The 52,870-nt window shown below is 39.8% G+C and overlaps 3 protein-coding genes across 3 annotated transcripts in view; 2 read left to right on the top strand and 1 right to left on the bottom strand.

The window, feature by feature from the left end:
• The window catches only part of LOC140953754 (uncharacterized), a 9,592-nt gene extending 7,949 nt beyond the window's left edge, over positions 1-1,643 (top strand). The window contains exons 3-4 of the mRNA XM_073403147.1: positions 1-348; positions 565-1,643. The exon at positions 1-348 is cut by the window's left edge and continues 1,185 nt beyond it. Of these exons, the coding sequence (XP_073259248.1) occupies positions 1-348; positions 565-1,643 (1,427 nt within the window). The remainder of the gene's footprint in view (positions 349-564) is intronic.
• Positions 1,644-16,429: 14,786 nt separating this feature from the next.
• Positions 16,430-29,361, top strand: LOC140921151 (uncharacterized oxidoreductase YjmC-like). The gene is made up of 12 exons (XM_073371120.1): positions 16,430-16,701; positions 17,466-17,578; positions 18,989-19,064; positions 20,291-20,352; positions 20,433-20,486; positions 21,407-21,505; positions 22,376-22,441; positions 25,002-25,074; positions 25,590-25,711; positions 26,466-26,561; positions 27,192-27,302; positions 29,176-29,361. Exons 1-12 carry the CDS (start codon positions 16,533-16,535, stop codon positions 29,221-29,223), a joined length of 1,089 nt encoding a protein of 362 aa, XP_073227221.1. The 5' UTR covers positions 16,430-16,532; the 3' UTR covers positions 29,224-29,361.
• A 4,166-nt stretch (positions 29,362-33,527) lies between these two features.
• Positions 33,528-52,597, bottom strand: LOC140921149 (uncharacterized). The gene is made up of 3 exons (XM_073371116.1): positions 52,522-52,597; positions 51,586-51,733; positions 33,528-39,861 (listed from the first exon to the last, which is right to left on the bottom strand). Exons 2-3 carry the CDS (start codon positions 51,647-51,649, stop codon positions 35,561-35,563), a joined length of 4,365 nt encoding a protein of 1,454 aa, XP_073227217.1. The 5' UTR covers positions 51,650-51,733; positions 52,522-52,597; the 3' UTR covers positions 33,528-35,560.
• Positions 52,598-52,870: the final 273 nt, after the last annotated feature.

Here is a 52,870-nt window from a genome sequence, read left to right as displayed (position 1 = left end):
ACTATTGCTTTTTACACAAAACATTTCAGGAACTGTTTGCGGCGTTTCATCTCTGTTGCGATGTTCTAAATAACGAACATATTCCAGAAAATTTAATTCCCGAGAACAAATATTTCGTTGAATTTAGACAGGTGCTTGAGTTTACTTGCGGCCTTCTAGCTTCGCAATCTGAAGAAATGGTCAAGGCATTGTTCGCCAGAATTGCTGATAATGTAAACTGTGACGAGGAATTTTTAATTGCGTTGAAATGCATTGACGAATGTAAAAACGAAAAGAATTCTACAATGCATATGTCACTAGCTTGTTCTCTTGGCTTGCTTCTTCAAGTAACTAAAATGAATTTGTCAGGTAAGAAACGTCATTTTAGTGACTGTACTACACTAGCAGAAGCAATCAAACGTAATTTAACAATAACGCATTTGAATTTTTCATGCAATTACTTTGGACTTGGTGACTGTACTGCACTGGCAGAAGCAATCAAACAAAATTCAACAATAAGACAGTTGGATTTGTCAAGAAATGGCCTTGGTTTGGTTGGCGGTAACATTGCACTGGTTGAGGCAGTGAAACACAATTCAACAATAACACAGTTAGATTTGTCAGGAAATAGCCTTGGTTTTGGTGGAGGTGGCATTGTACTGGCGGACGCAGTCAAACACAATTCAACAATAACACAGTTGAATTTGTCAGGCAATAGTCTTGGTGGTTGTGCACTGCCGGAAGCAATCAAACACAATTCAACAATAACGCATTTGAATTTGTCATGCAATTTCTTTGGACTTGGTGACTTAACTGCACTGGCGGAAGCAATCAAACACAATTCAACAATAAGACAATTGGATTTGTCGGAAAATGGCCTTGGTGATGATGGGCTTGGTGATGATGAGCTTGGTGATGATGACTTTGCTGAATTGGCAAAAGCGATCAAACACAATTCCACAATAATACAGTTGGATTTGTCAAAAAATCGCATAAGCGATGGTAACTTTACAGCACTGGCGGATGCAATCAAACACAATTCAACAATAAGGCAGTTAGGTTTGTCAGAAAATTGCCTTGGTGATTACGCAGGTGATAATGACTGTACTGAATTGGCAGAAGCGATCAAACACAACTCCTCAATAACACAGTTGGATTTGTCAAAAAACCACATAAGCGATGGTAACTTTACAGCACTGGCGGATGCAATCAAACACAATTCATCAATAAGGCAGTTAGATTTGTCAGAAAATTACCTTGGCTTTGATGATTGTACTCCACTGGCGGACGCAATCAAACACAATTCAACGATTACGCAGTTGAATTTGGCACGTAATAGCATTGGTTGTGGTGATAACCTTACTGAGCTGGCAGATGCGATCAGACACAATTCAACAATAACACAGTTGAATTTGTCAGAAAATTATGACCTTGGCGATTGCGACTGTTCTGCACTGGTGGAAGTAATCAAACACAATTCAACGATAACACATTTGAATTTGTCAAGCAATTCCCTTCCTGGTTGTTACTGTATTTCACTGGCAGAAGCAGTCAAACACAATGTAACAATAAGACAGTTGGATTTGTCATGGAATATCCCTTTCGATGATAACTGTACTGTTCTGGCGGAAGCAATTAAACACAATTCAACAATATATATATAACAGAGTTGATTTTGTAAAACATTTGCCATGGTGATGCGGTGACTGTTCTATACAGGCGGACGCAATCAAACACAAATGAACAATAACAGAGTAGAATTTGTCAGGTAGTCGCGTTGGTGATGGTGACCGTTCTGCACTGGGGTAAGGAATCAAACACACTTTAACAGTAGCCGCATTGGATTTTTCAGGCATTATAATGGCTATACTAAACTGGTTGAAGCAATTGAAGCTATTTAATAACACAGTCGAAGTTGTCACGTGATTGCTGAAGCAATTTTAAATACAAACAGCAAGACACCAGTTAGATTTGTCAGAAAAACACCTTGGCGATGGTGGCTGTACTGCAATGCATGAGGCAATTAAAGAGAGTTCATCGTAATAAATTCCCACTGGGAGCCCCCACCCCCAAAAGCTCCCGGGTTGGGATGAGTTGTGGGAAGAGGCGAGCCCGGAGGTAGCCTGCGTAGTAAGCGTTTCTGTGCGGTTTAGGAGAAAAGAACGAGGAACGCGAGTCAAAGACCGCGAGAAAAGTGGCGCAAGTAAAAGAGCGGAGAGGTTTAAGATTAAGGTTACTTTTCCACAAATCTTCGTGTTTATAGTCTCGGTCGGCCGAGCGTTGTAGCCCAGTAGTTGGCCTCCTTGGTAAGAGTGGGTCGGGAATAATACGCATTGCTCCCTACTCCACCCCTCGCCCTTTTTTTCGCCCCCAAAATCTGAGCGCCTGGAAAAGGCTATTCGACATACTTCAGTCGCGTTCTAAACGAACATTTTTGTTTTAGAGATACTAACGAGAACCATGCTTCTCCTGTCTAATGACATTTTGCACACATTCACCTTTACACTTTATATATGGGACGAGGGTACAAGGTAGTCCTTGAAGAAAAATGAAGAAAATGTGGACTGGAGTTCAAAGAAGTAAAATCAACAACTAGAACATGGTTATCCGCTATTAACGTCTACGCCACAATAAGTATCGTACTTATAAATTCTTATCAGGTGAACTGTTATTTTCCCTTAAAACAGTGAAATCAGCTGTGAAATGTACATTGTGTTAAGTTAGTGTCCGGCTATCTTTAGGAATTTTATATTAGTATGAATTATTAGATGTATAAATCTACCGGCCCTCTTATGCACAGTACTAGTGCCATACTGGTAATGCTGTACGCTATCAACTCCGTGATGGACAGTGAGTGAAGTGACTGAGTAGCCTGACGGTTGTTCGGTTGTAACCTGTTCAAACCACCACTAAATAAAACTGGCAGCCTGCCTAATTATTAAGTTTTGAACCACAAGGGATTTATATTTGTCCATTTTAGGGAAATTTGTACCAGGCCTTCGCTTCCTCGCATGCAATCTCGCTCTTTTTTTGTTTTATTTTGTTTTTTCACAAGGTTCCTGAATTTCTGTAACACATGCATGGCATATCAGTCATTTAAGCATAAATACTAAGTATTTGAATCTTTTGCTGCCGGGCATCAGCCGGCAGCAGACCATATTCTTGATCCATTTGAGATTTTTGGTTCGATGGTTCCATGGTTCTATGCTTCCATGGTTCGATGGTCAATCTGTGACTGCAGCGCTTTGCAGTCAGCGGTTTGCTTAAGCAAGTGCTTAGCTGCCGCGCCTGGTTTTCTCTTATGGGCAACTCGCCATTTTGCTTTGCTCTCATGTAAGATCTGTGCAGAAATTGTAGTTTATCGGATGTTTGCTGTCTTTTTAAACGGCCTAAACGGTAAGAACAGTTCAAGAAGTATTGTACGGAACATTTTTTCTAGGTTTCAAGATTAGTTATAGCGAGTATTCTTTTGTCACACAGATTGTTATCTCAGGAATCAGGATTGTAAGTTACATGAGTGAACGGCATGTGCTGTACATCTACCTGACCTGTGAATGAACAAGTTTTGGCCTTTACGTTATTTGTTCGCAACTAATCTCATCCTGTGTACGATGATTGTTCAATGAAGAAACAGCCTATCAGCACTGCTGTTGTTTTAGAATTCGTGAATTATTAAAATGAATTACAAAATGGTATTGAGACCTTAGCGAGTTATATGAATGTAAGCATATTTGTCATCGTGATTGGTTCATTTTTTTATATTACGCTCTGAGTGTTTCATAATGCCAACAAGTTTAAGTTATTGACTTTAATAAAAAAGAATTCATATGTTCAACTGTTGTACAAACCGTCTTTGTCCTTTTCGCATCGCAACTAACGGCAGCACTTCCCTTCTCAATGAGAACTTCTAGTTATATTCTTTGCCTTAGCATCTTGATACGCAGACATAAAAGCAATAAGACCCTCTCAGTTGGCTGAACAAGATTGTCCGCGTAGGCTGGTGTATCAAATGAGCACCGCACAGGACTCTCAAAAACGAAATGGTACACGCGGTGGCGCCAAAAAATCGATATTAATATGAATTTGGATCCACACGGAGGGTCCAAAGGCCGTTTTTAAAAAATGTGATCCTAGACCCTTCAGATGTTCAGACGTATGTATTTTTACATCATTAAAATAGAAGAAAGCAAGCGTCTGTAAGAACAGGGTAATAACCCGCTAACAAGACGTGAGACGAGAGAAGACGTGAAACAGTGTAGGGGTCTCGACCTGGAGAAATGTTCATGCTGGGGAAACCATCGACAAGTTCGGATTCAGACTTCGCGTCAGTTCTAACCTCTACTGATTGTTCGAGTCCAGAGGTATTTGTCCACGTTGCGCTTTCAACAGAAACTTCTGTCGGTGAATTCACCATGGTACCAAACAATTGGAATGAGTGCTCTCAGTAATATGACTAGGGGCAAGGGGTTGGCGATCACGATTTTGACTTGCAATTTAACTTCGACTCCACAAGGTTTAGATATTGCAAAGGATGCGCTTATCACTTTCTGTTTCACGCGTGTATATTGTGATATTCAAATATCAAATGCGCAAGTGCATTAGCTGACTGTGTACCTTTAAGCCGTAGTGCAACAGTGATTAATATCAGGATATTACTTAAAGTCACTTCCTTTTTTTCTCCATCACTTCATTATGTTTGGATTTTCACTTCCCGCATATTTCTAAATAAAAAAAAATGAGTGGACTACCGAGTTTATCATTGTCTGAACTTGAAATTACGATTACGACAATACCTGTAGACCCAAACACAAATCACAAATATTATAAAGGGGAAGTGATAAAGATATTAGAAATGATTTTACGATTTTATACGTACGTGATCCCATCCTTTTAAATAGATGGTACACGATCTTCGCAATCTCCAAACCAGTTATACGCCTGTTCTTGTGACTAATATTCCTTTCTTGGTCCTCTATGCGAAGAACGAGGTGGCCGCCAAAATCGTCCGAGTTTATATGCCGATGTTGTGGGTAATCCCCGGGTGGACTCCCATATAAAAGGGAAGGGGATGCTCGTCGGAAAATTAAAATTAAACCCCAGAGGGAGGCCAGTGTGGGTGTGACTCAAGCTTAAACTGAACCTAAAGGAGATTTCTGTGAGGTCAATGTCACGGCCTTTTTTGCAAATTTCTTTATGCACAGCCCTAAGCGATACCTGGATGAGCATATTTAGTCACTTTCCGTCCCAAACACCCTAAGTGATACCAAAATCTGCAAACGACCAGCACCCGCGTCACTTTTGTGTGGGAGTTCCCCCGGGGAAGCAAATCACCATCTGTTCCACTTGATTTTTCGTAAGGTCAATGATTACCGTCTCTTGAGAGTATTGGCTCTGCTCTACTCAGTTCAGACTTCGATGGATGACAGGTTTCATTGTGAGAAGTAATGGTGTCCAGCTGACATTCGTGTACTTTTATCAGTTGGGAGAAACCGCGTCAACTTCCACACTTTATTTTCTTACTTTCACTGAAGTTGCATTATTCGAAATTAGTATAGGTAATAGCATGATTTGTAGTGATATTTGGCATAAATACCACGAGTGATATTTCGAAATTGTTATACGTAATTTCACGAGCCGTTAGGCGAGTGAAATTTGAGACAATTTTGAAATATCGCGAGTGGTATTTATGCCAAATATCACGTACAAATCATGCTATTATTTGTTTATACTACTACCCGCAAAAGGTTTGTAATTTTCACATGTAGGTATTTCAAATTAAGCTGAAATACCACTGCTCTCAGCCAATCAGATTGCAGAAATTTCTCATGTAGTAGTATAAATGTTGAAACTTTATTATTTGCGTGTCCAACTTCTTTATTAATTGTCTGTGATACAAATGTAGCCTTGGACTCCGGACTGTCTTTAGGAGCGTGAAATCTAAAGCTGACCACTCCCGATTGGAAGAAACAGTCAGTAAAAGGAAGAAACCTTCTAATTGAAATTTCATTAAGCAAGGTCTTCAAATTTCAGAAATTTGCTCGAAAATGTGGGCTCCTGATCAGTGGAAGGTAAATAAAGGAAAAATAGTAACTCGCCGTTCGCAGTCCAGTACTATCGCCCCATGTCAAGGAATACAAGACAGTCTTGGATTCTGGATCCCATTCCGTGGATTTTGGATTCCGGGTGCTGGATTCCAGTCTTCTTCAGTGGAACGTGGATTCTGGATTCCATTTCTTAGTGGGATTTCGGAGTACTTAAGCCCTATTCTGGATTCCAAAGTCTTGGTTTCCGGATACCACGACCTAAATTTTCCCGGATTTTGGATTCTACAAGCAAGAATTTCCCAGATTCTAGAATCCGGATACCGTTACATAGGGGAAGTACTAGTCAAACATTTTCGGACCTGTTCACGCATATTTAACCAAGCAGTGGGAAATTTACTTTTCTTCTAACGTTCGATTTTAAAATGTGATGGATCGGAGTAACTTCTGGTCAATGCAGCTTTTTCAGACCTGACCACATTTTAAGAAGAGGTTTGGTTCTGAAACGATATCTTTCCGTCTTCATATAATGGACTTAACACGAATGTTCTGTAATGGGTTGTTATTCTACACAAAGTGAATTAGCTAGCAAGACACGACAGTCGAGCACATGTTCAACAACTCACTATATTCTCTACAACCCCGGCATGCTTCGCGCGTCATGCCACACGTGACGTAAACATCTCAATTTCATCCGATTACTTCGAGTCGTTATTACTCCCTCAGTAACTCAGTTACTGAGGGAGTAATAACGACTGGAAGTAATCGGATGAAATTCAGGCTAGAATGTTCGGGGCAATGGGACATTAAATGAAACTTGGAAAGGTATCTGTTACTTGCTGAACTAATTTTTGCACAATATATATCATTGGCAAAGGGAAAAAGAGAATTTTAATATAGTTTTGGTGGGAAAATGAAGCATACCGTAAAATTCCGAAAATAAGCCCCTCCATGTATAAGCCCCTCCAAATATAAGCCCCCCAAAATTGTAATGCAAAAAACCCTGCGTTAAATCGCCCCTCCGAATATAAGCCCCCCGGGGGGCTTGTACTTGGAATTTGCCCTCGAATACAAAGTAAAACACAGCAAAAATGGTAAATTTCCTTTCCACTACAATCTAGCCCAACCAATTTTATAACGCAGATTTCCCTCCGTGCATAAGCCCCTCTGAACATAGGCCCCTCCAAAAATAAAACCCTCAAAAAGGGCCTTTGGAAAATATAAGCCCCGGGGCTTATTTTCGGAATTTTACGGTATCTTACTTAAAAGTGGCAAGTGTTTGAGTAACTGAGGATTTTGCTGTGACAGCGGCCAATAATGTCACGCAACGCAAATTGAACATTTGACTAAATTTGAGTTGAAACATTCAATTCTTTATCGCGATGTGCCACAAGTTTTAACAAGTTTTCAAATCTTTAACTAAAACGTGTTTTTACATCTGACTTAGGTGCCACATTGGAGAATTTTCTGATGATTTTGAGGCATTTATTCGTGCATTTTGCTTTCTTAATTGGATTATGTATCGGTCAAATCGAAGCTTCAACATGCCCCCCCCCCCCGGCATACCCCGGGCATTTGACACTTTTGCCGTCCCGGGGAGGAGGGAATTTGAACTGCACCCTCGATTTCATGTAAAATCTTTGGCGTGGCGAGCTATCATGAGGGACGCGGTGTTAGAGGATTTTCGTGGAAAAGATTGTGCCTTTGTGGCCAATTGGTTGCGAGAAAAGGGCTTAAACAAGCTTTGTGCCGTATTTGAAGTATTTAAATTTTAAATTTTTTAATATTGGATTCAGGCTTTGAATTAATGTATGAATGTACTTTATTGTTGTGTTTACAATGAAATACAATACCTATATCGGCGATTCAATACAACAACATAAAATAAAATAAAATAAAAAGCTCAGGTCAACTTCTTTGACCTACTGAAAGTGTGTTAATTAATAAGGTGAACGATGATGCATGTCAGTGAAATGGTCATGATGTAGTAATCTCAATAGGTGGGATCTTTTTTTATAGAACGCTTGTATGTTGCATGACGAAGAAAAGCTGACCATTCAGTGACCTATTAGCGGCGATTTCCGCCGCTTTGCACGAGACTTTTGTTCGTAGTAAAGCGCTAACAGTTTTTCTCAGTTTTTGTTATATTTATAAATATTTTGTTCGACAACTGAAGGTGTTTCCGCCGTCCTTCTGTCATTTTTGTGCCTGCGAAATGTCCCCGGGGTGGGGGCATTTGATCACCTGAATGGACCCTAGTGTGGGGCATTTGAACTGCATTTTGGCCCGGGTAGGGGGGAATTTGAACAATAATTTTCAAAAAAGTCAAATGCCCGGGGGTTTGCCCGGGGGGGGGGTTATGTTGAAGCTTCGATTTGACCGATACATAAAGACGAGACGGTAAGAAATTGATTGTTTGAATATCATCGAGTATAAAATCTTTCAAATGATCACTAATAAGCTGATTAAAAGAACGCAACGTTTGTGCTGACCTGCTCCGATTGTGCACTAAACGTCACTTTTCAGGTGAACAGGAACGCGAGCTGGAAACATTGTCAAGATTGATAATAGACCTACCGTCAATGATGATTTCTCTTCTTCTCTGACTTCCTTTTTTCCATTGTTCAAAATCAAATGAAGAAGAAGATTTTAGAAAAGCGATCCAATTCTACGAAAATACGGTGGGCGTAAACTGTACGTAGACACGACACATCGAACTAAAAAGGGAACCAAAGGTCAAACATCTCAAGTGATTGATATGCAACTTTGCAGGCTGTCAATTACGTGGTATAGGATTCATGGGCTGTAGGAAAAGAACGCTGACTTGAGAAGTTTTATTTCGGGGTTTGACGCTGTGTATTTCACTGGTTTCGCGCGGATTCCAATGTTTACGATGGGCAGAAAAGTTGAAATTGTTTCTTTCGTCACCGGTTTTTAGCGGAGCTCCCGCGCGCGAAGCGCGCGCGCAGCGGAGCACCATGGGTAAGAAAATTTGGTAAACTATCCATCCCAGAAAATTTGGTTATGACGTAGCGTACGCCCGTCCGTACACACACTTCATGTAAGCCGATGTCAAATGTCACAATAGATCTTCACAACTTGACTAGCCTCTTAGTTATGTAAGCCATCCGTATGAGTACGATTAGATCGACAGCTGTCAAAAGCAGACATCCGCTGACAATTATCACATGACCGTCTCGCGGACTCAGATAAAAGACCAGTCGTTTTGCCCCTATATATAAGCTGATATAATATGTCACACTTACCGATTCAACATAAAAACGAAACTACGCCGGGCAAGGCTGTCAGTTGGCTGACAGTCGTTTAAAGTTACATTGGCAGGCCAAATTAAGGTCAATTGACAGCTGTCAAAATGGGATATGTGTAGACCGCTATCAGAAAACTAATAACGAGGGCTCAGGTTCGGTCAGGTACACGATCTGGCATTTTCCAATACATGCCGGACGGAAATGTCCTACTCACACGCGTAGTCTGTTAATTCGAATATTCGCCATTCTAATGAAGGTTAATTGACAGCTGTCAAACTAGAGTATACGCTGACCATCATCACCTGAGTGGATCGCGGGCTCATTTTTCTATCTATTGAGGTCACGTAGTGTTTAAAGTTTTGTGCTGATATTTTGTTTGATCACGGGCTCAATTCGAAGCCCCATAGCTTTATAGAAAATCTATCCATCCTAGAAAATTCGGCAATCACGTGACCGTACACCGACCACCCGACCTTCCGTTCGTCCGCACCACAGGCATACTAATGTTTAATCTCACACTTTCTAGCTAGTTTGGGAGCCTGCAACCTGATATTGTACATCCATGTTTTGATTAATTGACAGCTGTCAAAACAGTGTTTCTGCTGACCAGTATCGCCTGACCGTATCGCGGGCTCAGGTATCGACCCTCTGAGTTCGAGTAATATTTTGAAGGTATTCGCTGACAACTTGCTACTTTTCAAATGATCGCAGGCTCAAGTTCAATTTTTTTAAAATGCATATGAAATAAGTCGTGTTTCATGAGCTGCACTTTTAAAATGTTGATTTCGAACTGATCTCGGACACGAAAATTCAACCGGCTTTTACATTTACAAGCAGGGAAGGCAATCGCTTTTGACTTTTCTCACTGTCACGCGTTGATCACGCTCTACGTCCAATTTTTATGTTCTGATTGGTCAAAATTTGACAGGTGAGTTTATGCGGAAAATTTTTGCAGCGTCTGGAAACTTGCTTACTGATAGCTGGAGCTGACAGAGTTTTGTGTCATCTTGTGATGTTTTAAACTGTCTTTTTCTACTTGGTGTACAAAATGAAATACAGCTGCTATCAAGATTGTTCTGTAATTCGTGGCTGGTTTGTTTATTGCGCTTTTTGTTGACAAATGCACTGCTTGTCAAAGTCATTGGAAATCCGATTTCGGATGGCATCGTTTTCAAAAATGAGCTTACTCACTTGCCCTTGCTTGAGGCGTAAGAAGGTTGAAAAGTCTCAAGCGATTCTGGAACACTTGATGACCTTCAGAAGTAGCATCCCGACTGGTAAGCTTGAGCCATTATTGTTTTTGATGTTTTTTTTTTTCGGTTTCCTGAAGTCGAGCGTATGGTTTATGCGGCTTAAGTTAAAACACGAGCAATGATCTAACCTACAATAGTATCAGGTTTAAAAAGCCTTTAGACATTTTTTGACCCTCAAATTCAAAGAAAAGGTTCCGAAGATTATTTAGTTATGATTTTGGCTGTAGACAGATAGCTCTGAGCGATTTTCTTTCCTCGAGTTCATCTTGAAAAAGAGCGAACACCGGGAAGCCGGCTTAAAACATAAATAAGCTTATGCTTGCCTGACTCATGATTTTCTGAGACACTTTACTCTCAATACTTCTCTTCGTGAATGAAAATTATTGTCTCTGTACATGTTTCACCGAATTAAACTTATTTTATTGATTGTTAGTAGTCCCTCTCGCAATTTTCATCGCTACACCGGTTGTTTCCAGTCGAACATAAACATCGCATGTAGGAATACTCAAAACGCCGCGCGTAAATATCACTCGCTTTTAAAGATTACACATGACAAAACCATAAACAGTTTTATAAATAAAGGGAAATAAAACCTAAACATAACAAATTCTCTATCATGTTAAAGCGTAAATGGTAACTCTATTAATCGCACTGCAAATTTGGTGCCTGTCAAAAGTGAGAACCCGTCCGGCTGGCCGAAAAGTGATTTTGGGAATTTTTTTATCGTTTTCATTAAAAGCCCATAATTATTACCCCGCATATCACATAGGACCAGATTTTTCTAACAGAAAACGTTTTATAATTCAATGCTATAATTTTTTGTGCAAAGGAAGGGCGTGCTTTGATCGTCGTGGATATTGAATGAGTGCAAATTCTCTTGCAAAATTGTGAAAAACTGCAGAATTATAGGTTTAAATAGGGGAGAAAAGAACAAATTCTGTCCGGGGTCTGTGTACAGTTTACCTGAGACGTGATGAGAAAAAGTATGTTTAAAAGGCTGGTTTACACACCACCAGATTCGTCGCCAAGATTTACTAGTAAACTAAACTTGTCGAACACAAAAAATCCGGCCTGATTTTTATTTTGACCTCTCTTTTAGACAGAGGAATGCAACGTGTAAATTGGCTGCCACCAAGGACTATCGTGGCGCATGTGTCGCTTAAAATTATATTTCGGGGTTGTCCAATTATCCATAGTCTCTAACGGAGCAATGTTGGAGAGACTGGTGAATGCCACATTATGATGCTACAGCTATTGCAAATACAATACACGAATAGGTCTATTTGTTTTCCAGGCCTAACCTACTGTGATCGAACATGATTGCTATTTTTGGGTGTACAAATAAGACTATTTAGGGAAAGTTCATTTAATATGACAAGGGGGGGGGATGAAGATATTGAGGGGGGCTCCGAAAATTTTTAGACACCCGAAGGGGGGGCTCTGAAAAAATTGTTGCGCTAGGAGGGGGGGGGGCTCCGAAAATTTGTATACTTCAAAACCAACACATGACATCATCATACAGATCGGATGGTTTTCAACTCAACAATTTAATGACCTGTGCAACTCAGCTATATCACGTGGTTTACAGATATAACAAATGTAGTCTCAGTAATTATTACACTCTTGTTCATCCCAAAAATGCTTTAGAAAATTGTATCACAACTGTATCTCAAGTTTGTCATAGTATAAACCATTGAAGACAATAACGGCAAATATATTTAATACAGTCTAGCGATCTTTTTTCAGGGGAGCAAAGGAATTGAAGGAGGAGGGGGGGGGGGGGGGGCTCTGAAATTTTTTCGACTACCAAGGAGGGGGCTCCTAAAAAATTGAACCGCTAGCGAGGGGGGCTGCTAAAATTTCAAGCTTCGAGTTTCAATATCTTCATCCCCCCCCCCTTGTCATATTAAATGAACTTTCCCTTAATAACTCGATGTAAAATTTGTTTCAATCTTGGACGGTCAAATTCTGATTTTTCTCTAAAATCACTTAGCCTTTGCCTCAAAAGTCAAATGAATGTGCCCTGATCTGTGGATTTCAAGTTTTAATATTGTTTGATTTCAATTATGAATTTATTAACGGGAGCTTCGCTTTTAGCCCTGGCTAAATCTATATATTATGGGATCATTGAGGAGCTATGAGTTATTCATTTTTCCGAGGCTAGATGGTGTTATTCATAATTCCCGATTTTCTAGCTCCAAATATTCATTATTCATTTTCTTTTAAACCCCATTATTCATTATTCATTATTCAGCTTCCACCCCCGATTTTTCATATGTTACTTGCTACGATACATTTTATAGTATTCGTTCACTGGCATTAAAACGTAAACTGGAAAAGTATAGTTTTCAAGGAGGTTATTGTGACAGTAAAAAGGACCATTTGGAGACTGGCATGGTTTGTCGCAGTCGATTTTATAAATACACGCCGTAACGTCATGAATGACTTTGACCAGCTCCATTACAGAGGTCTCGCCTCGACCAGGTGGCGCTGCCTCGTTCGAGTGCTGGCGCGCTATTTTTAGTACTTCATGTTACCCCCACATAGTGCCCATAATGAACCAATGACTGGTCAAACGGTTTGTTTTACACTTATATATTTTTCATTTATATCTAATCATCAACAAAAATACAGAAAAGGGCATGTATTTAGTAATCCAAGAACGTTTCTCATCAAACATCTGATATGTTACAATTTTTTGCGAATATCCCTTATCCCTGAAACTACTTCTCAATATCCTGTACCCCAATAACTTTTTCCTCAAATATCCCGTATCCCGGTAATTCTTTCCGCGAATATCCCGTATCCCGAAAACCCCTAATGGGGCCTCAATAAAGAAATATCATTTTAATGGTTCATTTGAAAATGAACTAAAAGAGAAATTACTTGCACGTTATACAGTAGTATTCTTTCCGATTCAAAGCAATATTTTTGTTCTTTAATAAAAGAAACCAGGTTAGTTATTCTTGTAATAGTGTCAATATAATAGTGCCGATCTTTAAGCGAAGGATATTCACGCGCAAAGTTATTTATAGATTGTGTCAGTTGACCGTGTGAACTTTTCAAAAATGCTCACGCATGCGCACTCCGAGATTGTCTAGGCGTCTCCCGGCCGTTCGTCTCGGATACGTCACCCGGAAATGCATTGATCGAGAGGGCCTGGAAAGACGCCGTATAGGGACTAGGCAAAGCTGACCGCACAATCAACGACGCTCTAGTTCGCGGAATTATGCTCTGCGGAGAAAATGCGCAACGAAAGCGCCTGGAGAGGCGCCTGATTTTTCGTTTGGCACCAGTCATCCGCTCGGTCTAACTCCGATTTCCGTTTCCTCTAGGCCACTACAAAGTTTATTTTTATTTTTCATTATCATTTTTTTATTATTATTTCATGGCGTATGTTGTGTTTCAAGGTTCTTGCAACTCCACTGATGAAGGGCCAGAGCTAGGCCCGAAACGTTTAGAAACAAACTCCAACTACAACAGGTCACTTTTGTTAGAACCCACGGGCTACTGTTACTATTTATTGAACATTCTTTTACTTACTTCAAAAAGCTAGCCCGCGAGCAAGCGCTCCACTTGGGAATCGCCAGAGGCGAGGGCTGAATCACGCTTACATGTGAGTTAAGCGACTTGAAGAGTGAAGAGGGCTTATCCTCTCTTGAATTCAACTATAACTATTACAGTATATTTATTGCCGCCGTAAGAGAAAGAACCAATCAGAGACTTGTATTCTGAAAGCTGTGCTTAATTCAAACTCTGTGTTTTTGTTTGTGTGAAGCGTTGCGCCTGTCTAGAGAGGGAACTTTCGTCCTCATTCTAAACACCTGCCAAACTCCTTTTTAAAGAAACGGAAGATTTCTTTTGGACTATTAAAACTTCTTTGGATGGTATTTAATTATTTTATTCATTTTTTCACTGTTCGTTGTGAAACGCGTCATATACGTCACATACGTGCATGGGCATTTCGGATTTAAAGCTAGCTTGGAGTTTCTTTTGAGGCTACCTCCAGACTATGAATTTCAGCTTGTCTTATAATTAAGCTTTATAAATAAATAAAGTCGCGAGGTAAATTACTTTGTCGGAAAAACTCGTTCTACTCACAGCTTTGGTTAGATGCAGTTGAAAGAATTTTAGAGGTAAGTAATTCGATAAATCAAAGTCGTTAACATATGAGACTGATCTCAGGAGTCTATATAAAAAGATCTCCTTAGAGGTCTTCAAACATTTGGCTTTTAATACCTTGGTGTAAAAATTATGATATCCAGACTGAGTGATTTAATTTGTATACTCAGTCTTGATCGATGCATATATTATATATGTCTTACAATCTAGCAAATGCAGAATGAGAAAAGGCCTTCGCTACGACTTTCTTCGCCAGAATTCTTATTTGTTATTCCAGAGTTTCGATTCGAGTTAACTGGCGTTTTCTTTTCGAGCTAAAAAGGCCCTTAGAATCTCAGCAATGGTCGACAGTTAAAGACGCGGTAATTTTATTTTATTTTTTCAACAATCCGCGCTTATTGGGATGTTTTACTCAAAAGTGAATCCTGTCAAAGGGATTTCATCATTGAGGAGAAAGTCGGGCAAAAGTTAGAGGTTTAGATTTTCATAGTATTCCTTATTTTTGGCACGTTTTACATATTTAAAAAATTTACATTGAAAAATGGAGTTTATACCAATTCTGTAGTATTATAACTGAGTAAATGTTCGCCGAGACCAAAGTAGCCTGCCAAGCAAGGGTTTCCTCCCGAGATCGTTGAGAAAGTTTGGTCGACAGCAATTTTATTTTTTTATGCTCTCGCTCCAACTTTAGCAAGACAACTCAATCGGAAACGCCTGCTGCGTAGGTTTAGACCATAGTGGCTTTGTTTTTGAGTACTAAAAGCTAAGTTGCGGCTTCGTACAAGCAGCTGGCGAAAAAAGTAATATGCACAACTATAACTTAGATAAAAGGAAATGCAAATTGAGTTCATAGGTATACTTATATTATTTTAAATTGAAACAATAAAACATGAAAAAAAATAGTCATTAGGCTATAGGAACTTAGAAGATAAAAAAATTCAGAGAAGAGTAGAAAAGCTGCCACGGCTTCCCGATAACCGTGACGAGTTCCTTATAAATAATTTCAGAGATCTAAACGCTACATGAGTTTGATCGGCTGCGCACAAGTTATTGTGGTTTTCGCTACATGTAATTAAAGCCTTATTGAATAATGAGCACGTCCGAAGATTGTTAGAACAACAACATGTGTTACAGCTTTCATAGTTACAGTATAGTTTACGTCTTTGGAGTGCTCAGCTGGTATAATTAAACTATATGGAAAAAACTCCTCCTGACACTGACTGCGGTCGTCTTCTTGGATTTAATGCTGACTGGTTCTTTAGTTGCTCGCAGTATGGGAAAATAACCGAAAACAAATGTTTTTTTTTTTTCTTTAAAACCTTTCTTGTTAATGGCGAAGAATTTATCGACATCTGACAAGTGATACTTGATAGTTTTTTTAATGCCTTCACTGAAGTTGCACACTCTAGCGTCAGTGAAAACCAGAGTTCACTCGAGTATTAAAGGACATTGGCTTATCGCTCCAGGAAAGTGCCCACAACTTTCTCTTATAACCTCCACATGTTTTAACAGATTAACAGAAATCAAGGAAATAGTCGCTAACCGAATTGATAAATAAGTAATAAGAGGCTACTTTTTAAACATCACAAACACCTGTCCACATGTCCATGTCACATGTCTATTGACGAATTAAGGCTTAAAATTTAGGGAATATTTTATAAAACGGTCGTCCAAAAGATAAATGCAGTTGACAATATAATGAAAATAGTAGTTCAGGAAAGCAAGCAAAACCTCTGAAAGAAACTGACCCTTTACTGAAGGTCCAAACTGAAAAATGAGAAAAAAAAGTTTTAGAAATTACATAAACTGAGGTTTGTGAAAACTCCGAGGCTCTCATACATGACTTATTGTCTCTTCAGTCCGTCATAATGCATAGTGTCGCAGAACACAAGTGTGTTCCCGTCGCAGATGTTGAATCATTTGTAGAGCGGTGTATGAGGGCGGTGGGAACTGATCAACATCACTGTAAAGCTCTAGCTCAAGTGCTGTGTGCGGCAGATGTTAGGGGACATTTTACTCATGGACTACACAGACTGGGTAAGCTTATATTGCCAAGCATGTACAGATTTTAGACCGCATCAGTGTGATCATAGCTGAAATCATACATACTACTGAGGTTAAATAGCTGGGCTGGGTTGTTCAAAGCTGGCCAGCTGGACCATGGCTGGACCAGTCATTTTTACAATGAAATAGGTTTTTTCCAAGAGTGTTTTTTTTTTTATGAAAAGCCATTTCCTTTGTGCGGATTATTTATAGGATTTGACTGCACTGACTGGGTAATTTTCATTAAAAGAGAAATTCTCATTATCTCGAGTAATGGTCTGGCCGGTCCTTTCTGACAAATGGAAAGTGCCCTAAGCCTATGCCAAGGCGTTTTCACAGATCAGGTATTTTTAGCATCATTTTGGAGCACTTTTTCAGCGATTAGGGAAGCACCGTTCCGTGCGCGTGCACATCCATAATGCGATAATTACCAAGAAAAAAAAAGGAAAGGCTATCAAAAAATCAGGACTACTTTCTTTCTAGTCTCCGGTTTTTGACGGATTTGTAAGTCTTACTCGACATTCAAAATGCGCGCGAAGATCGATCTAAAAATAAACTGGTCTGTGAAAACACCGTCGTATGGGCACTCCCCCTAGAGAATGTAGAAGTATTCGAAATGACTAAATTTCTAGGAAGCTGAATAGAAAGGGCTGCCAGATAACGTTTTAAGGAGGGCCATTACATTACATTACTCTAAGTAGTGTTGTTGGAAAAACAAGTAAATGTGTAGTTACTGTCTATGCATTTTTCATTTTTAGAGTTTTACGTTCGTGACATTCAAAATGGGAATATGCAACCACAGGGTGAGCCTACGATTGAAAGAGAAACTGGACCAACTGCCTTGGTAAACGGTAACAACTTGCTAGGACCGGTGAGAAAATTATTTCATTAGTGATCTTTATCCCCGAAATGGCCATTCTTACCCTAGGGTCGTATTGTTTTGATATAAATAAGAAATTAAATTAATATAAATATAAGTACTTAATTATCCTCTCCCCTTATGGGTTTTTTTTCAGGGATAACAAAGCAAATAATTCAAATGGTACATATTATGGTTAAGAAACCCAACTGGTAGGAGGCGAACCAGCTGGCTATTCACAAGCGGGGCCGAGGATTTGAACTCGGGACTATCGTGAACAAATCCAGCTAGCGGTCAGAGCTGGACCTGAAGTCGGAGCATTGCAAGTCCAGCGCTCTAACCGCTTGGCCTCCTTTCTTAGATTTGTTTCACAGTTTAATCTGTTTCGATCTTTCAATCGTTGTTTTTAAAAAGGCAGAATAGCGACATCTTCTCTATAGATGTATCTTATTACTTCTCTAGAAGATAATACAATTCGTTTCCCTAGCACCCCCCTACTGGATGTATGTGTAAATGCGGTGAATAACATCATTGCTGGTGGTACTTCTTCCCAAATGGATAATAATTTACACCGTGTTCTGTAAGGGATAATGTAATGGGTTGTGGTAAAGCTTGCCCACCAGGCTCCAGATGCCGTTCAAACGTGATCGCGCAATCTACTGGAAAGCACTAACCATCGGATAAGTGTTAGGGATAACAGTTGTGTTATCCTCTGGATAGAGATTTGCCCAGTGGATAGCTGCACTATCTACCATTTGAACCACTGGGTAATTGGTTAACAATTTTTATCAAGCTACAAGCGTCATTTAACTTTTTCAAAAGCAAGTGTAACTGAACTAGGTGTGTAAATGAATACCAGCGAGACCCATGCATTGCAAGGGTAACTCCCCGCTGAAATAAGCTTGAAGTAAATTCTGTTGTAAATTGGAAACCTTGGCATGAGGATCTAGGAATTAGCAATTGAATTCAAGTTCGTGGGGTCCACAACAAATCCCCCTGGAAACTAAGTGCCAATGAACTTGTTAAACATAATGAAAAAGTTTTGAAATGGGGCTTGCGCGGTTATATCCAGTTCCTGCCCCTACATTTAACTATTAAATATAGTGAACGAAATGGCAGAAGCGATCTTTGTTAGATGCCTTTAGAGTTTTTCTAGACGGCAAAACAGTCCGTATTTTTGCTTATTCAAGTACTCACAGTCAAACAAAAGGTCTGGACCGAGGCTGAAAACGCAACCTCGTCCCCAGGGCGCTTTTCCCTGGAGAGCGAGACTGGGGAGCCCTACAGGCCTAGCGCGCGTGAGTCTCTTACGCTACTCTTACGCTACACTAAACTGATTTTGAGAAAAAAGCCCAACTGTTTTGCAGTCTAGAGTTTTTCCAACAGTTGATTCCAACTTGTTTTACAACTGCTTTGATATAGGTTGTAGGTAATTTTTGTATGGATTTGGCGATTAAGAAAGCAAAGGAACACGGCGTTGGATGGGTAGTTTGTAAAGGTTAGTTGACATTGTAGGTAATGTACTTTTTGGCGTTACACCTTGCCAGGAAAGATGTCAAAACAATCAAAATTAGGAATTTCCCTCTCAGAACGCTGGGATCTTCTGGGTAAGCACGGAGAAATAGCTTAGAACATGAGTCTGGAAACTAAGAAAATCCCTGACACTCTTCATGACCGTTAACCGCTGGTTACAGTGAAATAAATTACACTATGTCTAAAACTAACCACCTTCTTGTAATAGGTGTAAAAGATAGTTATAATTCAACAATTTGCTACCTTTGTTTATGATTTATACGTTCTTTTACACAAACAATGCCAAAAACATATCACTAGCCTGGGACCAAGCTCCGGGGAAAAAAGAGAAACAGCAACCTCTCGGCTCGCTTCGCTCGCCTTTTTTTTTTCCTATTTTACCCTGTTTTTTGCCTTTTTTCCCCAATACGGAGCCTGGTCCCAGGCTCAGACTATCACACTTTCTGCTTCGGAATTTCTCGACGCCATAAAACTTATGATGTTAAATCTTCTATCCGTAGCAACCAACATTTACTAAAATTCGCAAAGTGCAGTGGCGGATCCAGGGAAGGGGCCCGGAACACCCGGTCCCCCTTAATTTTTGACCAAGCTATGTCCGAAGGGCCCAAAAAACATTTTTTTGAGACCGCCCCCCCCTTATCTTAGGCTCTGGATGACCGGACCCTCCCCCCTTATCTGAAGGTCTGCATCTGCCACTGAATTGTGTCTGAGGAATTGCCTAGTCCCTGTACGGCGTTTTCCCAGTCCCTCTCGGTCAATTCGTTTCGGTGACGTATCCGAGGCGAACGGGCGGGAAACGCCTCACATTTTTGCATGGACCACGTGACCCGAGACGCTTTGGCCGCGAGGAAAATGAGGCCTAGGGACTAGGCAATCTGAGGAATAGATAAACAGCTATTGAAAAGAAAGGGTCCTGGCTTTAAAATGTTCCAAAAAATCTGAGGAAAACCTTGACGATTGTAAGAGAGTTGCATTGATGGGATCCTTCCCTTAGCTCTTTTACGGTAACAAGACAATTACTACCCAAATTTTAAAGTTTATGGTAGTTAGGATCGTGATCGTTAGAATCACGAGTATTTTATGTCAGCTGTAGCCTTTTTAAAGACCGATTAATTTTTAAAATAAAACAAGAGTTAATATATATATATATTTTTTTACACACTAGTTATACGTTTCTCCTTTTTGGTTCAGGTTCAACCCACTTTGGCATAGCAGGATGGTACAGTAGCAAAGCCCTTGATCATGGAATGATTGTAAGTTAATGAAACTTCCGTTTTATTTAGTATTTAGCATGTGAGATAGGATTTTCAACAGTTTAACCTGCATTTTTCAGGGTATGAGTATGACAAACGCGTCGCCTGCAGTTGTACCAACCAGAGCGTTGAAGGTAATGCATTTTTTCATTAAATACGTTATTCACATTGCTTGGAACTACTGCCGCGTGCTAAATTTGGCCAATTTTGCTTTGACTCGTTCTTAGGTATAATACATAAATTTCAAGGTCTGTTGTCGCTAAAAGAACTTGATTTCCTACTTGCCACGAATGTGTGTCTGCACTGAGGTTGGCCAATATTAACCAAAGTGTTTAATTAGCAATTAATGAATGAGGCTGTGTAGGATATGAAGAATTAAGCAGATCGAGGAGGGTGTTATCCACAGAGGCCGAATATTTCTCCCTAGAATGGGACGCACGACCTCCCTCTCCACAGATATCGGCGCCCCACCGACTGAGATAGTCCTGTCAAAAATAATCAGAAATAAATTTGCCCCTACGAAATAAAGTTAAAAAATGGGAACGAGTCCATAGATATCAACCAAAAAAGCAAATACTTGAATTTTCCCGAGAAACTGAACTACTGCGCAAAAACTTGCATCTACTCGCGAATCTCTTGCTCGCGTTCAAAATTGAATTTTTGATGGTTCTTTTTCTCACATTTGTATTTTACACTAAAAAAATAGGGAAGCTCCAAGGGCCAGGACGAACACTCTTTACAAAGATGTACAAGCTTTGGCAACATTTTTAATTTGCGCCTACAGTTGTGAAACCAGAAATTATTGACCACAAATTTACACAATACGTAATAAATCATTTAGTGCTTTTATTTCCTTGAAGTTTCTCGCCGTCATCTTGGGAGCTCCTCTTTCTTCTCCCTGAACCACTGGTCTTAATGCCCTCTCCTTTACGAATGCATCACCGCAGTGACGATTTTCCAGTCCATTGAACATGATCAAAGATGCGTCCGGGCACAAAGTAAGGTTGCCCTAGTTTGGTTGATTTACCAGCGTTTCTTATTTGACACTTTACAGCCAACCATTGGAACAAATCCTATCTCTGTGTCCGCTCCAGGGAGAGGAGGGGACAGTTTTCAATTGGACATGGCTACGTCAGCAGTCGCGCAAGGAAAGGTTTGTCATGTGACTCCCCTTAGCTTCAGTGCACTGCGGTAAAACAAAACAAAACAAACAAAAACACACTTTATTTGTGTGTCAATGTATTTAGCACGAAAGTACTAATTGGGGACACTATATTTTACGTCTCCACCTGGAGACGGGACCGCCATTTTACGTGGTTATCCACGCGAAGGTCTACCCTGTTGCAGTACAAAGGGAGTACCTTCATTTCTCAGTTATTTTAAGACTCTGAGTATTGGTCCGGCCCCAGGAATTGAACCCGCGACCTTCCGCTCTGTAGTCAACACGCTCTACCGACTGAGCTAACATTGCCGCGGTTACTTTTACATTATAGGTTTTTAATTATAGAAACGAGTTTTAAGCACTAGTAAAATATAGTAGCTGCTCATAAAGAGATAAACTGGCGGTCACGGGAAAATAAATGTGGCATAGAGGGGAGTTTTATGGACATGAAACCTTTTGAGGGCAACCTGTTTGAATTAATCCCTCCCAGGCAACGAGGAGGTCCTCTAATTAATATTCTAAATTTTACAACAATCTAATTAATTTCCTTAAATCTGCACGCAAGAAATAATCACTCCTCATCTATTAGGCGTTACTGGTAACGCTGTGTAAGTTATTCGCCATATCTTACTTGGCAACATGATTAATCCAATTTAATGCTAGAATACGGGGTGTAGCACAAGTGACCTGTGGACTTCCAAAGATTGTTTCAAGCAAGCAAGAGGCAATATATAGGAGTACTTCTTTATGATCTCTCGAATTGCTTTAAGCTACTGCTATTGCCTATTGATGATAACTTATCAGGTGTTCTTCACACATTTGACCTTAAGTTTAGCATCGCTAACTACACTCTCTCTGCAGGTAGAAGTATGTAAGAGGAAGGGAACTGATATTCCCTTAGGATGGGGTGTCAACTCCAAAGGGCAGGTAAGAGTTCCCGTGTAAAGACGTTCGTTTTTGTGCACAAGTTGTGCACATGAAATCAACTGTTATTTTACCCCCCTACCCTGGGAGGGGTACTCAACAAAATTTTATACCCGGAGGCTCAACCCCGAGTTCCTACCCAGTTCCCTTTTATATCATTTTCGACAGAAAAAGGTACCCCTTTTGTATACCTGTTATTGACAAATGGTACCCCTTTCACATGCTAGTTTAGAGAGCCGCGTCCCTTTTAACTGCTGTAAATGCACCGTCTTTTAATTATGAATGAAACACTAAGCTGGGAAGATTTCCTCTATCTTTCACAGCCATAAAAATGTACCTGTAATAGCCCTTTTAGGTCCGTTCACAGACGGCAATGACAGATTTTCTTACCCTTTCATATATTTCAACTTGTGAAATCCTTACCGAGGGTCCTGAAGCGGGCGGGAGGGGAGAGGGGATTTTGTACCAAATTCCAGTTCGCAGCCTAATTTTGGTGCAGATCAGCCAAAATTTGGAAATCCCAGTTACCAAACGTGAAATCTCATTTCCAGTACTCGTCTGCGATCTGATGCGCATAATGAAGTAAAAGCCCTGGTTGATGCCGTTTGTATCATGTACCTTCACCTGGACTGAAGAAAATATCTCATTCTGCTGGTGAACACTTTTTCTCTTCCAACTTTTGTAGGCATAACCATATTAAAACCATTTCTGTCATCTTCACTTTCACCACTGGACAGTCCTTTTCAGTGATAAAACTCGTCAATTCTCTGTTTCTTTGTATGTACAGCTTCTGTACCAACCCGTACAGAGCACACATGCCCACACCTGAAAAACTTTAGGCGGGCACTGATTGACTTCTTATTACTCTTGTCCATTGTGGGTGTTTTACCACAAAGCAATATTCTCATGCTTTTACCATCGTCTGCCAATCTCACATCGTCTGTTTCTTCGAGAAACACCGTGAGTTTCTCATCAGTTTGAGGCATACAACTAGTCCCAACTTTTCTTTCTAACGGTCTTTGTTTACAGCTTTTTGGTTGTTTTACCCATGTTGTTGGGGGCTGCGTTGCCCATCTAGGTAGGAGTGTCACAACTAGTGGAGCCTAGCTTGAACGTGATGAACTCTGACTAAAGACGTTGTTCATTTTTCCTTTTTGAAAACATGACACTCGCCAGATCACTCGGAAGAACAAAGGAGGTGAATAGGAAGTGATTCACTAAACCTGCGCTTTTCCATGTGGTCTCAATAGTCCGCAATACGAACGGCGCTTTCTGAGGTTACCTGGTTCAACATAGTCCACAAAAACATTTTTTACCACATGATTGGCAAATCCCCTTTTTTGTGGGGGAATCTTCAAATAGTTTCAATTCCACGCCATTTGAACTCTGTCACGCGTAAACGTGCACATGTCATTCCCACGACAACAAAGCGATGAATTGACCCGACCAGCTAACGGAGTTGCGACGTGGCAAGGGACGCGAAGGAAATACAAGAGTGACATGGTCATATGTGTTAACTGAGGTCACTGGTGCAGAATTTTATTTCTTTTAAGAACAAAAATAGGCACAGTTGAGCAATTGTGTCTAACAACTTAGTCAAAGATCGTGAAAGGAGAGAAATGCCATTCCGATTGTAGAAATTGTTTACCCTTTTCCTTTCCAGTGGTTAAATCCCAGCCCCAGTGCCGTCAATCCCATTGTCCCGGAACATAAAAAGGCAAATCCTAGTTCCCATTTTACCCCTTCCCGTTTCATATACCTGAAACTTGAAAAGTACCCCTTTCTGCGGAGACTCCTTGTACATTATAGGGAGTACCCCTCTCCCCTTTTATTTATACTCTAAGTGGAGACATTATAAAATTGTAACAACAAAAATATTTAAACAGCGCAGTAAATGTACTAAGCACACACAGAAGCCTAAGGGAAGACTGTATTTTTTACGTTTACTACTGAAGATGAGACCGCCATTTCTACGTGGTCATCCGAGCCACGCGAGCATCTTACTATTTACACAGCAAAGGCATGTCTTTCTCTCTAAGTTTGTTTTGAGACTCTTCTAAAGTATTCGTCCGATCTGCCTAGGAAATTACACCCGGCCCGTGACCCCCGCCCGGCAGAGGCTCGAGAGTCTGACGGTAACTACCGGATCTCCAAAGCTCAAATATGGTTTCAATAGTTTTCCAGATAATATAATAAATCTATCGCGGATCGGTCAAAAAACAGGGGCGTAGCTACGCACGGTACTTACGTGCGTACATGAAAAAGTCGAGGGTAAAAAATATATATATAATAAAAAGAGAATTATCTGAAAAAAGCAAGTAAAGTTAAAGAGCACAATTTGTTTCTTTGAAATATACTTCTTTCTTAAGCAACGGACGCTTCTTTTTTACACCCGATGTGAGTTTCAAGGAAAGCGACTAGTGATTCATTGATGGACTGATATATTTCGAGAAAAGGCGGGAAAATTGCCCAGATAGCGGCAAGCTGGCTATACAAGTATAAAGCATGAAAATTGACTGACTTGTTAGCTTTATCTGGCTGAAGAATTGTTATTTTATCCTAGGAAACTGCTAGCCCTCGAGAAGTTTTAGATGAAGGAGGTGGCCTTCTACCTCTAGGTGGTAAAGAGATTACAGGTCTGAAAAAACTATTAATTTATAATTTTCCGTGATTTAATTTCTACATAAAATGTCATACTTTAGAAGAATATAGATAAGTTTGGTACTCAGTTGAATATAAGTTGGTATTCAGGTGAAACAATATAGAACAAGGACAATAGTAAAAGTGGTTTTTGTAAAGTAAGACTGACACTATATAGACATGAGGAACGAAGCAGCCTTTGTTTACCTTGATTGTCAACTAAAACCAAACCGCTGAACAAGGAGATTGGGGTGGGGGGCTGTTGGCAGGAAGTAGAAAAAGGATCATTGAGTGAATAAATATATTATGACCATTTTAACAGGGCCGGGGGGAGCTAATTACATAAAAGAAAACATAAAATTGTTTCTTTATCTACTCTTCTAAATGAGGTAGTTGGGTTGATTCTTTTTTGGTAACCCGCTTTAAGTTAATTTCTTCCCCTGAACTTTAGTTCTGCATTTTATTAATTTTTATCATTAATTCGTCTTTTTTATATCTACTCTTTTAATAGGCGGCTATAAAGGCTTTGGTTTAGCGATGATGGTTGAGGTTTTTTGTGGAATCTTGTCTGGCTCAGCATTTGGACCTCATCTCAGGAAGTGGCAGGGAGAAGAAATGGGACAAGCTGACCTGGTACTAGAGGAAATTATCTCAATTCCTATGGTATCTATGTATTAAGTCCCCGGGCACCTGTTGATCCACAGGAGAACTGGTTTTGCATAACATTTATGAGTGTATTGACGAGTTTAGTATACATGGGTTTATCTTTTTTGGATACCAGACACAGGTCGTCGCCTCATCCTTCTCCCCGCAGCGATGGCTTACTTCTGTACCTGAGTTTCTGCTTCTTTCGGTCTCTGGACTTACCTCTTGACTTATCCTAACGGTTAGCGTTTGGTAGTGGGGGGCGCCCGGTGGGATTTTATTACAATGTCCCCCTAAAACGTTAAGAAAACAAACGGTAAATTCAGTTCGTGAAGTGTCCAAATGTCTGGTACCTTACACCATACAAGGGCTGCCTTCTTTATACGTGTATATTAGCGTGATTTATATCCTCCAGCTAGACTGAAAAAATGACCTTTGAGAAACGAGCGTAGAAATTCGACACTACCCGGATCTCGGAAGTGCTTCTGGTTGCTCATGTTGCGAGAGAAATTTTACTTAACCAATTAGAAGCGCTTTTAAACAAGTCTAGGTAGCGACGCATCGATCATCAGTATGGAATTTTTGAGCTCGTTTATCAGACGTCACTCTGCGGGAAACCAGTTCTGGCGGGCGCCACGAAATGTCGGCTGTTTTCTCTGGCTAATATCAAACTCATAATTCTTTTCATATTGTTCCACGTTTCTTCGTGAAAGTATCCGGCTTTGCGTTTTTATTTCACTAGGGTCATTGCTTTGTGGCTCTGAATCCGCAAATGTTTGCTGACGGTTTTGAGGACAGGATGCAGTGTCTGATGGATCAATACAGAAATATGGAGCCCGTATGTTCTGCAATTTGTAACAAAGACAGTAAATACATTTAACGAAAAATATCAAAATGTAGTAAGAAAAAAAAGTGGCACTCAAAACGTTTTTCAAGGCCGTCACTTCTTCAAAGCAGAATAATCGCGCAAACATTTTCAAAGCTGCCTGTGTCTGGTAGCGTGTTTTGACACATGATGGCAACTGCTTTAAGATTTCTTCAAGTTCAGCCATTTCCAAGTCGTTCATAGCTCTCTGTAGACATTTTTCCTACTTGTAAATAACCCCTGCTCACCTTTGAGGTCTTCACTTACTTAATTATCTCACAAACATTTTCAAAACTGCGCGTCATGTTGGACAAGGCAAAGAAAACAAGTTTAGCGTGAAGTCACAGTCTATGTTTCTGCTCCGGTACTGTGAAAGATCATGGGCAACAGCCAATTGCAGCGCGCGTAGCATTCACCACATTTTCTAAAGTATAGGACAATAATAAGTTTAAATGGTGCTGTGCAAAACGGCCAAGACAGAGTACGAGGACAGCTAAAGCAGAGTATTCTATTTTTGGGCCAAGTTTAACTCAAAAGTTAAAATCCAGCATGTCAAGGTACTCTTTATTAGCTCAGTAATCCAGCGTGATGGGAATTTTTTAGGCAGAGGGCGAGCCAGCAGTGCTTGTAGCAGGCGATCCGGAAAGAGAACACATGCGCAAAGTAAAGCAAGATGGTGGGATTTGTTATCACGTGAACATATTACATGCTTTGGTGAGTGTTTATGTAGAAATTGAGACTGAGATATACAAGGTTACCGTAAAATTCCGAAAATAAGCCCGTCCGTGTATAAGCCGCCCTCCCCCCAAACCGGTAACGCAAAAAACCCTCCGTTAAATCGCCCCTCCAAATATAAGCCCCCCAGGGGCTTGTACTTGGAGAATTGCCCTCAAACACAAAGTAAAACAAAGCAAAAACGGTGAATTTACTTCCAACTATAAGTCTAGCTCTATCGCTTTTGAAATGCAAATTTCTCTCCATAGGTAAGCCCCTCCAAAAATAAGCCCCTCAAAAAGGGCATTTGAAAAATATAAGCCCCGGGGCTTATTTTTTGGAATTTTACGGTATATCAAAAGCAGGAGGAAAAACAAAAATTGGTTGAGAATTTTTTCAAAGAAAAGGATATTTCCATAAAATTGCTTGGTATCCAGTCTTATGGAATGGCGTTACGTGTTGCTCAAACAAAAATTCTGACCTATTATACGGACGTGGCTTAAAGCTTAAAAGCGGAGCTCCTTCAATACTAAATAATAAAATTTAGTTGAAGCAATGAACTTTGAGATATTTTAACCCAAATAAATAAATACCCCTGACAGAAATAAAATAACTAAGCGTGAGCGAGAGATCTGATGAAAAAGTAATAATCTGATCAGCGGATAACTGTTTAACAAAAATGCTTACTCACTAGATAGTGTACTTTAGCTAGTGATACAGTCTCACAGGTTAGCGGACGCACATTTGGTCGACTGTCAATTGTTTTTGTTTGGATGACGTTTATTGCTCTCTCATCCTCATATCAATATGACCGCTTGGGATCCTTGCTCAGTGACATTTCATACTGGCCCAATTAATTGGCTTGTACGTGCTAAGCAGTGCAGTCTTCTGATAACGAAAAGTTATTGGTAGGATACGTCCCATTCAGGGCCGTTTTTCTCCAGTCTTGAATCTTTGGCTCCTGGGGACAAGGTAAGCGTTGCGTGATGTCACTAAAGGAGGTTGCGTACGAGACTACGTGACATGGAGAAAGTGCGGGAATACATGTATAGGTGACGCAGTACAGCAGTAGGGGAACCAAATGACGGTGACATCTTGTGGGGGCACCCAACGACGGTCTCCTCCTAAATACATAGAAAACACTTTTTTGGCTATCCAGAGTACTTTTAAATCTCTAGAAATGTATTCTGAGTGAAAAAGTGTATCTGTTCGGTCATCCTAGGGGAACTTGAGTCTTTTCGAAATTACAAGGGCTTCAGTATTATTTTCCCGAAAATTTTAGATGCCATTTAACGTATTGCAAAAGTGAGAATTTTTCTGATTCCTCTCTCCATCACATTTTTAAATTCGAAAATTTTAGGTTTCTTTTCTGGTACGAAAAATAGCCTAACCTGAGCAGTGAAATGTGAAAAATTAAACCTCAGAAAATCGTAGGGAATTTTTTAGATAAGCTTCGAAAATTGAGCATGAAGGGAACTGTCCTCCAGAAATTTTTTAGCCGTTCTCAAGAAATAGAAAATTCTCGGCAATATTTGCTTCTGCGAATGATTACTTGTACAGAAAACTGTCGTTGGGTGCCCCTGACCTTGTTCTCCTTAGAACTTTATAATACACTTACAGTAGTACAGTTACGAGTGGCATAAATTACAGTACCAGGTTCTGCAACATTGTTTGCAAAATAAAATATTTCTAAGCAAGACAAATTGCTACATTGTTTTAGATGCAGTCCCAGCCCCTTATCCCTCTTAGGTCATGCTATCTGTTACTGTAACGTGCTTCATAGCCCGAAGTCGTTGAAATAACTTCAGATTTCAAATAATGTCTATCATTTGAAGAGGAAAAGTAATGACCGAGTGATTTTTCTGCTTTTCAGAATGACCTTGCTGACAGATTGGGAGTGGCACATTTACCAACGTCGTGAAAACCACGCAGATTTGCATTTTCTGTGGCTACAACGTCGTACTCAATCTTTTTTCGCGTAAATCAGCTTATTATATATCAGCCCGTTGCTGACCGAAGGTTTTGGCCTGGTTATTGGCATATTTATAATTAACAATTAGTTCATACGTCAGCGTGCGTATATCGAGATATTAAGCACGCGGGAAGTTTGGAGAACAGAAAGAGGCGTAAGAGTTGCTCAAGGCGCAGCCGAGAGCAGCTCTAGCCTTTTGAGTGCTCTCCAAACTTTGCAAGTGCTCAATGTCTCGACATAGGCACAGCTGAAGCATGAACTAATTGTTTTATAACATTATCAAAGCGATCAATGCAGCAGTATTTCAAATTTTTATTATTAGAGCCGCGGTCAAAGCAGTACGCGTCTATGTCTGTGTGACTGTATTTTTTTACCTCGCAGTTATGTTTTTGTCTGGAACCTGACAGAAAGTTTACTCTAGTTGGTTAACATAGCATTCAAAAAGATTGTAAAATCCATATTAAGGTGCCGGAAAACTATTAATTCATCGAAAAATTCTTTTGGAAAGAAATGACTTTGCAAAGAGTGATTTGCACACGCCATAGCCTGCACAGCTCGCGCAGATGACAACAACAACAACACTCACCTCTTTCCCCTACTATCAGTTAACAAATTCAAAAGGTTTCTGTTACATTTACGTTATAAAACACATGGCTAACGCTTCATCGTGTACTGTTGAGTTATGGATACACTTGGGAGACGTCTTGGAACGATTGCTAAGCTCACAAGAACTCGAGGTATAGTTTATTGACGTCATTAGCGTGCTTAATGGGAGTATGAAGCATGCTCGCGCTATTGAATTTGATTAGGGGAATATTCTATTGTAGCTATGGTATTAACCAAAATAAACCAAAGAAGCAATATAAATACAATAGAAGGTATTTTTGTCGAATAACTCAATATATATTGTTAGTATATACACACTTAGTTATCTTGCAATTGGTGATTTAAGCAATCTGATTGGTTCGCTATCTCGGACTATTCAACAATATTCACCTCCTAGAGAATGGATAATGTGTGAGCTCGGTGTTTTTCCCTTTTTTTTTAGAGAACGATCTGTTAAAAGTCGACAAAATCCTAGGGCTGACTTTTTTTTAGGCAAGAAAAGACTTGGAAGCATTCAATACCGCGTGTTTCAATTTACTGTAGCTGAGTTTTGTGCTCGATGGATTGTTTACAACTCCCGTGTATTCGCGTAGAAGAAGCCGTTTCGTGAACTCAGCTAGCGTTTTTTAACAAGAAAATTTTGGCTCAAAAATCAAAGTTTATTTATGACAAACAAATTTAAAAGGAAATGTAAATAAATTCTACGTTTCAAGTAAACAGGAAAAAGAATGATACAGGAAGACGACGTCTTACCTCGAGCAACCGAGCCGCCATTTTTGTCAGCACTTCATGCGAAGAACGACACAACAAACCCTTTTGGCTATAAACTTGGCGAGTCAACAGAGCTCTACTTTTCTTCTCAGGTAAGGAAACAGTTCAAACTTTTAGCGGTTCCATTTAAGCCATTACGCTGTTGTTTGCGAAATGATAAACTTGTGAATTGCCATGTTTGAAAATTCTGCAAAGATCTATTTTTAAACTTAAGCTTGATTTGATCTGTCAATCAAATCGTACTTTTTAATTTTTAATAGTTTCCTCTCTGATTTTGTTGAGATCACTTCGTGTGTATATACTAAAACAATTATTCTTTTCAATCTCGGTGAATAGTGGCTTTGGGAATATTTACCTCGCCGTTTTCGCGGCTCGGTAAATATTTAGCCACTATTCACCTCGATTTCAAAGAATAATTGTTAATTATTTATCTGTTTTAGTTATTTTTAGTTCTTATATACCTAAGCGATCAGAATGACTATAATCGCGTGAATCCCCAGTAATTCTACATGCATGTAATAGGTGACGTAAGCAATGAAATCGATCAATTAGATAGGTTGGTGGAATCGTCTCAAGCACTCAATTTACTCCTGCCAATGGATCTCCCTGGTTGGACGACGTTTTGCTTACCGATACTCAGCGGTACAAAATAAAGGGCTGTATCATAATCTGTTTTAGTTATTTGTGGCTCTTACATAAGTTTTTACATAAGTGATCAGAAAAGACTATAATCACGTAAATCCCCAGTAATTTTACAAGCATGTGATAGGTGACGTAATACATACACGCACTTTATTGGCTCGTCCCCAAAGGGCTTCTCAGAGTCAGTGTTACAAGAATAATTAAAAAACACACAAACACACAGACAGAGAAGGCTAAAAACAAAAAAAAAAACTAACTAAAGGAGACATCCAGTGGTAGTCGCCTAAGTCTACGCTTAAAACCAGTCACTGATTCGCTTAGCTTGAGTGCTGGCTGCAACTCATTCCATAATGACGCCCGGCTCGCACAGTCTTGAAAAGTCCTTGAATTCTATTTTTCCTTGAAAAGTCCTTGTGAATTTCTGTGCAAGTCCTTGAAAAGTTCTTGAACTTTCCTCAGCTTTGAATTTAGTCGCCTGGAAAGTGTATTTTAATGCTTTTTGGTTGTCCAAGACAGAACATAAATCATAGCTCTGAGAAGTTAAATGTGATTCATATTAAGCGTTTTTTGTTTTATGCAATGAGTAAGTATAACTTTAAGACAAGCGAACTGGAAAATGTAGAAAAGTTGGTGGAGCAAACAGTTCAAGCGTTGGGTCCGTTAAAGTCCTCTTGAAATGGACTGGAAATGTGAATTTTTGTACAACCTGTGAAAGGTAGATGATTCTTGAAAATCGTGTTTGGTTCTTGAAAAGTCCTTAAAAAAATGGTCAGTGCAATTTTTTGTATAAATCCTCGAACGTCGCTCTATATCCAACGGACTTTTGGCCACTAGCTGTATGGAATATTGGTATGTTTCAATTAACATTTCAGAGTTCTTGATTATCCTTGTCGCCACGGCCGATCTTTTAACGAGCTTAGATGTTAACTACGCTGAGCACATCCGGTCATGCACTTAAATACTAAAACAGCAAGTCGAAAATATATTTGTTGCTTGACTGGGAGCCAGCGCAAGACTTTTAACAAGGGAGTAACGTGATCGCATCCATTAATTTAAGCTTTCAGTGTAATGTTGAACTATTTCACATTCTCTAGGGGCTTGCGATTGTCCTCTGCATAATCGAAAATTCTCCTTGCAACGCGTCGTGCTGCGTCTCTTTGAGGTGTTCTCGTTGCATTGGGGTTTGCGGGGTTGCATTGTTCTGGTAGCTACAGCCAGCTGCAAAAATGTGAAGACCCGACGAAAAACTGACCTTTCTTTCTTCAAATTGCTGCTTGCAGTGGCGGATCCAGGGGAGGGGCCCTGGTCCCCCCTTATTTTTAGACCAAAATGAGCTCCTCATGAATACTACTTTGGTCATTGATGGGAAATCGCTTTCAGTCGAATGTTGCTTAGAAACAGAAAATGCGCCGCGACGTCAAACTACTGTATGACATCATGGCAGACACCATCGGATATGAGCTAGGGCGTTGAAACTTACTAACATGCTAAACGCCTACGTACACAAAAAACCTTGCTATCGCCATTATGAAGTCGTCAATTCAGAAGTTAAAAAACCTTAAGGGTTCATAAAAGTTCACTCTAAAAATTTGCATGCACAAACAAAAAATGTACATGATATATAAAACCATGGCATATTTTTTTTTGTAGTCGTTTATTATCACTTGATTTTGCCTGGCAAGATAAAACGCTACCTTCAACCTCTAATGCTCGATAGGCCATTTTGACACTGCATAAACATAAAATATCACCTAGATACTTTCTGTGTATCGCATAGAAATACACCAGATATGAAATTTGATTATAGATTGCAGCGATGTAAAGATATAAAGCAATAAATCCGAACCTGCCTCCAGCTAGACGGCGCCATTTTTCTTGCCCTGACAGCGGATCGAGAGTGGAAATGCGAACTAGTTCCAGTCGTACTCCGCATCACAGCTGAACCAGAGAGCGGGTGAGAGCGTTTCAACGCCCTGGATATTTTCAAGTAAAGATAAGCACTGCGACTTTGCAGCTCACTAGGATCCACGCGCGGTCTACGTACTGCGCGCGCGCTTCTCGCGCGAAGAGATGGTAAACTCACTTAGCTCGGCGCTTCGCGCCTCGCTTGGCGAGGAATAAACGTTAAACAGTCTATTGACCTTAGTTATAACTATTAAAATTGGTTTTACTTCAGTCTCACGAAAAAGACCAACTACTATATTAATAATTTCTCTGACTTTCATCATAACACACTGAATAAACCAAATCCTTTATTACTCACAAAAACGTAACTTTCATTACACAATCCAAAAGCATTATAGCCTCCTCGCTTACCTAAACCAAACAAGAACGAACCCTTGGAGGAAAGAATCAGTGAAACTAAGAATTAGCAGTCATAAACTTAGTATTGAAACGGGACTGACATACGACAATGTACCCAGTGATAAAAAGGCTTTGCAATCTCAGTTTAACTGCCAAAAACTTAAATATGAAACTCAATTTTACTAGCTTGTCCAAGCTTAATTCTTCTATAACAGATGTGTTCTTTCCTAAAATAGAACCTATAATCCCGTTTCTACGACTGCTACAAATGAAACAAGTGACTACTTCATAACTTGTGATTCAAGTAATTTGATTCATTTCATTGTGCTTCCAGCTGAGAGACAAACTAGTCTCCGGAATAATTTATACTCCTACAATGTAAAATATTGAAAATGAACAACGATTTATTTTATTTCATTTTAATATAAATTAATTTTTATTAATTAACGAATCAAGAATAAGAAATAAGTAGCTTTTGCGATGCTGCAATACTGACGTTGGTGCCGACATATATATTTTTGAGCCAGTGTGGGATTTAACTATGCTGCGTTGAATTTTCAATGTGATTAAAATGCCTCTTTACTCGATCTCAGTGATTTGTCACTTTGCTGTTGTAAAAAAAAAAAAAAAATTAAAATCTAGACATGAATCGCAGTTTTTAAACAACTCATTATTTTTCACTTCTGATCTGAAGCACAAAACAGAGATGACCCTAGCAAAGGTACTGAGTTACGTGGTCAAAATGAAACACTTCGTCTTATCATTGGATTTCTATATTTATACCATGCCATAGAAAAGAATACAGGTAACCCGTTTTATATTCGACGGTATAACACCCGATCTTCCCGTCGTGTGCTGCGATCTTATTCCCACCGAAATTTTGTAGGCGGCGACATTTCTAGTTATTTCAAGGGTTCTGTGAGCCATGTCAGAGCCAAATTTTTCCCTCGGCATTACAGTTTTGAGGTCGAAAACTCTGGAGTAAATGAATACTTAAGCGACAAAACACAGCTGACGGATCAAGAAGTTGATATTTTCGTTGAAAAACAAAGAAACCCTAGAAAGTGAAGGAAGGTCTAGTGAAGAAAGCTAATTCGAATGTAAGCAAGTTTGTCAAGTACATTGAAGCGCAGCCTCGTTTAGGTATTTAAAATCTTCTCGGTTTTAGTGTTTAAAACTTCGTCCAAATTTTGCAACCCTTTAACGACGTTAACTTTTTGACTTGCATTCTTTGCATTTTATTTTTTAATCAACTAACATTTTGGGAGAGTTTTTAAATTTTCTGGTTTTTGCTCCGACTTCTGAGAGTTTTAAACACAGTACGAATTATAGGAGCATTTGACTAAAATAATTTATTCCGCTCGCATTTTTTTCTATTTTGTATCACGAGCTTTAATTTATAAACATTTTGTTGTGAATATCAATTTGGAGCTTTTAAAACGTTGTCATCTTCTTATACAATAGGAAGCTAGTTCAAAGCAATTCAAAATTATATCTGCGCGTATTTCCCATTTTTTGTGCTGTCCACTGTATTTTCTATGGCATGGTATAAAATAGTCATGCGACGCTTTCTGGTGGTATACCATGGAATATCCCACTTGTCACTTGTCTTTTCTTGATAAACACACTCACCTAAAGGCTCTTATATATACCGAGAAAATACAAGTGACTCGTGGATATTCCAATTGGCATACCAATCGAAAACGTTGAAATAACTAGACAGTATATTTTAACTTCGATTCGCTTCATTAAATGGCAACTGCAAGCGTCGAGTTTGTGAAATACTATGTCATACTCAGGTTTTTCAAATGAAAAGTGATAATTGTTCCTGTAATGATAAAATCGAAATGTCAATGCTTTGCTTTTGCTAGTCTTCTGTTGTGCCAAAACCTGTCTGACTCGTCGTCCATGTCTTCCATTTGGACGTCGATACGGCATCGATTTGTTTAACAAATTGTCTTATTTAATCGCTTGTCACCAAAAGTGGCCTGCTTTCGTCTACCGTCAAATTAGAGGCACGATACTGACACAAACGGCGAATATACTTGAATAAAACCACTCCAAGTCTAGTTAGCTGGGACAGCAACGCGATAATTACCAGGAGACACACCATCGCTGGGATAAAGGCTAAGGCGCCTACCTTGATCCACTTTATCGTTTCCAACGAATCAGTACTCTTGTCTATCCCAAACGAGAAGAGGGTTGCTTTTGGCAGATTGATTGCTGTAATGAGTGTCAAAACAGTTAGCGACAATGTTTCTGCTTTATTAGCCAATGGAACTTTGTAAGGGTTCTTCAACAGATGGTGAATTGTCATCATGAAGCATGCACTTGTCATGCAAATCCCCCGCAACATTGCATCTGTAATAAAGGTATGGAGTGCAACAAGAATCAACCTTCGGCCAATCAGAACACTTTCCCAGTAGAGGGTCCCTTTGTTGGCACTGTTTGGAGGGCGAAATGGGCCATAGAGTCTTTTTGAAACATGTTTGTCGACTTCCTGATTACTCCCCAACTCGTTTTCTGCTCCTCTATCCCGAATGCTCCGGTAAAGCCAATAGATGAGAAAAGGCAATGGAAACACACAGGCTGCGAGAAACTCTCTTGCTTTAACAGAAGATGTGTAAAGCTTTGAAGAACCCCAATAGAGTACCAGGGTGAATGGCAATACAAACACTGCGATGTAACCCAACAGTGTATACTGCCACCATTGCAAACAAGGAACATTTCCGTCGATAAAAAGCCTATTTTTAGATCCAACTGAAATACAATGCAACAGTTTCAGAGACATTTCTGCCAACCGCACATAACCCAGCAATAATACCTCCATAAAAACGGCCATGTAGTGTATAAGCTTTGGCTTATCTTTTTGCCTCAGCGTGTTGATGAACAAATGTACAAAAAACGCAGTGAAAACGTTTGCCATTGTCAAGAGAACAGTCCCAGATAGAAAAAGCTCTTTTGTCACTGCTGTAAGACCTGGAAAAGGGCATCCGATATTATTGACGGTTGTAACTTGAAAATTAATGGATGAAATCACAAAGGCAAAAAAGGGCAATTTTTTAAGCTGACTTTTCATGGCTGTGTCAATCTGAAGCCCTGCAACTTGGTAGAAATAAAATATTATTTTGATGTACCCGCTGTCTGAGTCTTCGTGTTGTCTTACTTGATGGGCGTTGTCTCTTCTATACCAAAAGGTCTGATGTACAAGGAAATTCAGAATGGGCGGTCGTATCAACAGATAAAGCACCAATCCGAGTGACAAAAGCATCATCATAACCCAAATCCAATAATTGTTGCATTCTGTAGTTTTAGAGCATTCGGTTGAAAACAGAGATTCTGTGAATCCCTTGGCGCACTTTCCACAGAGAGTACCAGATCTTTTCCCATGACAACTGTTACACTCTTTCAAGAGAGAATGATCTAGCTCATTCTCTCTTGACTCTTTTGAATCCTGTGATGGACTTTTACAGTAATGTTCCGGACAAGGAGAAAATTGCAGTTGCTGTTGGCGACTATTCCTTGCTTGATAACCCCAGAAATTTGGTTTTGCAGCTATATTTCTTTCAATGCAACTGGCACCGAATGGACACTGAAGACACTCCACAGTGGAATTAACAAATAATCCTCGTGAAGTTCCTTTTAGGAGGCTATAATAACCTGGTGGACATGAAACACAAGAGTACTTCAAAACAGTAACGTTTATTCTACAAGAAACGCCTTTTTCCTCCGTATATATAATATGGGTGGCATTTTCGAGTAAAAGCTTACTTCCCTTGCTACACCTCATTGTGGTTTTATCATCCACGTAGACGTACCCGCCACTAGAAATGTCAAACATCCGAAAGTTGCTCCTTGCAGGGACCACTGATGTGAAAGACGTGTTTTTAACTCTTAAAGGCCCTCCACTTTCAGAATATGTGAAAATGGCGTTATCGTAGGAAACATTAGATATCAAAGTTTTCTCCTTGGTTCGAGAGAATAAACAATCTTCCAAGTCCACTCTACCAGTTCCATATGCAGAATAAATGTGTCCGCTCTGTTGAATGCCAAAATTATCTTGAAAGACACATCTAATAAACGTGGTGAATCCGTTACTTATGTGGACTCCACCAGTAATCAAGCCCACGTTCTGCTTAAACACAGTATCTTCGAATATTACATGACTTTCGTATTGCCACAGAGGATGTGTGTCATCAGTAGTGTTTGAGTGAAGACATCCACCCTTCAAAGCTCTATCAGGGAACGTCAATATCGAAATAGCACCAGAACCGGTTTCATAAAAATCGTCCGTTTTCTCTATCGTCCACCTCTGTGCATCCGAAAACGCATACCAGCAGTTGCTAAACATACACCCCTTTATTGTCACGCTTTTCTTTCCTTTGAAGAAAAGAGCAAAGTTGCTCGACGGTTTAGAGTCGAAAGTGTCATTGTCCAGCTTTATGACTGCAATTGTTGATAAGCTGATATTTTTCAATGGTGGAATATTAAGCCGAATAGCATAACTTTTTCGAAAAATTGTCTCAGTACTAATGAAAATGGTGTTTTGAATGGTTACGTAGACTGAGGTTGGATCAAGCAGAGTCAACAGCATATCAAAAATGTTATTCATGAAAGTGCATTTGTCGACGTAGATATCAATCGGAAAAGTGTCATTTCTGGGAGGCGATGATAGTACCTGGAATCCAGAACGAAATGATATCACTGTTATATTGACCAATCTCATGCGGTATTTGGGACTTAACAATAAGGCCTTCTGTTTCTTTCCGCTGCTTATGAACTGGGAGTTTGATATTACTACACTACCGGCATTTCCATTTGATGCCACTATTTGGAAAGCGATCGCTCGTCTTTTGTACACGCATTTATCTATGAATGAGCAGTTTGAAACTGTGATGTTAGATTTCCCTCCTATCGTCTTCACATTCAAAGCACCATCTACTGATGTTGACCTCTTTTTATAAAACCTTGAACCCTCTATTGTCACCTTTCCTCCTTTATGAAGAATATATACAGCTGAACATTTGGAATTTCTACCGGCCCACTGTTCAATTGTCACATCTCTGAGAGTGAAATATAATTCATCCGGAATAGACTCGTTATGTCGACGCCCATACCCTTCTTTTGGTTTCCCTATCACTATTACGCATCCGTACTTCTTGGCCTTGCAGGTTCTGAACAAGACACTGGTAATGCTGATTTTGAGAAATCCTCGTGAGCTTGTAGCAAACAATGAACCATCGAAAGCTGCATTAATTTTGATAAACGTTGATCTGAAAATTCTTAAGGATGCGCAGATCCTCGAGTCAAGATACAGAGCTTGAGAAATGTTGTTGAAGAGAGAACCCTGGATATCAACTTCTGCTCTGTCAGACTGGATTTTAATACACCGTGAAGATGGATTGCAAGAGCATTGTAAGGCTATAAACTTCACGTTGGTGTTTTTCGCTATAGAATAATAAAGAGTGTTAGTGTACCCTGGTGATTTATTGAACGTCAAATTCAAATCTTTATATGTCTCGTTTGTCAGTACGTTTGGAACGTAAAGGTCTATAAAGAATCCAGTGTTGCGGACAAATTTAACTCCGTTGCAAGAGATATTGATGTGCTCCATTTTTATAGCATTCCTTTCCTTTGATAAAATCTGCAAGCCTCCTCTGTGAAAAGGTCGTCGAGGTTCAAAGTGGTATCCATTCCTTATAAAATTTGTATTATTTATATTGACTGTCACAAACCTACTCTTGTTTCTGACATTTTCTTGAAAAAGAAGCATGAGGCATAACGAGTTGTTCTGAAATAATGAGTATCCTGTGATATCCAACTGAAATGTAGAAACGTTCTGTAAATAAACATTCAGAACTTCTGAACCGTCACGAAACGTACAGTTGTCAATTGTTACGCGCTGACAGTCTTCAAAACTGAGAGACGTTCGTTTGAAAACGATCCCCGATAATTTCACCTGTATCTGCCGCTCATCATTGTCCTCTTGGAAATGAAATCCCCCCTCGCAGTAAACGAGTGGCAACAAGAATCCTATGATGTTCAAACTTTTCTTGATGTTTAAGTCTGGCTGCTCGTTCGATTGGCCACAGTTGTAAAGTACGTTCTCGGTCCCACTCCCATTGAGGTATATATTTCCTCCCCAGCTCACTTGGCGAACGGCTTTGGTGATGGTCTGACAAGGGCGAGCCTCGGTGCCACAGTTGTTGGAGTCAAGTCCAAAAGGAGACACAAAAACGCTGTCATAGTTAGCCTCTTGGGCATCTGAAACCGTGAAATTTAGAGAGATATAATATTCATGGGGTGGTGGAAGGTGGTGGGATTTGAAAAGTAGTTTCTGTAATATATAATGGCCTCTCTCTATATTAGAATTTTTGTTAATGCTTAAGAGAGATGACATTATTTGGTTTTTATTATAAAACTTAGAGGCATTTTTTGGGGTCCTATTTACACACCATATTTTTTCGACTGGCTCCCCTTTGAAGACATATTGTTTAGGAATGCTCAATAATACTCAAATCCCACCAGCTCCCTCCTCAACAAATGATAAAAATGTAAACGGTTTCCCTAGGAGCCGATAGATAAATAAACATATCTGCTGTATCATGTTGCACGTACTGTTAATTTACCTTTCGTTCTTGTAGAAAAGCTACAATAAAAATATTGTAGCTGTCTAAATCAAAAATTTTTCATTTGGCAAGACAAAAACTAATCTTCAGTAGTAGAAAAATTGCGTTGCCCGGATTTATTCGCTTTTATAAGAGACTGCGTATTGCATTCTGGATTCAGGTAGAAAATAGACTTTTAAAAATATGCTTAGGTCTTGTATGTCATGGTAGACTGTACTACATGTGTAACTTCGTCCAAACTGAGTATAAGCGGCTGTTAAAATTACGGGCACAAAATGGTGTTGTGTTCACACCTTGGGTACCCCGACTTGTAACTGTGTACATATTTGCTCTGTTTTGTCATGTCAGAAAGCATTTTGAAACGTTGGCGTAGCAGGGAGTGGATCACTCGGAACTAACGACAGAAACCCGGAGTGCGCACTCTGGGACCCAGTGCCCACTTTATTGCCAGAGTACAAGTTCGAGACCCTGTATTCGGGTACCCGCACCGTGACCAAATTGTAGCTTTGTTTTTGAAAAAAGGGAGTGTTCACATTAGTGCCTTGCGAGTACCGCATCCGTACACCTATTGTGAACGCTGCTTATGTTGTTCGGAATTGAGTGATTAGTGTCGCCGCGTCTGACAATCTTATTTCTCACTAGTAAACAGGCTCCGATTGGTAAAACGTTGGATAGAGCTATCCCGCAGATAAATTCAGCGGATGGCGTTAATCACTTTTTGAACAACCGGAGCCAGAACTTTTTGTTCTTCCTTTAATCAGCCGCTTGGTTTCCATATGATCGTCCCGATCGCCCCAGTCGTTTCAAAAATTTTGGGATCAACAGGACTTTTGGCATGATTGGTGGTTTCCATATAATCGTCTCGATCGCCTCAAAGACAAGAGTCGCACTTGTTTCGCAAACAAGCCAAACATGATGGAGGGATTTAACAAGAGAACGAACCTCGTGGCTTGCCATCTGCTGATTCTCTCGATTATGTGACCTAACAAGCTAGAGATGTTCCACGAAGACACAGCATCACGTTCAGAACTTGATGGAAGGGACTATCTCTTTTTCACATATTGCGCATACGCGGTGCGAACTTTAATTTTTGTATTTCTCCCCGATTACTGGAATAAAAGTGATGACTTCTGGGGTAGCTTTCGATCGTCTCAGTCGTCTGAGAGCGTTTCCTTATGATCACTTCAAAATTTACACGATCGTCCCGACCTATCCAGACGATCGAGGTCGTCCCAATCGTCCGGGTCGATTGCGATCGTCCGAGTAGCATGTCTGAACATTATTTGAGACGACTGGAACGATCATAAGGAAACCGGGCTTTATTGACATCATAGATACTCTGTTTAGCTCATGTCTTGATTGCGCAAACCAGTCCAGAAACCTGATCCATAAAAACGTAACTGGTAGGAATCTGCACTATTTTTTTCTAAGACGATTGGTAGGAATGTGCGTCTTAATATTAACCTTAGGAATCTGCTTTTAGACGAATAAGTTGGTATTGTTGGGTTTCACATGACGTCACTAAAATTCAAACTACAAAACTTTCGATCCAGATGTTTCTCAGTGGTTTCTGTCCGCCATGTTGGAGCTCATCCGGATGAGCTCCAGCATGGCGTCTCCATACAAAGCTCTATAAATTTGGGTAAAACATTTCCTCGGATATCTCGTATACGAATTATTCCTTCAACCCAAATCTTGGCGAGGGTCTTGGTATATTTACCTCCCTTCATTTTCAAGATTCTGGACTTTATCTGTCGAATGGTTTTGATTTTTATTTTGATCTATTTTGAGTAGCGTGACTCTGAAAACCAGCAATATCCGTTTCTTTGACCAGCGAAGCCAGCGTGGGAACAACATGGCAAGCGTTTGCACAAGGTTGTCTATGATAACCAACCGAATCGTCTTCCTCGGTATTCTTTGTCTTTTGTAAATGCACCCCGGGAACAAGGTTGTCAAATTCACAATAAGATTGGCTGTACAATAGAACCCGGTTAATACGCCGGACACCAAGGGGACATGCCCCCGGGGACATGCCATAGTGTCCGTATTATCCGGTTGTCCTTATATTAAGCGGGATTTCAGAAAAAACGTCACAGACAAGATAAGACTAAAGTCTAAAACAACTAAAGAGGAAGAACAGAGTGACTAAAGATCGAGACTTCAGCGTAAAGGCAAGGAAGTAATACTTTGTGTACCAGGATTCAGAAAACTTGGTTAGGAGTCTTAGAGCAAGGGTAAACCAGGAGAAGGAAAACGGACGTCAAACCTTTTACCCATTTTTGCTGAGTACAATATCTACAATTTGCACATGGTTGTGACAATAAAAATAGACAGTGTGAAGGTAACCAGCAGGGCGGATAAAGGTTGGGCGGTGAAACGAGCGCGTCCGAGCAAAAAGGTGTGATGCAGTGGACTGGGACTCTGCTTAGAAATGTCACTTGTTTACGACTTCGGTCAGGGCTTGGATGTGGTTTGTACATTAGACACTGCCGCTGTCATTGAATTATGGCGGCTTGACTTGTTTTCTTGCACTTCTTACTCGTTCCTTTGTGCTGGTACTCTGTCTCCGAGAGGCAAATATTGCTATTTTTTGCGGGAGGTTTAGTTGGAGTCGACAAACATCTCTTTCAAAGGGTTTCTTTTATTACTTTCATGACTCTACCACTGAATTGTATTTTCGTTCTGCTACTCGCCAATGTCGATGTTATTCCAAAAAAAAAAACATCTAAGTACTGTCTAAAAAACGAAGAAAAATCTCATCCATGTCATCCATGGCAAAACTAAAAGACAGCAGATCGTGTTTCATAACTAGATGACGTGTATTTTATAAATGCGTGCAGCTCGTGCAAGGTGAAATTATGCTAATTTCAATCACCATCATCCTTCTTTTTAATTTTGAAAAAAAAACATCTCATACGTCTTTCTGTTTCTTCGAAACTTCAAAATTAGTTTTCCCTCAGTTTTTACTGTTTACCTTGTTTTGTTTTAGAGAGAAAAACAGAGAAAAAACCTTACAACTGACCTCAATAAATTTTGTTTACATGCGGTTGCCGGATTTGCAACGCATTGCGCGAATCGCCGTGGCGCGTTGCACCCGAGAAGCAAAGTTTGAAGAAATATAACGCCGCTATATCAATATATATCAATCTAATTTTTTGTTATGTTATGCAAAATTTATCCCCCTTTAACATATGTAAAAATTGAGGTTAAGAAGTGTTAAGCTTTTGCAAACGAAACGGCGAAAGACGATTAGGTGATATTTAGTGGAAGGAGGAGGTATTCAACACTTTCAAATTAAACTCAAATTTTGGCATTATACGACAAACAAGTTTGACTTATAGACGTACAGACACAAACATATGAAACTGTTTATTGATATTGTTATGAAACGAATTTATCTATTTAACATTGTAGCCTGAAATTACAGAAAGAAAATAGGATTTCCGGTTTGCAAAAAGGAAAATTTCGCCGGCCTTCAAGCGCACCGGAAGCGCGGAAAGAGCGCTCGTGCCAGTCCAACTCCGCATCACACATTAAATGAAGAGCGGAGCGCTCGTTTCACCGCCCAACCTTTATCCGCCCTGGTAACCAGTGTTCGTAAAGCGGGGTTGACGATATATGATCATGACAGTTGTCGGCACGGGACACAGAAAAGTGTCCGTTGTCCGTATACTGAGATCGTTTTCACGCACGCGGTAAGAAGCTATGCAAATTTCTTGGAAGAAAATAAAATTTTTTACATAAGAAAAGAATTCAATCCCCACTGGAATTTTTTTGGTGCACCAAAACCCCAACTGCCCGTTATACCATACGGGTGTACATGTACTGTGGCAATTTGTAATTTATCTATTGCACTTCTTTCGGTCAGGAGTGCACTGAAGACTACTCTCTAAGAGTTTGAACGACGTGATCAATATAAACGTTTCTACCAGGCCAGTCAAGTTAAAAGTATCATCATGGCTTATATTGAGAGCGACATTGGGGCCTGTATGGTTTCTTTTGACCTGTTGGCATGCCCACCCCCTCCCCCCCCCCCCCGCAGGCCTACCCCCAGATTTGCAATTTTTTTAATTTTTTTTTTTATTTCAGTGGTGGTCTATTCCCCACCCCCGGGAACGCAGAAAGAGATAATTTTCCACCCCAGAGCTCCTGATCGACTTCATTCGTTTTTTTGGGTACATCTTTCTTAGAGCAACAATAGCAAAAAGAGACGTTTTCAGAACATTTATAAACGTTTCCTGGAGTTTATTAACAGAAGGATTTATGAAAACCGGGTTAGCAAACATTTCGTAATTTCTCACAACTTCCCTGTCCTAGCTTGTTTACTGTGTTGTTTGCTTATGTCGGTTTTTTGTGGTTGATTTGTTGTTAGAGATTTTTGTATAAGGAGCTGTAGAGAGGAATTTCGCGAATTCGGGTTCTTTCTAACCCCCCTTCTTTCCTCCCTAGAGGGTGTTTTTCCGTCCCTACCCAGAATAATAATTTAATAATAATTAATAATTTTAAATTAAAAAACACTTTTGAGGTTTATGCACCTATCAATGTAAACCCCGTGGGGGGGGGGGGGGGGGAGTGCGGGCAAGGGGTGGGGATTTGACAAATTTTAAAATTTTTCGATCAAATTCCCCAATGCTATAATACTATATAAAACAAATAAAAGAACATTTCAAACACATTGTTACTACTTTTATTTACGGTTAACGGAAGCTCCATTAAATTACTCGCTGTAATTAAGTATTTTCTCTCTCCCCTAGCATCTCTTATCTTGAACAACAAAATCACTCCAGGAAGATTGACCGTGCTATATAATATTAATAAAACGTAAAATGCTTTATAACATCTGCTCAACATGTCGGAACAGGTCGGATCAGTGACCCATAAAAAATCCTCTGACTTTCATGGTGGAATTCGATTACAATCGAGTTTTACAATCAGATGGGAACTTGAAGATAAAAACTTCCTCAAAATAGACATTATCTGTTTAGATGACAGTTTAAAGTATCGGATTATGGCATTATGAAAACAAATGAAAACTTCATACCTTTCTCCAACAACGTGACTTTCAGGAAGCCTCGAGGGACGGACTTGGTAACTGCTTCTGAATTGATACCAGGCTTCTGTCGGTCAAAGTCAAATGTCCCGACCCCGGGGTCGCTTCACACGATCAAAAGCCCGACAGCGGGGATAGTCCCAGGCATCAAATCCCCTCCCCTTGCCCGCACTCCCCCCCCACGGGATTTACATTGATAGGTGCATTAACTTCAAAATGCGTTCGAGTTTCACTTTGGAAATTATTTATTAGTCTGCAACACAGCCGTACTTTGTGTAGTCAAGCAACACTCCGCCCACAAATTAAACAGGCTAACATTTCGAAGCGGCGCGAATATAAACGCTCTTGACAAAATTAGACCCACTTCATTTCGACACCGGTTTATAAATATAATAATAACACAAGCGCTGACTTGTGCGCGTCCACGCTTCTCCTGCACTGAAGTGGCGGTATCAGTGACTTCGACTTGCTCCTATCCTCAGTTTGAAAACCGCAAATTATGGCCGCCAACAGTTTCTTGAAAAGAAAAAATGTTTATAACCAACTCGAAGCAACGCCTCTTGTTGGCTGTTTATCATTTCATATCCACTCGCGCTTGTGAATAATTGTTAAATAAAAGCACGGCCGGGTGTGTACCAGATGATGTGTTCAGTTGTGTTTATGAAACTCGGGTTTTGCATACTTCTTACATGCTTTCAACAAAGTCTCCCAATGATGAGAGAAAACAGTAAAGAACTTTCTAAAATTCTCGCAATTGGTCTTCTAGCAACTCAAAAGAAGAGCAAAAGTTTTGCAAATGAGAGCCGTCGAATTTCTCAAATTCATAAGGGCCATAGTTGTATTTGGCAGTTGCCCGGACCACAAACCTTGGTGTACATGCTCAGAGGTGGAAGATTAACTTAGGTTGATTACCATTTACATGGGCTTACCCGGTGTGTCCACGGTTTGGATAAATAGTTCGAAAAGTTCAGGACTGATAAATTTCGTCCCAGAATCGCGTTTACCATTTGTACAGATCAGTTCCATTTAACGGAAAACGGCCGCGAAGGCCTGAAACTGGTATCAAAGCATGGCTTCGAAGAAATGGAACACGAATTTTCGTTTGTAATATTCCGTCTGGAAAAACAGGACTACCTTTTCAGATGTTCCGTTGCTCCCCGGAAATTTTCCGTTGGAAAGACCCAAAACGTCGTGTTCCATTTACTTTCCAACCGGAATTCCCGGAAATTTTCGTAAATGGTAAACAACCTTAATTACTACTGGGTACAGATACAGGCGGTGTGCGTCACGACCCACAAAGGTTCATGAGTAAAACTGTTACTGTGCCTCATTTCAATCGTGACACGGTCGAGTTCGCATCTGGTAAGAGAGATAAATCAAACCCAGGGATCAAAACGCTGCTTCCTCTTCTGAAAGACATTACGGAAGAGAGTGAATTGGAGAATTTTCAAGATCTCGTATTGGCTTTAGATACTTGCTATTGGCTTCACAAGATAATTCCAATAACTTTATCGCGATTCGGAGACGATCTTGCAATCTAGCCTACTTTGAGCGGCGACTAATTTCCTGCTTCTCATAAGATTTTATGTACTGTTTGGTTTATATGTATATTTTTATCTCATAGTGAAAGAGATCTGTAGTTCATGCCTGGATTTGATTATTTGATGGACTTTATTCTGTTTGTTACCGGCCATTGGGGGGGGGGGGGGGGGGGGGGGGCGTTTGAAATCCTTATGGGCAAATAAATATTCTATCAGGCAAGGGGAAAACAGACCAAAAGAGCCGAACAGCTACAGCACAATCAGAATTTCACCGAAGCCACAGCTCTCGATCTCTTAATTCCAAGACACTTTCAACGGCTCATAACGGGAAAACTAACACGGGTAGGAGGGTCTCAATGGGGTTAACCGATAGGCGTAAAACGGCCAAAAATTTAGTCGATAGCCGTAAAAATTGAAAAATTTTAACCGTTAGCCGTAAATAGGGTAAAAAAAGAGTTAACCGTAAAATAAATTGTTCCCTACATTTGCTACTTTTAAGGAAGGTACTAAACTTACTTATGACACTTATGGTTGCGTTTTTTATTTCGTGGCTACTTTGACTCCGTACGCACGTTAGGCCAAGTGCCTTTTAGGTGTTGACCAAGACCTAGGCTCCACTTCCGGGGCTCTCTCGAGGAACTAATTTTTTTCCATAGTGAAAGTGTGGCTTCTCGCTGGGAATTCATATTTGCGATTTTCAGGAGGTCGTACCCTCGACACACTAGTGAAACCACACGCAGAGATGTCACAGTTTGTAAAACACTTTGCCGATAAACAACATTTCCTTGTTTTTCTCTGTCACTACGGTAGACATTGCCACGCCTAGTCCCTGTATGGCGTCTTCCCACGCCATCTCGATCAAGGCATTTCGGTGGCGAACTCGTTCGGACCACGTGACTCGAAACGCATTAACCGCGCGAAATAATGAGGCCTACGGACAAGGCAACGGCTGACAGTCGTACTGTACAGTTCTTCGCTATCATTAAAAACACTGGACACGGGAATTTTGTTATTGGCCGTTTTCACACTAGAGCTAGAAATGGATTATCCGTCTGAGACAAGCCTGTGCACAGTCGCCCCCTTCCCGACAGACACCTTTTCTCCGATTTTTTCTGGGGAGAGTGGGAGGCCGTACACAGGCTATCTGGAACGGATAATCCACCTTCAAACTGTCCGTCGAAATTGACAGATAAAGTCAGGCGGATTGTTCATTCAAAATTCAAACTATTCCATTTTCAAATTAAGACGCATTACCTATCTGACGCGAATCATCAAACGGATAACCCGTCTCACACGAATAATCCGTCTCTAGCGTAAAAAAGGCCATTTCTGTTGTAATGAAAGAATGAATGTCGCGCCCCGCTCTTCAGTTGGGCGTTTGCGTGTGTGCTTTGCTTTTTCACAAAGATTATTTTTATATTGACTATTGACATTTCTATGTGTAAAATAATATTAGAAGTGGAATACTTTGTAAAAAGTATAATCTATCTGTTACGAAAAATTGTATTGTGTGACTAGTGTGACTTTCTAGAAGGTTCGCAAGAGTTTATAATTTGTTTAGTTCAGGATCTTGTGTAAGCGTTTCTAAAAGCGGTATATTTTGTAATCTTTCTATAATTAGACTATTTGGAAAGTTCTAGAATCTTATTGTAAAAGTATGTAAGTAGGCGAGTCTGAGTTTAGTTTTAACTAGAACCACTACGTGGAACTTACCGGGGCCCAGTGGGACATGGGATTGCATGGATATAGTTTACCTCTCGCACCCCTCCCCCCTCCTCTGTGGAGGCTAATACTTAGTCTGAATTAACTCATGCAGAAGAAAAGCAACAAAATGCATGAGAAAGGAGGATGTTGTTGTAAGTTTGTTCAGTGTTATGAGCTAACGGTCTGTGTTATAGTAGTGTTTTTACACTGTGATGTCAGTAAGTGTGATCTGTATAAGGTTTTTATTTGTTTTTAAGTTTGAGTGAAAGAGCGAAAATCAATGACAGTTTGGGGTTGAATGGTAATGACAAAGTTTGCAAAGAAGTTTGTTACAGAATTATCACAATTTTGCCTACACGGTCTGCATTACACTTCTCATAGAACAAACATGCATGGTCATGGAGAACCTGTAGTGTTGAAGAATCCCAGTAAGTGCATGATTTGATGACAGAGAAACGAACTGCATATATGGACATAATAAAATGCTTATTTACTGATGACTGAGTATCATTTGTTAATTTACTGCACATTGAAATGGAGCCATTTGATTGTAAGGCAGTGGTTGATACATAGTGGCATTCATCAATATGACCTATAGTAATTGTAGAGGAAGTATTTCTTTCCTGAACTGGGTAAACAGTAGTAAGTGGTGCAAAGCCTTGATTAGATTCTACTATTTGTACAGTAACATTTAATGCATCCGCAACTGCTTGAATGATAAGTGCATCAGCCCATGTACCTTGAATACACATATTATTCAGATATCTTAGCCATGAATTTTCGGTATTGCTCTCAATAAATCTCTCTGGGTTGACTGGGTTGTCTCTCATAAATTGATCCCCAGCAGTACGTATATGCATATGATGGTTGCTATTGCCATATAATTGATGTGATACAGATCTAAAGAAACAATCACCTGCACCGTCAACATCTATTGATTGTAAACCAAGTTCACCTAATCTTGACTGCATCAGATTCTCAGAGGAAATAGGAGAGATCAACTGCATTGTTGAGCTGTGATTTTGCATAAAAGGTCTAATTATTACTATATGATGATGAGTGTTGTATTGAGTAGGTCCTGGCATTCTTCTCAACATATTTACTTAGTTTGAAATTCACATAATTGGTCATATGACTCAGACATTTGCAAGAAAACAATGATAAATATCGACGTGCTTTACATTTTTTCATTATCCTGTGATAGTGTCTGCTAAAGAAAGACAACAAATAAGCTTCCTTGGGTATAGCCATTTTATTTAAGTTAATTATCTTTGGATCATGCATTTGTTATTACATTTATATCGTGCATGATAAAGTTTTCTCACCTCATTAATATAGCGATGGAGCTTTGAAGACTTCGGTACCCAGGGGCCCCACTCACATATTTTAATGCGGGGGGGTCCGAAGGATTTTTTTGGGTCTGACATTTTGGCCAAATGGGGATTTTTTTGGGTCTATGAAAGACGCCGGGATTTTTTTGGGTCGCGAAAAAAACACAGGGATTTTTTGGGTATGTATTTTTCATCAGCTCAAATCAACAATAACATGAGCGCAATTTACTGCTTGTGTGGTATTACGGGATATTTCTGAGATTGTAATATTTTTGAAAAGTAATTAACGGCACTCCAGGCGCGTCTAATCCAGAGAGAAATATTCAATAGGTCGCGTAATTCAAGGCCTTTCAAGCCAGTCATCAAGACCACAATGGAAACATTGTATACAAAGTAAACATGTTATGAATTAGATGTTTACCCGCTGATATATATCTATTATCAAATGATCACGTTGCTATGTAAAAATAAAGGCAAGGAAAACTGATTTTGTAAACTAAACTCAATGCTGTTGAGTTCCAGCAAGAGCTAAGAGGTCCAGTCAGTTGTGATCCCATTTTTGTTGTATGAAGAAGTTCTCTTGGTAAATATTAGTAACATAACCCATACAAAGATGTGTCGCTGACTCAGTTATTTCAGAAGATAAATAATAAAATTTGCTGATGCAAAAACACTGAGGGATTTTTTTGGGTATGCTAAAAAAAGTAGGGATTTTTTTGGGTAGACAAATTCTGAAGTTGGGATTTTTTTGGGTATAAAATATGAACCTCTGTCGGACCCCCCCCCCCCCCCCCCCCCCGTCAATAAAATATGTGAGTGGAGCCCCTGGGTTTCGGTATGTCAATCGTTGAAATCTTTTTGAAGACAAATTTCTTCAACATGCTAATCTTCTTGTTGAGACCTCTTAGAAATAGCAGTGGAATTCTGCTCGGTTCACGAGCACGTCTAGATCGCCTTGTAGCACGTATTTTAAGATGATATAAAGTTAGCTTTGATGAGTGTTCGCTTTAATTTGATTCTCGATAAATTTCACGATGGAAGGTTCACTCAATGTAGATAGCTTTGATAAGTCGCTTTTATTCTCGATAAGTTTCACGATGGAAGGTTCACTCTTAAGTGATCGCTCGTAAATTTGTCTCTCCAAATATTCACTCTTAAATTTTCGCTCATAAACTAGTGAGTCGTAAAGGTTGGGGAACGTGTCGTTCCCCAAAAGCTATAATCTTTCTCTTGACTGTCCTCCATACCTCGTGCTTTTCAAAACGGCGGATAAGATTTCAATGAGCCAGCGATATATTTCAGTCAGCGATATATCCCTAACAATGTAACGTTGAAAAAACGACAGAAACCGTCTGCATTTTAAGACCGGTGCCAGCCTTCGGCTGGGCCCCGGTAACTAGTTTTCACAAGCGAAGAGAGTTTGACGTTGGTCGTGTTTAGTTAAGTGTGACGAAGGCAGTGTTTATCCAAGTTGGCGAAGGCCGTGTAAGTTTAACGAGTTACGTGCTGTTGTGGAGTTTTACTCAGTGGAAACTACGTTCATTTTTGGAATAAATCGTCCCGTCCTCTAAAAGATTACCCGCGTAAATTTAAATTTACTTTAAATTTACTTTAAAGCGCAAATTTACTGAAGCGCACATCTACTCTAACGTAAAACAAGATAGATGGTAGCCATCTTGGTAACAAGGTAGAAAATTGTTCAATTACAGCATGTTATCATGAATTTTTTTTACCTGTGATTTTCTTAGTGAACAGCGGGACTAGAAGAGACAAAGTAATACACAATGAAAATGCCATAGGAAAAAAAGTAGAAGTAGCGAATAATCAGTGCTGTGTAAGAGTCTTATTGTTCATTCATATCTTGCTTGCGTCGTCCTCCACCTAAATAAACAAAGATTATTATTATTATTATTATTATTATTATTATTATTATTATCAAACTCAGAATGTGTATTGCAGAACCACTGTAGATTTAATTTCGGTGATGGATTTCTTTAATAGATGCCAGGTTCCTGGATTTCGTGACGTTTGCTACAAACTAACTAAAGTATATCCTTTACAAACGAGAACAGAGGATAGATAACCTATAACCTATACCGTTTTGGAGCGACATTAAATTAAATCATCTCACGCGAATCGAAAAAGGATAAGAACAAACTTGAAACTAAACAAAAACACTTTAAATTCTTTTTTCATCGTATCTTCTGTGCCACAAAAGCAGTTACATGTATCAGTGTAGTAAAAGACGTTTTGCAGCGTGATCGCCCCGCAAATGTAGAACGGCATTTCTTAATATGATCCCGAATATAACTACAACCGACCCAAATTGGTGTGATAGAGTAACAATGCTGTTACAATATGATGGAATATACAGGAAAATATTATGGATAATTAAACGACAACATTAAAGAAAAGAAAAAGGACAGGAAAAGAAAAAAAAATTCAATATCTTAAGGGTCAAAAAAATGTCTAATTTAAATAAAATAATAAATAATGATAGGAGGTAGCACATCCACAAAGTGGTTCTTCGTCTACCTGATTCCTGGTCGAATTGGAATTTGGAAATGTTGGTTTTTGAGGAGAGGGGAAAACCGGAGTACCCGGAGGAAAACCTCTCGGAGCAAAGGAGAGAACCAACAACAAACTCAACCCACATATGGCGTTATTACCTTTCCAGTGTCGTCGCTTTCACATGGAGACGAACAGTTTAATAGTTGCTAGCTAGACGTCGATAGAGCGCGTCTCGTTGTGAATTCCCCTTAAGTTAGGTATATTTCATCATGTGCATGACAAAAAATGGCCTCGTGTTGCTCATGTCTGTCTCGTTTCAATCCTTTGTTGAAACGTATACGTAACGTGCAAGGAAAAATAGTGAAACTGAGAAGCACGTGATCATCAGAGGAGAAACTCGTGAAAAATATTGATAAAAGTAGTAAAAGAGGAAATATAAATATTGTTGAGTATCCCATGACATATTTGAAAATGCTGAGCTAAGTAACACCCCCAGAGGGGTTATGT

Source organism: Porites lutea, chromosome 12 (assembly GCF_958299795.1).
Source record: "Porites lutea chromosome 12, jaPorLute2.1, whole genome shotgun sequence".
Taxonomy (NCBI): domain Eukaryota; kingdom Metazoa; phylum Cnidaria; class Anthozoa; order Scleractinia; family Poritidae; genus Porites; species Porites lutea.
This window is presented reverse-complemented; position numbering and strand designations above follow the sequence as displayed.

What these genes read in the sequence shown, in the direction of transcription:
- LOC140921151 (XM_073371120.1), top strand. Translation starts at nt 16,533, where the DNA reads ATGCATAGTGTCGCAGAACACAAGTGTGTTCCCGTCGCAGATGTTGAA. An exon ending in AAATGGGACAAGCTGACCTG is followed by an intron (nt 25,712 to 26,465) that starts GTACTAGAGGAA and finishes TTATTTCACTAG; the next exon opens with GGTCATTGCTTTGTGGCTCT. An exon ending in AATACAGAAATATGGAGCCC is followed by an intron (nt 26,562 to 27,191) that starts GTATGTTCTGCA and finishes GGAATTTTTTAG; the next exon opens with GCAGAGGGCGAGCCAGCAGT.
- LOC140921149 (XM_073371116.1), bottom strand. Translation starts at nt 51,649, where the DNA reads ATGGCATTTTCATTGTGTATTACTTTGTCTCTTCTAGTCCCGCTGTTC. An exon ending in GTTCACTAAGAAAATCACAG is followed by an intron (nt 39,862 to 51,585) that starts GTAAAAAAAATT and finishes TCACGGTTTCAG; the next exon opens with ATGCCCAAGAGGCTAACTAT.